Source organism: Chenopodium quinoa, unplaced genomic scaffold (assembly GCF_001683475.1).
Source record: "Chenopodium quinoa cultivar QQ74 unplaced genomic scaffold, ASM168347v1, whole genome shotgun sequence".
Classification (NCBI taxonomy): domain Eukaryota; kingdom Viridiplantae; phylum Streptophyta; class Magnoliopsida; order Caryophyllales; family Amaranthaceae; genus Chenopodium; species Chenopodium quinoa.
In genome coordinates, this window is record NW_018745470.1 from 1,984,591 (window position 1) to 2,056,679 (window position 72,089).

At 35.6% G+C, this 72,089-nt stretch overlaps 1 protein-coding gene and 1 long non-coding RNA gene across 6 annotated transcripts; both read right to left on the reverse strand.

Moving 5' to 3' along the window:
- Window positions 1-1,925: 1,925 nt before the first annotated feature.
- On the reverse strand, window positions 1,926-28,007 carry LOC110715031 (probable LRR receptor-like serine/threonine-protein kinase At1g07650). Of its 5 annotated transcripts, XR_002510186.1 has the most exons (25): window positions 27,580-28,006; window positions 26,396-26,567; window positions 23,326-23,397; window positions 23,146-23,214; window positions 22,998-23,069; window positions 22,796-22,867; window positions 22,598-22,669; window positions 22,392-22,463; window positions 22,229-22,300; window positions 22,045-22,116; window positions 21,843-21,914; window positions 18,395-18,466; window positions 16,858-16,923; window positions 15,015-15,083; window positions 14,893-14,928; window positions 14,754-14,791; window positions 14,066-14,436; window positions 13,784-13,979; window positions 12,812-12,952; window positions 12,193-12,311; window positions 11,852-12,062; window positions 11,462-11,693; window positions 9,599-9,749; window positions 7,196-7,395; window positions 4,726-5,113 (listed from the first exon to the last, which is right to left on the reverse strand). XR_002510186.1 is itself a non-coding variant. In XM_021893603.1 (24 exons), the coding sequence occupies exons 1-24, from the start codon at window positions 27,680-27,682 to the stop codon at window positions 2,184-2,186; spliced, it is 2,991 nt and encodes a 996-aa protein (XP_021749295.1). In that variant the 5' UTR covers window positions 27,683-28,004; the 3' UTR covers window positions 1,926-2,183. The 5 variants fall into 5 exon arrangements, 4 of the variants coding, with proteins under 4 accessions (XP_021749295.1, XP_021749298.1, XP_021749297.1 ...); XM_021893603.1 differs by lacking the exons at window positions 4,726-5,113; window positions 7,196-7,395 and adding an exon at window positions 1,926-2,552 and having other exon boundaries at window positions 27,580-28,004; XM_021893605.1 differs by lacking the exon at window positions 4,726-5,113 and having other exon boundaries at window positions 6,985-7,395.
- Window positions 28,008-30,876: 2,869 nt separating this feature from the next.
- Window positions 30,877-34,460, reverse strand: LOC110715053. Its single transcript, XR_002510199.1, has 2 exons — window positions 31,940-34,460; window positions 30,877-31,155 (listed from the first exon to the last, which is right to left on the reverse strand). It is a non-coding gene; the product is annotated as an uncharacterized LOC110715053 (long non-coding RNA).
- Between the last annotated feature and the right edge of the window lie 37,629 nt (window positions 34,461-72,089).

Sequence of the window (72,089 nt, forward strand, 5' to 3'; positions counted from 1 at the left end):
CGAGTGAACAGTAACCCCGTTATGCGCGCGTAATCCGTTATTTTTATTGACTTGGCAGCAGGCCTGCTGCACCAAAAAAGCTTTGTTCAACTAAAGGTTAAGTTTCTAACTTGGGCTCTCATATTTTTTAGTCCAAAATTTTCCACTTTATGTAACATAACAAGAGAAAGAACTCAAAGTACAGAGTGAAAGTTGATGATATATACTTCAATTCGTACTTGTTTATATATTATAGTATAAAATTTGAAAATCTCTACATTTTAAAAAGTTTGAGATTAATTCTAATAATATTTGGATCGTTTAAGCTTATGTCAATAATAATAATAATAATAATAATAATATTTGGATAATTAAACCCTTTAATAATGTTTATTTACTTATTTTATCTGATTAATATATTTTTTTAACTCTTTAAAATAGTGTGCGAACAATTATACCCTTTGAAATATTTGTTCACGTATTTTCCCTCGTTAACGTTGCCTACAACTAAAGTTATGATATAAGATAGATATAACTAGCTATAACGCGCGTAACGTGCGCGTTAGCTATCCTAGTTAATTCATGATAATTAAAAGTAAAACTTAGAATGGTGTGGTGCGATGTTCTCATCAACTATTATTGAGTCTTTTTTTTTTTTTTTGACAAGAGCAAAGACCAAACAGAACTAGAAACTAGACATAAAATTAGTTAAAGTGATTCGACATTGTCTTGCAATGTCGTGAGCCCTTTGAACCTGATCTCTTTGGACTTTTAAAATTGCGCACCTTTGGAATGACCCTCCCACTTCCTTGATCTCTTTAACCGTCCATGCTATCAAGACATCTTTACCAAGTCCTCCTTGCAGATTGATGATGAGCGCTACTGAATCAGTTAGGATTAGAATCCCCTGCTCTCCTTTTGCTTTTGCCCATTTCAAGGCTTCCAAGCATGCCCACGCCTCGCATTGCAGGGCAGAGGAAGCAGCCCCATGCCTCCCTCCCCTTGTATACCTGAATTGTTGTTCCCACTGCTAGATATAGCCCATCCAATCCCTGCCCGTGTAGAGTGTTTATCCCAAGCACCATCAACCTCCACCAAGAACTTATCATATCTGGATTTGTCAATTCCCAAACTAACCTGAAAGAAACCTGGAGGGTGGCTATGATCATTCATAGTATTCCCTACTATGCTATTCTCCCCCTCTTCTGCTTGAGCAAAAATCTCATGATCTTGCAAGGCCCTGTTGATAAATTCAGCCGCCAGACTTGTACTCCCCCTAGCCCCTTTGAAAACCGTCTCATTTCTAGCTTTCCACAGGCCCCACAGGGTTGCTATATAGGACATGATGCGCACATTATGCTTACCATCCTCGCTATAAAAGAGCAGGATATAATGCTGAATCCATTTCCTTAAAGAACTGGACTCAAGATACTCAGAGCAAATAGCCAGGGACCCACCATCCTAGACTTCCTTTGCTAGATCACAATATCGGAAGAGATGCTGATTTTCCTCTCTTTCCATTCCGCAAAAATCACAGGCTTCCTCCACCTGTATCCCCCTCTTAGCTAAGTTTGTCTTTACTGCAATACCATCGTGGAAGAGCTTCCACAAGAAGAGCTTCCATTTCGGTTGAATATTTAATCTCCAAATAAGTATCCATGTAACAAACTTGTTGAATGCACAAGGAAAAGTTGAATGCACAGACTATTGGGCACCAACTCACTAAGCAACTCGAACAGACATCTAATTACGAAGGACACTCTTAGCTATTGATTAGGGGTGTAGTTGTTCGGAGCTTGTGATGGTGGAGTGAGTCAAGGTGGGTTAAAGTAGGATCGGGGCATTGAGTTTGTGGCGTCTCAAAATTTTATGATACTATAATGCATGCAACGTCTCAATTATATATATAATGGTCTAACCACGCAAGCATTAGAAGCAAAACTTGAGTTTGAGAACTTACATCTTTTATTTGATTGATCACAGCTCCTTACAGAGCTTAATTTTGAAATTACATTGTTTTCCCAGTGTAAATTACATTAGATTGACAAAAACATATATAACAATAGAATCTAAGGCCTAGGAAATTAGAAAGCATCTAAAATATTCAATCGATGGTGTTGGATTCTAACACATTCCAAGTTTTAAAGATCAAACAATGCTCGATATTATGAACCCTTCTCTGAAACTGAAAGAATGATAAAACCTTATGTTTGATCTCCTTCAATTACTGGGGGCTTAGCATAATGAGAAGATGAACAGCTGTGCCTTGCATCTGGAGAGCGAATTAGGCTGTGAGTCTCACTGTCTGATGTCATATCGTGATACCCTTTAGATGCCTCATAAAACCAGTCATTGTTGCATCCACTAGGAGCCAAGGTCAGTTCTTTTACAACCATTTTTCCTTCAAGCATGCTTAGTACCTCAGACATCACTGGCCTTACTGCAGGAGATGGATTAGTGCATAACAAAGCAACCTTAATCATTTTGAGTACTTCTTCCTTATTGTAGTCAGTACCAAGCGTCGGATCCACTAGTTCCATCAAATTTCCGTTCTGTTGTTGCAGAGCAAAGGCCTGAACACAGAAGCAAGTTTAAGAGCATACTCAATCCATTCAAACAAAAAACATGAACAAAATCTGATCACAAGAAAGCCATTTTCCTCATTTCATATAAGCACATCCAAAACGAAAACTTCGATTTTATCAAAACCAACAAATACATGCTGATAAAAAAACAAAAAATTACCATTGAGACAATTTAGAGCAGATGAACCCATAGAATTACAGTGCGTCTTGTATGTGGCTAGCCACACCATGTGGCCGCTTGTAACAAAACAAAGTAACCCCTATAACACTGACCGACTAACCCCTAATACCGACCAAGTAACCCCTATAACACTCACGAAGTAACCCCTGTAACACTGAACGAGTAACCCCTATAACACTAACAAAGTAACCCTCGTGATGGATGTCCACACTGTATGTCCAGCCACGTATAAGAATTTGTGATGGAACCAAAAGCCGGAAGAAGAAGATATCTTTCAGGGCAAAAGAAAAAAAAAAACGACATGAAATGAAGCATACAATCAAACTGTGTAATTATGTACCTATTTGCCCACCAAAACGATCCATATCTAACCTAATTTTATATAAAGCATATATGAAATTTTTTCTATGGAGGCGGATGCACGATGCTCCGTGCATCCGTTTTCTCTTTAAAAACGCGGAATGAACATTCCGTTGTTTAGTAAAGAACATACATTTATTTTGTAAAGAACATATAGCTATTTCATAAATAACATCACATATAGCTATATTGTAATGAACATATATTTATTTTATAAAGAATATATATCTATTTTGTAAAAAAACATCCAATTTCATGTTCTTTATATGTATATCTAAAGAACATCCGTAATATTAATTAAAAACATGATAATTAGAGGTGATCAACTTTGACCCGACCTGACCCGACCCAACCCGGCCCGATCCAGCCCGAAATTAGGGCGGGTTTAGACAAGCCTAAAAATGCATTTTTAGTTAAAAAAATCCAAACTCGGCCTGAAAAAAACCCGAAAAGCCCACTACATTTTCCCGGCTTGACACGAGATGTTATGTTAAGGCCCAGCCCGACCCAAATATTTTATCACCTCTAATGATAATATATTGTAATGAACATTATTTTTATTCAACCACCATAATCTAAAGACAAAATTCAAAGAATATTTCAAAATAAACAATTAACATATGTCACAAATAAAAGTACATTATTCTGATAATCAAAGAACATGAAGATAAAGAACATTATTTAACTGCACATTATGTTCATTACAATTTTATAACATGTTCTTTGCACTTTAACTGAATGTTCTTTACATTTCTGTACAATGTTCTTCACAATTCTATAATATGTTCTTTTTACTTAAATTAAATGTTCTTTATATTTCTATGTAATGTTCTTTATATTTCTATGTAATGTTTTTTTGGAAGAGATGCACCATGTGGATCGTGCATCCGCCTGCACGAACCATGCACTCAAGCATATACTTCCTCTGTATTTTATTTTATTACTTGACCTATTGCATATAGGCACAAGTTTTAAGGTAGAGTAGGAAAAAACGTGAAAGACCAAATTACCCATCCACCCACACATACAGTAGTACAGTACTACATCAATCTCACCGCCTCATCCGGCTACGCTGCACCTCAGCCATCACTTCACCCAAACGCTCCCTTCACCACCACAACCTCCTACGCCACATCACAATCACCACTTCACCACAACCACTCCCCTTCATTGCCCCTGTTTAGGCCACCAACCGTGAAGACCATCGTGAAGACCACCGTGAAGACCATCATTGAAATAGAGGAACAAGAGGAAAGAAAAGAACGCTTAATCAACCACCGTCGCATATATGAGCATTTTTTTAAAACAAAGTTTAGGTTGAATTTGGTTGTGGTGGTTGTAGATCGTACATACCACTAGGGGTGAGCAAGACCGGGTACCCGGTCATATTTGTAATACCCGGATCTGGAACCGGTTATAACCGGGTCCCAAGAATTGGAACTGGTCCCGGAACCGGTTAATACCGGATCCAAATTTTTTGGAACTGGTCCCGGACCCGGTAGGAACCGGTTCCAAGACCGGGTACCCGGTATTATTCAACGTAGTAAAATACTGTTTTTTTCTTTATAATTGTTATATAATATATTATTATATATAATGGAATTTTGCAGGCTAGTTATATTAACATAATAATATCCCTAAATTAGTTTTGGAGGCTAGCAAAATACAAATATTTCAAAATACAAATATTACAAACTAATAAGCCAAAAAGTACCAATTCAACAACCTAAAATATCAGTACAACAAACTTCAACAATGCTGCAAAGTCCAAACATCCAAACATAACCAAAACAACTACTTAAATAAAAGTTCAGAAAAAAAAAGGGAAGAAAAGGAAGGGCAGCAACAGGCAGCAGCTGAGCACACCATCAGCAGGCAGCAGCTGAGCACACCATCAGCCAGCAACAAGACCAGCAGCAAGTCAGCAACCATCTAAGCAACGGAGAAAGACAGCATACAGCAGACAACAAAGCAAAGAGGCAGCAGCCAACAAGGAAGCACAAATTCCCTATAAACAAAAGCCAAAATGTCCTTAGAATATTTGTCATTTGATATCTTTTCATACAATATAATTAAGAATACAATTATACAAACCTTTGTCACATCAATTATTTCCAACAAATTCATTAACTTGTGTGATGCCAGTGTCACTACCATCCAATTCTAAAAAAAACAGTAAACAATATAAGTAATAAACTTAGAGAAATAAAATAGATAAATATACAAAATAATAGAAGTATTAGTGTATTACCTTCTTCATATTTTTGAACATCCTCAAGGAAGCGCTCAATATCAATGCATACATTTGACGCCCTTAACCAATCTTGAGTACAAACTAAAGCTTCCACCATATTTGGCCCCAAACTACTACGAAATTGATCAAGTATGCGACCCGATGTACTAAATGCGGATTCACTAGAAACCGTAGAAATTGGTATAGCCAAAATGTCCTTAGCCAATGTTGACAATACTTTGTATTTGTCACTTTTTTCTTTCCACCAACCCAAAATATCAAACATTTCCCCTTCAACCCTTCTCTCCCGAGCTTCTTCAAGATAATAATCCAATTCACTTTTTTCAACAATAAAATCACTTTCTTCCTCATCAAAATCATCATAAAACTTTTTCATTTGCTCACTATTTGAAGAGCTCAAGTTTTCAGAACCATTATCCACATTGGCAACATTAATATTACGATTATTCTTGGAAGAGGAAGAAGCATTAATAGCATCATAATGGTTAAATAACTTCTGAACATTGTCATACAAATTGTCACAAATAACATCGACTTTGGCAAAGTCGTTAGGATAAAGTTTTTTAAAAGAATACTTCAAAAACCTAAGCTTATATCGAGGATCTAAAACAACCGCAACTAACATCATGATATTAGTTTTACCGAGATCCCCATAATACTTATCAAACTTTTCCCTCATTTGTCTACCCATAATACGAATATCCATATTTGTAGAGTTTTCCCATTCTATCAAACAACTTAACACCTCCAAAACCTCGTGAAAATACAAGTTTGTAGTAACATATAAACTACCCGACATTTTCTTTGTAGACTCATAAAATAATTTCAAACACAAAGACAACACTTTAGCATTTACCCAATCTTCTTGTGTAGGTACTCCATCCTTGAGTTCCCTACTAAAATCAGGATCATCTTCCGCAAACCTATTAAAAGCTTTTTCAAATTTCAATGCGGTTTCAAGCATGAGAAAGGTAGAATTCCATCTAGTTGCCACATCAAGACAAACTGAACCTTTACAAGAAACTTTAACCAACATAGAAGAGTGTGCAAACAATTTAGCTCTAGAAGGTGAACTCCTCACATATCTAACAGCAGCACGAATTCGAGCAATCGAAGACTTCACACTAGATAAACCATCTTTCACAATCAAATTTAGAACATGACAAGCACATCTCATATGAAAAAATGAACCCTCCAAAACAAGTTTATCATGAAAATGTGTTTTCAAATATCCAACCGCCACATCATTTGAACTAGCATTATCAACAGTTAAAGAAAACAATCGATCCTCAATCTCCCATTTAAGAATACATGCCTCCACAACTTTTCCAATTTCCTTACCTTTATGACTATCCATTAATTGAAAATTTAAAATTCTTTTATGCAACTTCCAATTATCATCAATAAAATGAGCAGTCAAACAAAGATAATTAAAATTTTGAATGGAGGTCCAACAATCAGTTGTTAGTGACACTCTCGATTTCAAACACCCAATTAATTTCTTTAATTTTCCACTTTCACAAACAAATATATTCTTCACATCTCTTGCAACTGTAAAACGTGAAGGTATATGAAATTGAGGTATAGCAACACTACAAAAATACCTAAAACCTTCACGCTCAACAATAGAAAATGGTTGTTCATCAACAATAACCATTCTTGCCAAACCAAGTCTACAAGCAGTTTCATCAAATTTCCAATTAGAGACTATAGTAGCATCAGATTCAGGAGACTTGTAAACAGAAATGAGTTTTTGCTTTTTGTCTACATTTGGAGGGTATTTTGAACATGCACCAAGGTGTTTCTTTAATGAAGAAGTTCCATTATTAGTATTACCTGTTAGCATTTTCTCACAATATTTGCATTTGACTTGAACAATTTTTTTGGTTACTGGATCTCTAAAATCCCAAAAATGGTTCCAGTATTCAGACTTCCTCTTGTCACCAACCTTGGTTGATTTGGTTGTTGCATTCTCGTTTCCAACCTCACTTTCATCATCCATAGGGACTGACGAATTGTCGGTATTGCTCATAGTTCTGAAATAGGAACAAATTAAACTTTAATAAGACATAAACATTACACAAAGTACTATTCTCATTAATCTGCAAATTGGGCCTCATTAATCAACACACTAAGTCACTATTCTCACTAACACAGCAAGCAGTGCAAATTAACAAATATAACAGCAAACAAATTTAGTCCAATTCATACAAAGTACAAAGTCTACAAACCAATCCAAATCATACAAACTTAAGTTTTCAGTTTAAATAACAAACTAACAAAGTATCAAATCAAACCAATCAATCCATACAAACTCAAATTAAACAAGTTTTAACAGAACTACTTAAGTTAAACATAACATGATCAACATTCAGCAACATTACAGCCAGCAGAACAGCAGAACAATAGCAGCAGCCAGCAGAATAGATCAATCCAGCAGGCAGCAAAGCAGTAGCAACAGAACAGCAGAACAGTAGCAACAGAACAGCAGAACAGTAGCAGCAGCCAGCAGAACATCAAAACAGTAGGCCAGTAGCAGCAGATCAACACAGCAGTAGCAGCACAGAGCAATCACTCAAGTATTTCGACCACTTCATCAATTTTAGCATCACCAATTGCCATATTCTTCACAAATTAAAATGTAGCAAGTAAAATCGCAAGTTAAAATCGCAAATTAAAATCGCAATTCACAATTGAACATGCAGTAGCAACGATTAGTATTTAGTACTTTAGTAGGAGAAGACAGGAGAGAGCAAGTAAGTAGAGAAACGATTAAAATCGCAAATTGAATTCGCAAATTGCATATTTCATACCTTAATTAGTAGGAGAAGACAGGAGAGAGAGAAGCAGGTGGACCGTTGACGGTGGTCGCCTGGTGTCCTGGTGTACTGGACGGTGGTCGGAGACTCAGAGGAGACAGTCAGACGAGGGAGGACGAAAGAGTGGAGAAAGGCTGAGAGCGTGAGAGGTAGTGAGAGGATTAGAGGAATTAGGGTTTTTTTATTTTTTCATTATATACCTAGGGTATTTAGTTTTGGGCCAGGCAGGGGTTTTGTAGGATTGGGCTTATAATTCAGTTTGGTTCGGTTTTGTTCGGTTCCGGTTCCGGGTACCCGGATTGTCTGGATCCGGGACCGGGTACCCGGAACTGGAATTGGTTTAAACCGGGTACCCAGTGGGTACCGGGTCCGAAATTTTAGGACCCGGTCCCGGAACCGGTTACAACCGGGTCCGACATTTTGGACCCGGTCCCGGAACCGGTGGGACCAGTTCCGGGTCCGGACCCGGCGGATCCTAACCGGTTCCGGGTCCGGTACCGGGTACCCTGGGTCTTTGCTCACCCCTACATACCACCACCGAAATAAAGACAAGAAAAGAGAAAGAAACACCCATACTACAATCACCTTCACCCGATCAACTTTTAATTAAGAAATTGAGATCAAAATACCCATACGTGTAGGTTTCTTTTAGATCTGGAATTGGCAGCCAATAATTCGACCATTGTAGCCTTGATGTTGGACTTTTGGTAAACTTTGAGTACTTTAACGGTGGTGGAAACAGCCAGAGGTAATGAGAGAGAGAGTATGATGGGAGAAGGGAGGAGGCTATTGTCGGTGAAGAGGAGAGATAGGGCGGTGATTGATGTTTAAAAAAAAGTGATGTGGTGGCTGTGGTGGCTGCCATGGTTAAAGTGGAGGAGAGAGGGAGGATGTGGTGGTGGCTGCTAATCAATTAACTATGGGGTTGACTGAGGTGTGAAAGAGGGAAAGGCTAAAGGGTATAGTGTAGTGTTATATTGAAATGGTTATGAGGGTAAATAAGTAAAAGTCCAGTGTTATATTTGCCATAAAAGGAAACAGGTCAAGTAAAAAGAAACTTCCCAAAAAGGAATACAGGTCAAGTAATAAAGAATGGAGGAAGTATTACTCTAGTTTACCCACCAAATCAATCCATATTTAACCTAATTACTCTAGTTTGTCATCATCAATATTAATGAAAATGATGAATATACATGGACACTAGAGTAATACTCTAGTTTGTCATATTTAACCTAATTACTCTAGTTTGTCATATTTACCTAATTACTCTAGTTTGTCATATTTAACCTAATTACTCTAGCTCAAGAAATGGCATGACCAATTAATTGTAAATGCCCTTTTTTCAGTATACCCCCCAAGTTGCTTAAGTGAAGTTTCTGGATGATAGAGCAAGAATATAAGGACTTAAATTACAGCTTACCCAATCAAGGAGGCAGAAATAATTATCATCTGGTCTAAAATTTGTATTGTTTCTACCAGCAACTATCTCCAACGCCAAAACCCCAAAGCTGTAAACATCTGCTTTATAGGTCAAATAGCCCCACAATGCATATTCTGGTGCCATGTATCCTCTGCGGGAACAAGATAAGCATATCAACCATTATTTCCACGCTAAAGTATCAAAACTTAACCAGAACTTCACAAATGTTCAATTCCATGTTAGTACACTAAAAAATATCTAATCATGATGAAAGATATAACAATTATTAAATTAAAAGCAGCTTTACTGATGGATGGCATATTTTAGGAAATTTGTAGAACTACCCTAAAGATAGGGTCATTTGTGAACAACTACCCATTTTTTTTATTTGTTAAGAACTACCAGCAAATTTTAGAAACATTTGGGTAGCACTACCCACTAACGTTTTTCGTCCAATTAAAACGTTATTTTGGCCCAAATTTTCACTTTTATCAATTACAATGGCCAATTAATGCTAAAATAAGTAAAAAAAAAACCCAATTCAATTAAACCAGCAAACCTTAGAATCAAAATCCCCAAATAATACTAAACTCATGAACCCTAAAATGAATTCTAATTAAAACCCTAATTAGGTTAATTAAGGTAAATTAAAACCTTTATACAAATTGGGAGAGTTAATTGGGTGGCAAAAGTGAAAAAAGTTGGCTCCGGTAACGTCTTAATTGGACGGAAAATGTTAATGGGTAGTGCTACCCAAACGTTCTCAAACTTATGGGTAGTTATAAACAAATAGAAAACAAATGGGTAGTTGTTCACAAATAATCCTATCTTTAGGGTAGTTCTACACAAAATTTCCTGTATTTTATTCTAAAACAAAGCAATAAACTTCATTTCTTAAGATGATTGAGCCTGTTATTTAGGTAATCATTTCTATAAAATACTAATATATAATAAAAAGTGGTTTGTCTTCATAAGGAATGTCTCCGTGAGAACTATTCACAAAATGAGATCCTTGTCCTTTTTTTAAGTTTTATTTTTCTATCAATGCCTTTTATAAATCACTTGTGTTGTGCTCCACTGTTTCCTAACTAAGGGTATTAACAAACTAAGCCTACTTGCAAACTACTCGATGCTTGGCTTGGTCAAAACTCAATTAAAGCTCGACTCAAATTTGGATTCGACTCCATTTCTTAACAAGCCAAGTTAGAGGTATCCTTGGCTTGGCTTGAAAGCTCGTGAAAAAGCTTAAATATTTTTTTTTTATAAAATGATTTGTTACCTAAAATTATTTATTGATAATTAGGCCACAGAGGTCCATTCATATTTGGAGGGACTAAATCAAAATTCGATGATTGAGCTCGAGTCGAATCGAATTGAGTCAAGTCGAGCTCATGTATTGTCTAGTGGTTTTGAGCTTAAGCTAAGAGCCTGAGTGTCAAGCTCAATCCGAGCTCAATTTCTAAAATTTTCAAGAGCCAAACCCGAGCTCACCACTATCGAGCTGGTCTTGGCCTGGCTTGTTCACACCCCTAATCCTGACTCCCTGTTTCTATACTTGCAAAACCAACAATCATCTAAATTATTGTCCACCATAAAACAAATCCACTTTTGGCTAGCAACACATCAACGTTAGATTCCAAAGTTCTTCCATAGTAGTAGCAGTAACAGTAGTAAGGTTTATTTTCCATCAAGCGAGAAAAAATATTATGCATCAAAAATTAAATTTTGTGACGTCAAAATCCATCACGCAAGATGACACAAAGTCACAAAGTGTTGGCAAGTTGGATAACAAACAATAAAGTATGCAAAATCCAACAAAAGATAAAAGACCTCAGAAGTAAATTCACTAGATAAATTACTCACATTGTACCGGCAACTCTAGTGCTAATGTGGGTGTGCTCCCCTTCATCAAGCTTAGCCAGTCCAAAGTCCGAGATCTTAGCATTGAGGTCTCCATCAAGCAGTATATTGGTTGCTTTGATGTCTCTATGAACAATTTTTATAATTGATTCCTCATGCAAATAGGTTAAACCTCTTGCCACATCAATGCAAATTTTCTGTCTAGTAGACCAATTCAATTTCAGGTGACTTCTTCCTGTAAATTAAAATATAATTACAGCCATGTCCCACTAATTTTTTTATTATTCCTGTAAATTGACCAAGAATTATGAAATGTTTTGAAAAAAAAAATAACAGGGAACAAAATGAACCATTCTTCCAATCAACTAAATACCCAGAACAATTGTTACTTACCAAACAGTGCACGTGCAAGGTTATTGTTCTTCATATATTCATATATCAAGAATAGCTGATTTCCCTCGACACAACATCCATAGAGTCTTACAAGATTTGGATGACGCAAACCAGAGATCATGCCAATTTCATTCACAAATTCTTGATTCCCCTGCTTTGATCTTGATGATAGTTGCTTCACGGCAATATGGGCACCATCTAGCAGTATCCCCTATTTCATAAAGTGAACATTAAGCACATAAATATAGCTATGACTCTATGTTGTATGCAGTGAAGGCATTGTGTTATTAAAGCTAGAAGGATCAAGATCTTGCTAGTAAATTGATAATTATGAAACCTACCAAGTATACTGAACCAAATCCCCCTTCTCCAATTTTACTGTCAGCACTGAAGTTGTTGGTGGCAGCTTTGATTTGCTTAAAAGTAAATAATCCAGTCTGCAGATCAAGTCCAGCAAGAACTGTGTACAGTATAAAAAGATTAAGCATTGAAAAAAAAAAAAAAAAAAAAAAAAAAAAAAAAAAAAAAGGCACCTTACAAGTAAGACCACAAGAACATAGAAATATAGAATAGGATTTGCATAGACCCTTTAACAGAAAAACTAATAGAATATATTTTTCCTTCATGCATGCTAGGATATTACATCTTCAAATATTAATTTTGTCCACTTCACTAGTATTCTACACCTTCATCCATACTAGCCAATCTTCATTTTTAAATATCGATTTTGTCCACATCACAAAAATCCTAGTCGTCAACCTTAAAACTTCATGGTTACCAATCGAGTTAAGTTTTGGATACTTATGCAAGTTTATGTTCAGTTATCCACTTATTCTTTCCCATAAGATTAGATACCGTGACAGTAAAATCAACACATAGTGAAACAGAAGCTGCTTTTGTGGGTATGAGCTTGAATTATGAGAAGAAATCTAATAATTTAAGGTTCAAGAAGTAAATTACCTTTTTCTCTTGTTGCCATGTCTCTTGAACCATATTTCCGCCAACAAATGAAAAGACTGATAAGAGTGGTGCCCACTATTAAAATTGCAACTCCACCTAAAATCTTTATAATCTTCTGTCTATCAGGAGGAGGTTTGAACTCTAACATGCAAAAGGGAGTTACTTTAATTATATTATGCGGTGATAGAACATATAAACAAAAAGTTAAATTAATATAGCATCACAAACAAATTGTCATTGAATCATATTTTAATTTTTTTTGGGTCCACAATGTCACAATAATTCCATTTTCCTAAGATTGTAGACAGTTCGTTCCTTAGATAACACTGGAATTCTGGAAATGTTTTAATAGACCAGTAAGAAATGCAATTGAAGTAGCACACAAATTTTCTTAGATCAATATCAGTGCAACGAATTAGTCTTTTAGTTAAAATATGAATTCCTCATAGGCACTCTAAAAAACAGATCTTGCGACCAAAGAGCCAATATCATGTGTGCAAACATTATCAATTACAAGCAGCAGCTATAAGTCGTGAACAGATCATGGATTTCAGGTCATGGTCCATTCAATACAGATGATGGTTCCTCTTGTTCCATTGATGTCTTTTAAGTTGGGTCATACTCAGATGTATTGACAACTAGCTTATTAAGAAAATCAATTTAATTGCAATTTAACAAAGCCAAAGGCCCAAAAGTAAGTTGGATAATCTTTCAAAAAAAAAAAAAAAAAAATACAGATGATGGTTCCTCTTGTTCCATTGATGTCTTTTAAGTTGGGTCATACTCAGATGTATTGACAACTAGCTTATTAAGAAAATCAATTTAATTGCAATTTAACAAAGCCAAAGGCCCAAAAGTAAGTTGGATAATCTTTCAAAAAAAAAAAAAAAAAAGCAAGTTAGATATTCTACTGCTATGGATAAGAAGCCATAAAATGAATGAAATAAGAACTTTCAACTAAAGAACATTTACCAGACTTGACAGAAATTGCAGATATAAGTGGGCCATATGTTCCTCTTACAGGTATTCCTGTGCTCCCTTTTCCAGCATAATAGAAACGGATTTCTATAGAATCACTCACGGGTATATGTTGATATACCTTTTTTACAACCTTATTAGTTCCATTTGCTTCCTTTACTATATTAAAATTCTTGTGAACAAGCTTATCCTACAAAAAAAGAAAAGATAATGCTTATTTAAATTAATGATGATCATAAGTAATTCTATGAGCTTTGCGATGCATTTAAAAGTTACCTGGATATATATGTCAAACATCCGTTTTCCAAGACTGGAATAAGAATTGTTAGCAAAAACTATCTCACAGAAATGAAGTGTCACACTGTAGTTCCCTTTTCCCAAGCAACTACCATAGTATGTTAGAGATGTAGCTGACAACCGTGCTCTAGTGTATAGATTTGAGTCCGGCAATCTTTGCACTGGGTTTCCTTTTGCTATATAATTGCCAGGAACTTGTGAAAACCAGAATTCCCCACTACTGCTAAATCCCCAATCTGCCCTTCTGGGGACAAATTTTGCAGCGCCCCCACGTTCATCATCTTCCTCATATGTAGTGTCTGCGACGGTGGTCTCTTTCCCACCACAGTTGATATGCATTGAATACCGAGCTTCATACATGAAAATACATGTCAAAAGAAAACAAACAGGAAGGAAAAAAATAGTTTTTATCCTCTCAATGATTCACATGACATCAAGACAAAGCATCCAATTAATAGAATTTGTCAGGATGTTGCTTCTGTTTACTTATAAGTACTTTTTAATTATAGAATGTGACAGAGCCTGACCATAAAAGAAACTAGAGGAAACTATATATATTAATTAAAAATAAATGGTTATAATGTGTGGGAGTGTGTGACTGTCTGGGGATTGGAGAAAGGGAGGAATTTTGCATCACAATGTTAGGGAAGTTGAAGATGTAGTGCACCTTTACAATGGAAGCTCTTCAAGCAGACACTAGATTTTCTGCATGAAGTTTTGACCCATATTAAAGACAAGTTAGGATGTTATATCACAGAAGAGATTAAAATCTGCCTATAGAAAACGAAAGCAGTTGACGAGCTTACAGGCTCTCTCCCCTTGAGAAGCTTCTGTATAAGTTTCTGAAGATGATATTGCCAAACATCAGTTTCATAAGCGCAGAGAAACTGCCAAAATTTGAAGGAAGAAGAGTCTCACAGAATCTTACAGAGTCTCTTTATTGCAAGAAGAGGGTGCAGAATGTTCATCAAAATTGTTGTATGAAAGATCTATGTGGCTGTAAGCAAAAAGATCAAAAAATAAAAAACAATAAAAGCAAAAATTAAGTGAATAAAAATTAGAAACAAACTTCAACAGTACACATAAAAACATCTTATTGAACGGAAAATCTCAAAATTAAAACTTCTAGAGAAGTGTTTGCAGACATCTCTAATGGAGAAAAAGTAGTTATATATGAGCAGACTGCAGAAAGTACATGAACACAGGACAAGTTCTCCTCAAACAGTAAAAACAGATTACACAAAATACATCGCTGTATTAGCCCATATAGTAGCACAACTTTTTCTCTGATGAGGATTCGGGCAGTCTATTCTAAGCTTAGTCACCACATCATTTTGTCCTTTGCCCTTCCAAAGTCCACAAAGTGAACTTGCACCAAATACAAAACTCTACAAGAGAAAACCAGTACCCTCCATACAAAGCAAATAGCCTCCTACATGTATTACTTGCCATATCACATTAAAGAAAGAGATGCAAGTATATCTCACTATTGGCAGAACAAAACAATCACATATCTGGTAAAAAGCTATATTCAGTGTTTTCCTGTAGAGCATATAGTTGGAGTTGATTCTGCTCAGAGCCAAGGTCCACACAAACACTCTCAGAAAGATAAACTGTAACCCTCCCAATAAATTTGTGAACCAAGAAGAGGGGGTAACCTTGGCAGAGAAGATAACCCAAAAGTGAGTTACAACAAAACGGTCCCTGTTGAATCCCCATCCTCCTCATAGGGTCCTCTTTCTCCAAAAGTTGAGGAGGTAGAATCTTGAAGATAAAGTTGAGCTCATCTATCTCTGTATCATGGGGATGCCTCCATGATTAAAGAACCCAAGCATTGTAAGCATGGAATTTGCAAACAGGGGCAATAATGTGAAGTGGACAAATTTATAATTGAGAAAACCGGACAAAAAATGGCTGCTCCCCTTTCCAAGTTTGATTGTATGACTTCATTTACTTTTCTTCTTTTTCTGAACTCATATGTGTACCTATCACCTTATCTCTTTAAAAAATTGGAATGAAGCCCTATTTCTTTATACTATTTAGTAAATTCTTAGGCTAGTTATATACTGATTTTTAGAATAATCCCTAAGGTTATCTAGGCGTTAAATACAAATATGAAGTTACTGTCAATCTAGTACGCAAAATAAAAAAGCATTGTAATTCCAAAATTAAGCTTTTAGTGACTGATGATTATTAAATTAGAATCAAAGCATCCTACCCCATGTTGTCTAGCTTTAATAATTTGGTTGTGTTATAGGCAACATAGATATTAAGTATATCATTCATTTTAATGCACCCCAAATACAATAAAGTCCCTCGCACTCAATTTTCTCATTGCCGGCCCCACTCTGACCTGCTAAACACACCATCAATCCTCATTATCGACTTATCACTCTTGTCGAGTTGTCACCAATAGGCAAGAGTGTCATAAAAAATCAAACGTCATCTTTATCACTACATGCACACCAGTGTGCCACAAGATCCGGCGACCAAAGAACACTCAGGCCATGACAATAAGGCTATCCCAAGGAAACATAAAGAAATAACCAATGTCCAGTAGTACTTCACATTGCTAAAATATCAAGTAGGTATAGCCTGGATTTAATTATGGATGATTAAGGTGTTATGCTTGCCTAGATGTATGCCAGCACATATCCACATTAAATACTGACATTCAACAGTAATGTAGACACATATACTTCTATATAGGTTTCTAATGGTGTAGGTCCAGTAATTTAAGTCCAATCGGAACTTAAGTCAAAAATATAAACCTGCTGTCCGCTTTATTTGTAATCCAACTTGGAACAGGTCCACTTAGCATATTGCTTGTTAAATACCTGAAATTGGCAACAAGTAATTTTCAGTAAAATTATGAAGGCCCAAATCAATGGGGTGCAGACACAATGAGTTACTACACACAGTATAACATTGTTAAAAAGTGAACAAGTATCAAATTTGTGCAACATACATGATTTATGATTTGTGCTATCATGAAACCAACTTGATAGAGGTGTCAAAGAAACTTTCAGAGGTGTTTGCAGTAGTTATTACTTTTATCAAGAATCAATATGGTTCCCAGTAGTTGTCAGAGTTAAGGTCCTCAAAGATTTTTCCTCTCAACCCCCCCCCCTCCAACTAACATTGTAATGAGCCAGCACAATGCGGATGATTATACCAGAGCAGATATGGTGATTTTGATTAATAAAACGTATGAACTGGACAATTTACACAGAATTTAAAGGGGAAAAAAAAAGACTAAATTTGCTTATATCTTACAATTAAATAGACAGTACAAGCTTTGACTCTTTGAGAGGCTTGTCCTCTCCCTAATAGACATTTGAGAGGCTGGAACTCTCCAATGTATTTCCTTTCTTTGGTAAAATGATAATCTCTCTCCGGCTAATTTCTATTTATGGAGCTTTCCCACTAAGAATTGTATTTCCCTACAAACTACAAGACAATTTATGTGTAATTCAACTGCCCTTCTACATAAATATCAAATTTTTTTTTTTGGGAGGCTTGGAGCAAATATAAGAATTTAAAAATAAAATAAAATAATCTATATAGGCCCCCGCCGCCCCCCTCTCTCGAATTCTTCATTTTAGGCATATGTTAAGATAATATCTCTCCAGCTATTTTCTATTCGTGGAGCTTTCCCACTAAGAAATATGTTCTACAATTTATTTGTAATGCAACTGCCCTTCTCCGTAAATATCACTTTATAGCAAGCATATGCATTAACATATGCCTAAAATGAAGAATTGTAGAGAAAGGGGCCTATATAGATCAATTATTTAAATCTGATATGATTCTGCCCCCAGCCTCCCCCCCCACACAAAAAAAAAAAAAAAAAAAAAAAAAAAAAAAAAAAAAAAGAAAATAGCTTGTACAGCTAATACAATTTTTATTTTTTGCAAAATTAAGCTTTGACTTTTTTCCCTTTTGATAACTATAAAAACATAATACTAGAATCACTCCTTATAAGAATAGATGATCAAAGAAATGGCAACGCCCAGCTGTCTGATCTTTAGTGATGGTCAGATTGCACCATTTCTCCTTTAATCTTTTATCCATTTTTTTTTATTTGTGGGCAGGAAAATGGTGAATGTAGCAAAAGACAGCCACGATAAGATATTTGCAGAAGTCGGTGTCTTGAAAATATCAAACTGTCATAGGGACAGATGCCAAAGTTCAAAATAAAAAAGCAGATTGATGTTAGAAAGAATATCTGAGTATGCTGCATCCTTTTGGTGGCTTAATTATGACATGACATAGTAGTAACTGAATTGCATATATTAAACTGCTTACATATTTTGCAATTTATTTAAATATTGAAGCTCGTTTGGAATAGATCCATTCAATCTGTTGAAGCTGAGATCCCTGTAAAATTATATGATAGATATTAGCAATTAATTTTTAAAAAGAATGTCAAAGAAGCTTATAAATTTAGAACCTGGATAAAAGATTGCTAAAAAAACTATTACAGCAAAAGGGCACTATAGGACTACAGGGTATTCACTTTATTTCAATACCACTTCTTTCCAACTATGTTTCATCGTAGCAAAAACTAAGAGAAACAATTAAAACATAGGTGACTATAATGGTATAACCCCTGTCCTCTCAAAAACGGCTTAAATGCTATGCATACCTTTGTCAGTCTTTATACTTCATCAACCATTAGTTCTGGTTCATGGAGCAGATAAGAGAACATGGCATGGCACATGCTGTAAATTAACGCTTGTGTGGCCCAAGATCACCAGTTTTTTGAATTATTACTGATTAATTGATTCGAAATTTCTATCAAATCACAATCTTCAATGCTGTAAAGCATGTATTACTAACTGCTTCCTCCTCACAGTCTCACAGCTATCGTATTTACAAATCAAAGCCACTAAAGGTCAGTCCCTTCTACCAGCCACTGTGATTTAGGACATAGACATTCTCTGTCAAAAATTCTCACACCAAATTGCAGCAAGATAGTAGGGACTAGTAGGAATGGGCTATGTTACTCGGACTCTTTTATTTACCTCACGTGTCCGTGTCGACACGACTCGTGTCGAACACCGACACCGACACTTGGACACTTCATTTTTAACTAAAACACAACTATTTTCAAGAAAATGGGCGAGTCCGATGCTTGGACACCCGTGTCTAATTTGACACTTTATCCGAGTCCAGGTAACATAGGGAATGGGCAATTCACTCCAAATCTGACATGTCCAAAGCTAAAAAATCTAAACTGAATCCAAAAATCCAATTCCATATCCAATTAAAAAAAAAACTGAATCTTACTAAGGGATGGGAGCGAGCTGGATGTTATGTAGACTCCGACTCCAACCGCTCTATTCTATGTGTTGGTGATTAGATGGTAGCTAATTGATATTGCTTAATTGTTAGTTGTTTCAGTGTATGTAATAACCAAAAAACTAAATGTTCAATAAGCAATTTCAAGAAACTGTTATTATGGGATTTTTATAAAAGAGCTGTTTGTGCTTTAATAAGCTGCTTACCAAACACCTAATATAGCTTTTTCAGAATAATCAAGCCTCTACCAAACCTTAATAAGCTAAAAACTCTCCACAAAACTAAATTTAGCAGGTGATTCACATAACATTAATGAAATTATTCAATCTCCATAAGCAAATGAGGCACAATAATATGTTACTCCCTCCTTTTTTTTCTTTTTCTTTTTTACTGTTCATTTGGTCAAACCTTAAGATTTTTATCTGCATTTTATAATTTATATGTATGAAAAAAAATTATCATACTTCCTGAGCCAGACTCGGTGTTTAGATTAATAGCAATTGAAGTTCACAAATATATAAGTGTATAAAAAAATGTGCATAACAATAAATAATTAAATAGCAAAGTTCCAACACGAATTAAAAATTCTGTAAAAATCTAAAAAAAAAAAAGAAAAAAAAGAAAAGTAGAGTTAATGAGGGAAAATTCCCTAAATAAAACTTTGCTTTAGTATAGGTATATAGATGAGACATTGTTAAAATTGTGTAAACATGTAGTTTCATAATATCAACTGTTTATACTTGTTCCACTTTCCATTTTCGACCGTTTTTAAATACTTGCTCCATTTCCTTATTTGGAAAACTTTTACAACATTTAATTCATTTCTCACATTTGGAGGACTCAACATAAATCATATTTTATTAATTTCATATTCTCTCTCCTCCAATTCTCTCAATTACTTTTGATTTTTTACAATTTTTTATTCTTCTGCCTAACCCACTACCTCCATATTTTTATTACTTTCTTCAATTTCTCCTAAAACTCTGCGCATGGAGAAATGGAGTAAGTATTTGATAACGAAGGGAGCATAAAAATATAATTTTATCGATAATATGGACAAATTTGTGCATTGGAGACCATGCAAATCCTTTCTTCTTTTATACTCCGTCCATTATAGATAATATGGTCAAATTTGTACATTAGGGTGTATATAAACCAGACGGAGTATAAAATATTAGAATAGTTATCATATTCTTATTTGTCTATAAATTTTAAACATTTTGCATTTTATCCTTTCTTCTTTTACATAAAGGGTTGCATTAATTTCTCATTTTTCTTAACCTCACAAACCATAATGACAGTGTTATTTATATTAAAGATACATCAATTTTTTACTTACTCCCTTCGTCCCCGAAAGAACGACCCATTTGGCCTAATTTTAGTCCCAAAAAGAATGACCCATTAGAATTAAAATACCACCAATTTGCAATAATATTTGTGTAAAATTAGCTTCCCCATATAACATTTTGTTTTTCCATATACTTTTATTACTATCTCTCTCTACTTTTTTGTAAACCCATGTAAATTTATCTTTCCACTATACTTTTACTTCTTTTTATTTAACTTTATTAATACCCACGAAATCAACCCAAAAGGGTCGTTCTTTCGGGGACGGAGGGAGTATTTCTTAACTTTTCAAGTCATTACTATTATTAATTAATCTACATTGATTTTGGTTCCATAATATTCCAACATGTGTGTAACAATTTATTTTTTTTCAATTTATCTTTCATGAAGGGTTGTGCTAATCCTTTTTCAATGTTTATTGGTTTCTCATTTTCCTTAACCTATGAATTTATCTTATTGAGATATAAAAGAAGTTTCAAATATATAAGCAATTCCGTCCTATTAATATTGCAACAAGGATGAAATTACGTATCCCAAAACACATTTTATATGCTAAATAAGTAAATATCTATAATTGTGTAAGAGTAAAAATTATATGAAGTTATATTGTGAAAGTATTTTATGAGACGAATCCAACAAGGTCCGACATGACTACATTTTTCTTAACTTATAAATCATATTATATGGTCAAACAAGAGTAATGAATAGTGCAAAAAGTCCATTGTTGCAATATTAATAGAATGGAGGAAGTAATAAATACTCATATAAAAAAATCAACGTCTCACGAAAAAAATCTAGTTAAATTAAGATATTAAAAGCCCATTAACAATAGTTTTTTGTGTAAATATCGATATATAACTTTTCCCTGGGGAAAATGATTTGATGTGGAATTAGATCAAAGTTTGAGGATCCAAGGCTAAGCAGAGTGGGATTACTTGATCAGTGTTGGATTGGAAGTTTGATTCCTAGTCAATCAAAGCCAAACTGCCAAGGTATATGCAATTTGATTAAAAACCTATACATAATCTTTTAAACATTTAACAAAAAGATAAACCAAAAAGAATCCCAACAAACTTGAAATGAAAATCATGAAGAAGAGAGTTACAAAATTTTCAATCTCGACATGGCTGCTATATAACGAGGAATAGGCCCATAAAGCTTGCAGCTCCTTAACATCCTAGAAGAAAAAAAAATGTTAGTGACAAACAATTAAAATAAGTAATAGTAAAATAGGCAATGACAGCAGTGGTCACCAACTATATGCTTTTTTTGAGAGAGCTCTTTCACAAAAGGAAAAAGTAACTCACAATCGCATCAAGCCTGTCAGATTCTCTAGAGATGGAAACTCGGAGCCTTCTCCATTCAAATCACTGATCCTTCTGTACATGTCATGCTTAATATAGTCAGCATATATTCCCAATATGTCTAAATTAGATTGAGCTTACAGCAGATTCCAGAGACTCGCACATAATTTGTTTACAGTTTGCTTACAATTCAATTAAGTTTGTCAGCAGTGATATACTGGATGGTATTGGTCCTTCAAAGCCACTACCTTGAATCTGTCTGCAAATAATCAAATTTGGGTAAATTTAAAGATGTCATCATACGGTCTGCACTCTGCAGTTAAATGGAAATCGAAGCAGAAAAGACTTACAGCTTTTCAAGTTGTTTCCAATGATGGAAAAAGTTGGGTATCTGTCCGCTGAAGTTATTACTGCTTATCCTACTGATAACCAAGTGAAAAAATGATGAAAAGGAGAAGCATGACCACAAAAGAGGGCAAGTTTCCCAACATATAAGAAAACCAATTTTGAAATATAATCTATTTAAAAAAAATTCAATCAATCAGGAAATTCTTACAGTTCAACCAGATTCACAAGCTTATTTAGCTCAATTGGTAACTGTCCAGCAAGATTGTTGTCATTAAGCAGTCTAGCAACAGGCAACCAGGACACTGTCAAATATATATCATTAAAGATTTAGGAGTAGGAAACCACGCAATGCTTTGGTTGCCTGTATAAGCAAACAGATCATTATCATAAGAAGCAAATGACTTACAAATTTTGTAGGTTGACCAACTTCCCAAGCTCCGCAGGAATAGATCCAGTAAATGAATTGCTTTCCATGCATCTGAAATTTAGTATTACCAGTGCAAAGCATAAGTAATAAATTGACTTACAATGAAATATGTCATTAAAAAAATTAAAAATATAAGTGTGCCTGCAATATATTGGGGGGGGGGGGGGGGGTAAGGGCATACATATAAGTGAGAGTTGTAATGTTCCCCAGAAACTTTGGAATTTGACCAGACAGTTGGTTTGCCATAAGAGACCTGTAGCCACTCCACAGTTATGATAATAAAAAGCAAAGACAATCCAAAAACAGATTAGAAGATAAATGTTGCATACAAATATTCCAATTTCATTGTAGCCCATTCTTCTGGTATTTTACCACTGAGAAGGTTCCTCGACAAATCACTGAAAATAAGAAAAAAATAATATTAGTCCTCCAACTTCCATTTGACCAGCTATGATCACCAATATTTAAAAAAAAATGAAAAGAAAACTGAAGTACAAGAATTCTGTTACATTGTCTTGAGGTGGGGTAACTTCACTAATGATTTCGGAAGGCTACCAGAAAGACTTTGACCCTTAATGGACCTGTTCAAGCAAGTGAACAAACTTAATAAGTCAACTGCCAAAGACTTGATTGCAATAAAACTGATATTTCTATCTTAAGCTTCATTGAAATGGAAAAAAGGACCAGTAAATAAAGTGTGAAAGATGCGCAAGAATTATAATTGCTATGCGTACTCATTTTACAGAAAAAGGATTTGCAATAAAGCATGTAGAGAGAAGACAGAAGAGGACAGACTAACACAACAAATTATGGAGCTTCTGTACTCCATAGTTCAAGCTGTGAAGGTGTAGTTTCAAGTCCCGAGGATTTGGCACACAACAATCTTCCTTTGCAGTGCGTATGGGATTATAATCCTGAGCCCCATACCTCTGACTCTCTGAGTTAAGCATAGCAGCATAGCATATGTTTCCTCAACAACTTTGTATTTTAAATAAAAAAGATCAGAACAAAAGAAAATGAAAATGGAAATTGTAAAGAAAGGGATTAAATTATAATTTCTATTGTTAAATTCATCAGAGGAGTTGTGAATCATCTGCTTTAGTGTTATTTGCTGCTGAGGAATCCATGTTTCTTGCTTTCCCTTCATCCAAATTCCACCAAATTTGAGGGAAAGTGAAAGCTGAAACCTTCCTATAGTTTACTTCCCATTCTTTCCAACCACGAAACATTAAATCAATACAAATATGTGAATCGAGAAGATTTTTCTCTCCAATGCCAATCCTTTCAACTTCAAGATCAATTCCATTCAATCAAATAAGTGGTTCTTAAATATTTTTACCAATAGCAAAAACTTTAGAGAATCATCATTCATCAATAGCAAGATCCTTGAAGTGATATATCTAATGAGTAAAAGGGCATTTCAAATACTCCAATTTTAACTGCCCACATACCTCTTAATCTTGCATATGTATTCCCAAATCTATATAGTTTCTAATGAAGAAATTTCACCAATCAGAAAAAGACTTCTATTGGCAATGTGGGTTATACAAATGCAGTTCTTATGTCCTAGAAAAATGTCCAAGTGTTGCATTCTAATATCTCCAGAAAGTTAACTTCTATAAAACTTCTCAATTTTCTCAATGTGGCTTAGTGCATATTTATTCAATTAGCACAGCCACAACGCCCACAAGCATACAATAATACCAAAGCCTATATTCCAAAAGGATAGGGTCAGCTGCATAAATTAACAATTTATCTCCCATGGTCGACGCAAAGATTATTTTCCTCCTTTCACTTCTATAAAGTCTTATATGTGCTCATCCAAGCCCAAGTTCTTCATATCTTTTATAGCTCCTTCCATTCAAATCACTTTGGCTAGCCTTGACTTCTTGTAAAATTCTCACAATATATAGATATCCTTACTAGTACTCAAATTAGTTTTATTCCACTTGGACTAGTCAATCATTTATAAATATTGGCTTCAACCCTACCTTCCCTTACTTTCAAAAATAGAAAGTTGCCTACAAAGTGGAGTTTGATAATTGAAGTCATCTCATCTTAGGCCTTCTCTTATCTGTACAAAGAGCCATCCAAATTTAGACTTCACTTCAATTTCAAATAAAAACTTCCGCTCCCTGTCCTCATCCTGCACACATTTCACCTTCATAGCTTTTTAAGCATTGTGAATGGCCAAGGCGCAAGCCAAGAATATTCTCATTTAATGTTCCACATAGAAATAACAGTTTTTCATTTCATACGTCAATAGAAAGTTTTATAAGATTTTGCATAAATCATACAAAACGTTATGAGTTTATGACAACTATAGCCTATGGCTATGAGTATCTTTGTGATATTATCTTTTCAGCATATTTCATTTCCTAAATCAAGATAAAGATCTGCTCCACAAAAGTTGTGAAATCACTAAATTGAATAACCTGAAACTTTAGTTCCATTCCCATAGCATAGCTAGATACCTCCTCAAATAATTTATATCTTTTATGTCAAAATAACTCTTTTTCAATTTCAGAGTATAGAAATACAAGCCAAAGCTGCTAAAACGTTTGACATCCAATGCCCTGGAAGAATTCGAAGAAAGAGGTCAAAGCTAAATCACCTTACCCTTTCAGCTCTTAACCACAACTGCGAAGATGACTATAATGTACCATCTTGAATTCAAATGCGACCCAGATTTCCCTACATATCATCTTCTGAAGTCTACTCTTATGTCCATGCTCTTCCAAAACTCACCAATAGCTTCCAATCTATCTAAAAGCTCAATCCTTTAGAGATTCTCTCTTATTCATTCTGCTTCATTCTGCGATCACCAAAATCTCCAACATTCCGGTCTTTACCAGTTTTTAACATATTGAGCTTCTCCATAAGAAAACTCTACCGATTGCCAGCTCACAAGATCAAACTTCACACCATTTATGACACTTCTCTTCAATTCATTATCAGAGGTCTTAGGATTAGATTCCAACAATATTGGCGTCCCTGATCATTAACTTAATAATTCCTTTGTTTCCAAATACTTGCAACAATTTGGCTTTCACACTATTCGCATACTAAACTTTGACTATGGTTATCTATACTCAAGGTTAAACATAGTCATGTGGATCTTGTTAGATTTGCCTCAATGTATATCAACAGTTGAAATTTGTGTGTTGGCAAGCATGAAATTGGAAGTGTAGCAAGTATTTAAAAAAAGTAGGAAGCATTTAGTAGGTTAGTGTTGAATCACTTTTGACTTCCAACAGCTTTAAATGTTCACATAGACAGGCTTGCAACATATTCTTCTGTCTGTTGCCTCTTGATGAGTAGTTTTTATTTTTTAACTTTTGTTATAGCTGCATCAGCAACCCATTGATTGCTCCAAGAAATCTTTTTAATACATGGCCAAAACAATTAAAGAGTAATTTTAAGATCATAATATTCTTATTTAAGATATAGGATTTTAAACAAATAAATAGGCAGACATCATACTGGAGTTGTTCACTACCTTTCAGCTATATAAAGTATAAACAGAGACATGGATGACTAGTTAAAATAATTATCTGATTCTGACTGAGAATAACTCACAAATTTTTCAAGTGCCATCTGCCACCAAAACAATCGCAGGTCACTTGATTAACATAAGTTTGTCTAGCTGGGTCCGCTTTAGAAAACCAACTTGTGTGATTACTGCAAGGATCTTCATTGAAATTCCAGTCCTTTTTCCCCAATTCCTTGGCTATCTCACGAAGCGCAACAACTGCAGAATGATTACTTCATTGTGTTACTCACATAGTCACATGCAAAGGGGAGTACTTCACTACATTCCATTAAACTAACATTTCTACAAATCATCAAACCGAGAATTAGGCTCGAGATGAAATAATTAGTGATCACATTACCAAAATATTCTTAATTGTCGATACAACACATCATCTACATATAATGTGTGGGTCATTAAGAAGTATAATCTCCAAGACAACCCAATTACCACTTGCCACGACATGAAATTTGATTGAACTATTATGACTTAGCATATTACCCACAAATCAGTCTATAAATAACTGTCCATTGTTGGAGAGACCAAGTTGTTACAATTTAATCCCCTTCCCTTCTTTCCTTATTTGTTATCCAAATAAAAGATAGTCCATCCTTCCATTTCCCTTCCCTTCCCTTCCTTTCCCTTCCCTCCATTCCCTTCAATCCAAACAAAGTGTCATTCCTCAATGTGGCATGTCGTACATCCAAAACCAAGATATCAAACACATCTCAATCACAAAGGCAAAGTTATAGTCTTTCTTAAAGAACTGTTGCTTTTCTTCAAGTGCTCATACTGTAACTTAACTTTTAGCTAAATTTTCCATCCTAGCATTCATTCTAACATTTTCCCGCCACTTGTTAAGGATAAACTGTGTTATAAGACTAGTATTATCTAGTGATGATGATAAGTGATAATTAAGTATTTTAACTACTATTACTCCATCAAAATCAAGCCTTTAATTGTTTCAAAAAAAAAATTCAAGCCTTTAATGCTTCTAATAAGCTTTGACCAATTTTATACTACAAGTACATATTAATACCAACAAATCAACAATAAAAAAAATAAATAAAACCCAAATCAATAAACAACCATTGTAAACATTTTTCACAGACACAAATCATCAAACACTTTGTAGGCATAAAGTAAGCAAAAATCATGCTCAACCACCCCAATAAAAAAACGAAAAAAACCCACCAAACTCATGAATTGTAAAAGGGTAAACGTTAACTACCTTCTTTGGCGGCTGTTCGTTGACAATGATCACTGCTTAACCCAAACTCGGGAAGCAAAACCCAGAAAACAACAACAACAACAGTACCAAAAGAGTGCAACATAATCTTCCAAATTAGGTGCAGAAATTAACCCAGAAAAACTGGGGTTGTTCTTTATAAGTTCGAAAAAGATTGGGAAAAATGGATAGAAAAGGAATTGCATTAATGGTAGTGAAGAAGAAGAAGACTGAGCATTTAAAGTTAGGTGGTTGTCTTTCCAGTTAAATTTCCAAATGAAATTAATTATTGAAAAAGATAGTAGAAAAAACACTAGTGTATTAAAGGCGAAGCTCGTGATTTCCCGATTAAGTCACATCAATTTCCGACCATCTTCCGAATTGAGGATGAAATTCAACTTCGGACAGCAGATACGACGCACTTGGCCTCGGTAGCTTTTGGATTTTTTGGGACAAAACGTGTCACTTCACTACATCAGCAGATACGACGCACTTGGCCTAGGTATTCCAAATTTCCAATCATTTAGAGTAAGGGTATGTTCACATTTATCAAAATGAGCTGATTAGAGCAAAGCTATGCTGAACTGAATTGAATAGAGATGAAATGAATATTTTATGACATAAGGAACTCGGAATTTGAATTGAACTGATTGGAGCTGAAATGAAGTCTATTCACTTCAGCTTAATTTCAATTCAATTTAACTCCATTCAGTTCAGTTCAGTTCAGTTCAGTTCAGCTCATAATTTCCTTCTCTCATAAAATATTCATTTCAACTCTATTCAGTTCAGTTCAGCTCCTATCAGTTTAATTCAATTCAACTCAATTCAGTAAATGTGAACAGACTCTAAATAGGAAATACCTAAACTAAGCAGGTGATGGTGCATAACTAACTTTGTGACTTACAAGATTCCTTACATGTACTCTCAAGCATTGACGTGCGTAGCTAAACTGGGCTGACTGAACGGTGACGTATTGGTTTAGTAAGGTATTTTCTTCTTACCAAACCAAACTTGATTTATTTAGCTCCATTCGTTTCATTTATTATTTTTTGTTAAAATTGTATCATTTAACCGGCTAAATTAACTAGAATGACACGAAATACTGCATCACTGCATGGGTGTGCTCAACAACATAAACATTAAGTGGAGCAATGAACAACACGAATTTTGGGGGTTGGATGCCATTTACGATATACTTCCTCCGTTGACTGTTAATTACAACAAATGGGGCGTGTGCGGAATCCAAGGTAAAATTTCTTAACCATGACTTTTTTTTTTTTGTAAACAACCGATTGATGTAAAGTAAATGCATGTACTTAATATTAAATCCAACAAAAAGAACCACTATAATTAAACAGAACCACCAAGCACCACCCCCCACTGCACACCTCCACCATGAACCTAGAAACTACCACCCACGAACCCAATCCTCCACCTAGCTCACACACATGAACCCAAACCCACCACAAACCCATAGACCCACCACCTAGCTTACCCCGCGAACCCATCACCACAAACTCACGAATTCACCACCTAGCTTACCCACGCGAACTCAAATCCACAATCCACCACCTAACCCACAATCCACCACCCACGCGAACCACCAACCCACAAAACCACCACCTACGAAGCACTTGCGCAACCTCCACAACCCAAATCTGAAATTCAATAATCAAAAGGAGGAGAGAGAAATATAATAGGGCAAATGAGAGATGAAGATGAAGAAGGAGGATCGGAGAGAGAAAGTTAATGGGGAATGGTAAGTCTTGTATGTGGCTAGCCTAGACTTGGCAAATGAGTCATTCGGGTCAGGTATGGGTCGGGTCAAATTCGGGTCAGCACATGTTCGGGTCGGATTTGGGTCGGGTCGGGTCATTTTGGGTCAATAAATTGTCGGGTCGGGTTTCGGGTCAATACTTCGGGTCAACTTTGGGTCGGATCGAGTTAGGGTCGGGTCAAGTTTGGGTCGGGTCAAGTTCGGATCGGGCCATTTCGAGTCGGGTCAGTTTTTGAGTCCATATATCGGGTCAAGTTTGGGTGGGGACAAGATCGGGTCGGGTCAAGTTCGGGTCGGGTTGACTTTGGGTCGGGTTATTTCGGGTCGATAATTTGAGTCAAGCAATTAAGCTGAAATTAGTAGATTTATAATTTTTATACGGATTAATTATTAGTTTTTTTTTAAGGAAATATAGTTGTCTGTGTTAATATCATTGTTATTGTTGTCATAATAATAATAATAATAATAATAATAATAATAATAATAATAATAATAGTAATAATAATAATAATAATAATAATAATAATAATAATTATTATTATTATTATTATTATTATTATTATTACTATTATTATTATTATTATTTGTTGTGAAATAAGGGTGAAAGATGGGAGATCGAGAGAGAATTAATATGTTCATGTTATTCCATATGATAGGGGTATATATATACATAGAATATTATAAGTAGGGTTTGCTTAGATAAGAATAAACCCTAGATCTAGAATATTCTGGAAACATACAAAGAGAATAATGGATATCCACACAATATTTTCATAACTCCTCCTTGGATTTCCATTATCGAAGATTGTGCCTCGTTAAAACCTTATTAGGAAAAACCCTGTGTGATAAAAACCTAATGAACACTAGTAGAAAAAAAATGCTATTTGTAACTGGCGAAATTGACTTTTTGTAACTGGCATTGTTGGTTGCGAATGCCACCGTTACAACTAGTTAAAATTATTCGTAACCGGCTAATGTTAGTTACAAATAATGTGCTATTCGTAACTGGCTTAACCAAATGCCAGTTACAAAAAGTCTATTTTCCAAGTTAGAAAACATACTATTCGTAACTGGCATTAAGTTATGCCGGTTATAATTAGGGTATTATTAGTAACTGGCAAATATTAACGCCGGTTACGAATAACATTTTATTTTATTTTAAAAAATTAAAATGGCAATAGTAGCAGATAAATGAGTCAAAACGGGTTGTGCGATTTGGGTCGAATCAAACGGGTTAAACTGAGCTGGGTTGAAATGGGTTGTGTCGAAAATTTTGGACCCACGACACAACCCGGATTAAATCCGAGCTGTGCCGGATTGAAACCGGGTCGGACCCACGTGACCCACCAGCCGTGCGAGTTAGGGTGGGCTGGGTCCAACCCGGCCCACTGGCCACCTCTAGTAGCAGATGCCCCTACTTCCATTATCCACGCTACATTTTTTTTTAATGTGAAACAACATAAATTATTAACCCAACTTTTATACAGTAATAAATATAATGATAATTAATTTAAACCACGTAATAAGATCCAATTTAATCGACATCGATCTATATCATCAATTATAAAATACATAAAATGATGTACTTCTAATTACAAATATGTCACCAACTTTCAACTACAAAGGACATGTATGTCATCCTAAAAGAACAGAGTGATAAGAGGTGATTTGAACTTAACAAAATAGATCATTGTGATATCTAAAACAGAACAATCTGAAAATTGCTTGAAGAAATCATCCTCTCATAAGTTGTTCACCCTTTTGAAGGTGCTTGTATAATAAGCTTGGAATAATATTGAGCCCTGCATCCAAAACCAACATGCCAAATTGTTATCACAAAGACCAATGTTAAATAATTTCCAAAATATGAGTTCGTGGGATATCTTTAAAGGTTCCAACGATAAAAGTTTTTACTTACTCATCAAGTAGTGATAATGGATTTCTTAACTTATTGAATCTTGAGAAGATTACAAGACATTGAGCATTAAGAGTGTCTAAATGTTATGTGAATAGAATCAGGTTAACGATTATGATGCATGCAAGGAACAACATAATGAAACTAATCAAGAAGATTGGGATGGGGTGAGAAAGCATATAACATGTTGTCCTTTAAGAAAACATATGTAATATAAGAGCCATGGTGGTACTTATAGATTTTTAGTGGATTTACTTTATAAAAGTATTCTACAAGGCTTTTCTTTCCTGATAGCTATAAGAGCTCAAATTGAGATTAAATTTCTCAAACTAATAGCTTTGCCAATGTGTTGAGTGTGTTCATATGCAGCCATTTGCCAGTACATATTTGTGCTTATATAAATCCCTTAACGATTCACCAGGCTTCACAAGAGATAAAGAAATTTGAATGAGTGTAAGAAAAAAGATACCAAAAATCGAGTTAATCAAACAATAGAAACTAAAGCAGTATAGCTTATAAACCTAACTCAATGTCAGACAAAATTTCCAATAGGCCTATTGCCAGCATGTAGGTGAGATTTGCAAGCCATTTTCACTGAAATTAACATGGTATACTTGTAAGAATTAATTATAAGTTAGGGAAGGGTGCAAAATACTGTAAGTACCACTCACTGAATCAAAAGGCCAAGACTAGCTCTGATTTGCTCGATCCATAATTGCTCGTTTTTCCTTCCTCCGGAGACTCTTTCCAGCCCCTTTTATTAGAGCAACTGCCTTTTCTACTTGACTTGATTTTCCATCAGCATTCGCAACCTTTAAAAAAAATAGCTAACTTGTTTGTTTTGTGACTTTTGTCCATAAGGCCCACAAGGCCTCACGCCTTAGGCATGATGGCAGGGGTGTTAAATGTCAAAGTGTTAGCTGCACAATTGCAACACAAGCCATACCCTTACAATTGCAAAGAAGCTATTATCTTTAAGATCCTTGCTTGCAAAAGGTGACATTTGATAGAGCCATTGTAATACAAAAACTGACAACTCAAACTGAAGAAAAAAAAACAGAGAACACTAAGCTAATGGCCTTCTATGTTTCAATTTTCAAACAAAACTTGACAAGCCTACACCTAGCATTTGAAGATCAATATCTGAAAGACAAATGACATAGAAGAACTGCAACCACTCTTAAATTATTGACAAACAAAAAAAATTTAATACAAGTAATACATAATAATGTAGCTCATTAATTGAAAAATGAATCATATTATCAAATTGAGAAAGAAATTAGAACATTACAGTAGGAGAAACCGAATGAGTGAATTACCTGCAATAGGAGCAATCTCTTGCCTACTTATTTTCAACAAGTATCTTAACATCCTCATTAATCAAGATGAATATAATCAGACATTATCATGAGCATATTATCTGGCCTCTTCCAACTCTTTAAGTACATCCAACTTCTTTAAAATGAGGATAAAATATTTAGATAATTAACATAAAAAGGCCATTTATATAAAGTTTTTTTTTTTATTTCATCATATTTTTCCAACTATGTTACCCTCTACTATTATTGCCTGCAAAAGACAACCTCGAGTTTCACCTTACTTAAAATATAAATTTATCATAAATGATCAAACCACAACTCCAACACGTAATAAGGGTGCTACTAAAGGCGAGGGAAAATTGTGAAGAATCAAATGACAGAATATGATAATTTTACAGAAAAAAATAAATTATCTTAGCTTTGTTATATAAGGCTTCTTAAAAGCACGTTTTCTAAATTCTAGTTCAAAATGACACTAATAAATCTACTCTTCCCGCAAAGACAACTACTTGAGAAATAAAGTCTTAGCTTCTATATCATTCATCCAGCCAATAGAAAAGAGGATACTAAACTGAGATTGGTGAGGTACTTATCAAGATAAAATGGTGCAATATTTTATCTTGAGAATTTTATCTTTGACTTACTATAATTGTAAAGCTTTTATCTAACAAAACTACTTTTACAAGCCACTAAAACAACAATAATTCATTAGTATACAATCTCAAATGCCCAATTGTTAATACTGATGCATAAACACAATTACATGTATACTTCTCCGTTTTATTAGTGATTTTCATGATTTTCTTAATCAATTTTTTTATGTTCAAATATGAAATGAGGTGTATTGATAAGTTTCCGAGGATCGAACTATAAGCGGATACATTTCTGTATTATTACAAGATATTGATAATTATTCTTAGCAAATTTTAATAATTATACAGCATAACCCTACCTCAAAAGGGACAAACCCAGAAAAATCAACAAAAAAACATCATAATTCATATATTCACCATCAAAAGACGGGACAAACCCATAAAAATCAATACAAAACACATCATAATTCATATATTCACCATCAAATGTAATCACAAAATCAATCAATTTACAAAATCAATATAATAATTTCCCAAAATCTAACCAAAATAGTATACATCAAACCTCATCCCAGCAAAAATACAACAAAAAAACAAAATTGAGGGTGAAAACCAACTTTCAGCAACAAATCGGTTGTTATAATATGATAATCATTCATAACTTCAATAATTATACCCATTTCTTCAATAATTATACGTAGTTAACAGCCAAAAAATACCTAAATTAACAATAAAAATCAATGACGAAAAACCAAAAAAACCCAAATCAATCAAAAATCAATAACAACAAAAACAAATTGAAAACACATGCAGTACAACCTCATTTGGGTAAACAATACACAACGAAAATCAACAAAAACAAAATGAAATTAAATCAATAACGAAGCAGAAAATGCAGTTGAATCCAAAAACACAAGAGTCAGTTAGTCAAATCTAGCTAAACCAAACCAAAAGGAGGAAGAATAAGAGGAAAAGACAAACCTTAAAAAGGGGGAATGAAAACAAAACACTACGCCCTCAAATAGATGTTCTTTAATTGCAACAACCACCCTCCGATATCCTCCGGAAAAATGGGGATTGCAATTCCTCAGCATCATTCGGCAATTACGACGATTCCAAATGCATGACTGCAGAAGCAGAGAGCACAGGTTGCACTATGAAAAATTGAGGAATTTTAGATGTGTTCAAGGAAAGCAAAAAATTAAGGTTGTTCTGTGAAAATTTAGGGTAAGTTTGAGTAGGAGGAACCTAGGAAGAGTAGGAGTACTTTCTTAAAATAAATACTTCCTCCGTTTTTTTTATTGCATCATAGGGTTTTGGAGACAAAATTTGGTAGTGGAAAAAAGTAAGAGAGAGAAACGTAAAAATATAAAATTGTCCATGTAATGTAAGATAAAATAAAAAGTAAGTATGAAAAAGTAAGGGTATGTTGGGTATTTGCAGTGTGAACATAGATATTTTTTCTCCTAAAAAGGAAATGATGCAATAATAAGTAAACTTCCTAAAGTAGTAAGTGATGCGATAAAAAAAAAAAGGAGGAAGTAGTAAAAAGAATACAAGTAAAGTGAGTGTTGTGCACTTAATTATGCAATTATGTGGAATAGCATTTATAACTGACCTTAATAAACTCCATTACAATTAATAAAGTCAACAAAATTTGACCTATTATTTGTAACTAGCCTTTTTTATGTCCATTACTAATGATTGATCTTTTTATCTTTGAACTACTTTTTGTAACTAACCTTGGATATGCCAGTTACTAATACTAATTTATTTATAACCCGCACTTGTAATGTCAGTTACGAATACCCTTGTAGTAACTAACATAGCTTATGCCAGTTACAAATAGAGCGTTACAAATAGCATTTTTTCTACTAGTGGAAGGAAAAAGAGTACAACATTCTTCGTAATACGCTCGAAATGTTGCCTCGTTAAAAACCTTACCAGGAAAACCCAATATGGGACAAAAACCATGGTTAAGGGAAAAAGAGTGCAGCGCGTAATTTCTCCCCCGGATGATATAGCTTGAGGTCTTCTAATGCAATGAATCCAATATAGTTGAGTGTCTTCACACATGACGTGGAATAGTATCATTCCTTGATTTTAATTTCGAGTCTTCCAAATCTTCAAATTTTTACTCAAACAAGTGAGTCTTCATATCACCAAACCTATAACAATAATACATGTGTTTGTCCACATTTCATTCAAAATCTCTGTTCAAAGTTGCCTTAACTATTATACTTATGCCATCTTTTGGAGGTCGTGAATAATGGAAATTGATGATCATTATAATTTGATTAAACATTCCTCAATAATAATATGGCAACCCATGATATTATTAATGTTGATTTTTCAATCTTGTATGAAATAATAATATAGCACATATAATTATATACCTTGATCGTGATTCTTCTGGACCATGATAAAACAGTCTCACGCATAAGTATCTTGTTGATCCTTTAGAATATTTATAATTAACACGATAGTTCTCTTTCATATACAAATAGTAATTCTCATTACTAACACTTATATGCTCAAACTTCAGGTTAAGATGTCAATGATTTAGTGACATAGACTTTTCAAGAGTTTGATAGTAATTGCATTATTCAGGAGATAAACTTTGTAGGGCTAGATATTTAAATACGTCGTATATAAGTTCTTCAGGAACTCTTTTTACATGATAATTTCATTACATTTCATTACAATTATAAGCCCATTGGAATATAAATATCTCTTTCTAATTTTTCATAAAAGTTGTAAATATGTCTTACTATACTTTGAATGAACATTCACATACACCACAGCCATTGTAAGAAATTAATCCATACAATATGAGATATATAAAACATGATAACATATTAAACAAATTATACAATGAGTAATGCATATAACAACTTCGAACATATGCAATGAATAATCTAGTAACCTATGACTCACACATGCATATGAACATACATAGGACTCGAAATAATGCAAGACACTATACAGTGTGGATTTTAAAAATCCATATTTCTTTGGACTTCTGGTCCATGATAAACTTTTATTATTATCATTATGTCGACATTAAAATGGATATACATTCCAGATCCCTTATTCACTAGTTCATTATATCATGCATATGCATTATTTATCGGTTCCATCATATACCGGTATCATCATATAATTCCTCAAGGTACAATTTTAATTTGCACACTATTTTGACATTGATATTTGAATACATTTTTCATTGGTACCATCATAATTTTTCTTACATCATAGGCCATCTATTGTAATAATTTAGATATCTACACAACTTCAAAGGTTTTTCATACACCTGATATTAATATACTATTACACTATTAAAAGTGTCAACTGCACTATCTTGCCATATATTACATCTTTATATTGGAACCGATTATACAATCTACACTTCAGATGTAGTGATTCAAGTATGATTGGCAAGATTCTATCTCAATGTATACACATAATTAATATGACCAAAATGTATCTTCAACGCTATGCAACATGAGTCATAACTGAATACAAATCAAATCATAAATGTGCAACATATCTTGATAATATATATACAAAAGTTGGCATATAACTTTTCAAACTACCATTATAGGGATCATATTTATTATTTATTTATTTTAATTAATTTTTCCAACTTTTGCTAATTCGTCCTTCTCCCCCTAAGTTGGTAAAATATCTCATTTATAGGGGCATCTTATTATATATCGACTTAGTAGACAAATTTGCATTAATAAAATTCACTTCATTAGGAGGATCACAATCAAAATTTATTTCTCAGAAGATTTGTATTAAACAAGTTTCATCTCTTCTGGAAAAGAACTTCAATGAAGAATCATTTTTTCGTTAATTTTACATTGCAGGTGTATTTATTATATATTACCCTTTTCATAATATCTTCTGGAAAACAATGTCAATGGGGAGACATGTGTTGTGCAGTTGTACATTTTCCATTATTTTCCAATTTCTTTATATGCTGACATATAATAGCTGTAGGCGTCGTTCGAAGTGCGCCTACGTTAAAAGCATGTGGTGAATATGCTTGGCACTCATAGGAAGTGGGAATTGACATTACGATTAGGGACAAATAAAGTAGGGAGCCGCCAACAAGTTTTTTAAGGAACTTGTAAACCGTTCACGGATCATAAAAGGCAACAACGATAAGGGACAACGATAGGCAACAACGATTGACCCGCGAAGGTTACACCCCATTCATAATCCATGAGATTACTAACTCCATATGGTTTGGAACCACGAAAGGAGGATCGGGGATGATGGTACGAAGTGAGTCATGGAGTCACATTCGCCCGTATTGGCCTCTACTCGATTCTTATTGTGAAAAGCATTCCTGTGATCTCAAAGGCATACAAACAATAATTCAATTCGCTCCAAACTATTATTTAACTAAATTGGTTTAAAATTAACGCACACATAATTCTAAAATTTGGTGATCACTTCAATTAATAATAAGATTAAAAGGATCCTAAACCGGTTGTCCAAATTATCTTATTAGGCGTGATTTTCAATTACATATTCCCTTTAAACATGCAATATTATGATCAATAATAACAATAATAATAGAATCAACATTAATATTAAAACCAATTTAATCACAATCCCAACAACATAAAAATTGTTAGAAAAATAATAATAATAATAAAAGAGCATGATCCTTACTTTGAATCTGTTTGCTTGCAACTATAAAATAATAAACGAGTTAGTAACTTCAAGGAAATAATAAAACAATAACTAAATTAAATTAAATAAAATAAGGTTGATTTTGGGGCCAAACCCTCAAACGATTCTACCTTTCACGCCTTGGCTTAAGGACAGAACCTCGAGTAAAATATGGACTCCTTTGAGTGCTTGAAGAAGGAATTTTGAAGTGAAAAGTGTAGGATAGTGTTTAAATTAATAGCATAGAAGAGAGAAAATAAGAATAATAAAATTCTGGTTGCCCCGTACATCAGAAATGAGGGGGTATTTATAGGGAAAATGTGCTGAGGGAGCACACGGAACCCTAAAATAATAAAAACCCTAAAAAAGTATCCCGTGACACGGTCAGATTGTACCGTGACACGGTCAGACTGTACCGTCAGACGGTACACTTTCCTGTGACACGGTACAGCTTTGGAGCGACGCGGGAAATTTTCAAAAAACGGAATGAAAAACGCGTTAAGGGTTTACGCGGAAAGGACACGAAACATCCCGTGTCACGACAAACCTCCCGTGTCACGGGAAGTCCCACCGTCAGACGGGAAGGGTTCCCGTGACACGGTCAGGCTGTACCGTGACACGGTCAGTTCCAGTCCATTTTTCCATCTAAATTCATTTTTAACCCTAATTTCTTACGGCTTTTTAAGTGCCGATTGATAATTTCGGGCTTTTTCCTGACTTTTATTATTCGGGCTAAAATAAGAAAATAATGAAATAAAAATAAATAAAATATTTGGGCCAAAAATAAATAAAATAATAAAATAAAAAGGTTTGGGCTTAAAATTAATTAACAAGCTTGGGCTAAAATTAAAACTATGCTTTTACCAAACATCAAGACTAATCCATGGACCTTTCAAAGGTATGAATTTAATACGATTTTTCAAGCACTCTCGGGATTTAATACTAAACCCGACCAACAGTGGCGGTGAAAGGTTATTTATCATCGGGTTTTGTTTTGGGGAGACATTTTTAGGTGTCTACAGAAGCCCCCACTTTGACTGAGTTTGTAGAAACATTAGTTTCGAAAACGATAGTCAAAGTAGTCGATAGGGACGGAGAATGATTTAAGACGTTTTGCGATCCTAAATCACTCTGCATACGCCGATACCTGCAGAAAAATGTTAATTCCACAGATAAGAGAGTAAAGGGATAGAAACGTATCTGGCACCAGTGTGTCGGTGACAAACGAGTTTGGCAGCTTCCTAAGCTTGAAGGAATCCACCGAGTGACATTTGTTGAAATGTTTCCCATGCTTGAGGAAAGCCGACTGAAGAGTTTGGTACCTTTCTAAGCCTGAAGAAAGCTACCGGATAATACTTTCCATGCCTGAGGAAAGTCAACGAACAAATTTGGTGTCATTCTATGCTTGAAGAAATCCACCGCTAATGCCTTCCATACTTGAGGAAAGTCGACAAAGGAATTTCGTGGTTTTCTATACTTGAAGAAAAATCCACTCATGATGTTTTCCATTCCTGAGGAAAGCCGACTTGGCGGTTTTCTATACTTGAAGAAAAATCCATCGATAACGCTTTCCAAGCTTGAGGAAAGCCGACTTGGCGGTTTTCTATACTTGAAGAAAAATCCACCGATAACGCTTTCCAAGCCTGAGGAAAGCCGACGATTGCGGAAAATTGATAAGTTTATGGTGGTTCGATTATCCCCGAACGTGGGTCGCAGATGATTCACAATTTTAAGCCGATTATCCGACCATATTAAATGCTTAAAATGCCGAAAAATAGGCTTTGACGCTTGCTAGGGGTAAAATGGTAATTTTAGTCCCCCTTAAACATCAGTTGGAATTTTCCGCGTAACTGTAGCGAAAAATAATCGCCCAATAAGCACGGAAAATCAGTCAAACTGGTCAAAAAACCAAGAATATTCCCTGACCAAATGCAGTTTTGCCGTGCCACGTCAGCAGGTTCCCGTGACACGGTCAAGGCTTCCCGTCAGACGGGACAAGGATCCCGTGTCACGGGACCCCCTTTTTTTTTTCCTTTTTCTTTTTTTTTTCTTTTCGCTGTTTGAATCAGTCAACAACGGTCACTTTTTCTCTTTTTTGTCCTTTTCTGTCTTTAAATCCGCATGCTTGCTTTCACCATTTCACATTTCTTCTTCATACTTGCTTTCACACTTCACCATTTTTGCTCCTTTCTTACCAAAAACTGCCGCGCCACGCCTGAGGTTAACCGTCGGCCGTTCGAAGCTCGCCGTGACACAGTAACGGCGACCGTGACACGGTTAGTCCGCAAATCTTTTCTTTTTTTTCTGTTTTGTTGCGGTTTTCCTGCTACTGTTCTGCGCTGCTGCTGTCTGCCGTTGCTGCTTCTGCTTCTGTCCCGGAGCTTCCGCCCAGATTTGTCGGAGCTCCGTCAGTCGCCGTGATACGGTTAGTCTTGACCGTGACACGGTTAGTCTTGCCCGTGTCGCGGCAGCTGCGCTGGTGGCCGGAACACGTTTTCGAGTTTTGGAGTTCGAATTTCACCAATTTTGTTGTAATTTCTCGATCTTCTCCTCATTTTTGACCCTTTACAAACATTCATGTAAGCTCCCTTTGATTTTTGCTTTGAATTTGCTTCATATTAACAATTTCATGACAAACCCTAAAAAATCAATTTGGGGGTTTTTGATTTTGAAGCTTTATGTTGAAATTCTTGCCATGATTTTACTTGTATATGTGTACATGTGTGTTTGTGAGAAATTTGAGGCAAAAATTGCATGATTTGATGGAGAATTGAGCAAATCACCATTTTTGGGTGCTACTTTGTGAAATAATGTTCATGCTTTGAAATGGTGAAAAAATGGTGGTGAATCTTGTGAAATGTTGTGTTGATTCATATTTTGCATATGTACTATATTGTCATGGAGAACATAGTATCATGCGGCTAGGAGAACTGTAGTATTAGTTTGTCATGGAGAAACTAAATACCATAATTTTGCCAATGTTTAGCCTTGAGGTAAAAATTTAGCATATAATTCAATAAACAACTAAATAGTTTAGGAAATGATGCTAAGTATTCAGATTGTTATTGTAAATATGCGACTTGAATTAAATGTTTAGGAAATGATGCTAAACATTTAAATATGCAACTTGAATTAAATGTTTAGGAAATGATGCTAAACATTTAGAAAAATTTAGCATATAGTTCAATAAACAACTAAATAGCTTAGGAAATGATGCTAAGTATTTAGATCTTTATTTTTTTATTATAAATATGCACCTAAAAAAATATTTAGGAAATGATGCTAAACATTTAGATTTTAATAATAGCATGCCTAGACGACGAGATTGCGACCTTTCTACCCGCGGCCGGCGTCGGGCTTTTCGGGAGGACACTCCCACTGCCCCTGAGGGCGTGGACGACGACGTCTTGGAGTCCGAGCCTCGGACTTCTACGAGTAGGGGTAGGTGGGTTCCACCTCCGTGGACCCCAGACCAGTTGGTTTTCTGCCGTGAAAACCACATCTCTCACCGCGCACTCTCCGGCATAGTTGATGGCACACTTCGCCAGCATGGTTCCGGGGCCGGTGATTTGATCCCTCGACTTTACCAGGTCATTACGGGGGATCCTGCTACGAGCGCCCTATGGGAGTCGTCTGGCTTGGTTGATTTCTACGCGACGGTTGTAGGGTTTCGCAGCCCCCAGGGTTGCGGCGCGACGGTCGTTCGCGCATTGTTGGAGTATTTCTGGGATACTACCAACACGTTTCACTTTGCTTGGGGGGAGATGACGGTGACCCCCCTGGACTTCAGCATGATCAGCGGGTTGCGCTTTACTGACCGGGCAGTAGGCCAGATGTCTGATCTATATTGGACATCGGCTGAGGTAGCTGATTTGTTGGGTCCGGTCGTTCAGCACATCAGGACCCGACCGGTGTCTCGAGGTGGTCCTAGGAGTGGACGATCGGAGTCGGCTTCAGTTCTTGCTCGCGGCTTCGATATGGAGGATACGACGGCCGAGCAGCGGGTGCGGATCTTCATCTTGATCCTGATCTCTATGACCCTCTCTCCCGACAATAGTTCAAGCGTGCTCCTCTGCTACCTCCCCTCTTTGGCCAGGATTCCCGAGATAGGATCCTACAGCTGGGCCAGTCTTGGGTACGTGGATCTTCTTCTATCTCTACGTCATGGCTGTCGTCAGCTGAATGACGAGTCCCCTATCACCGTTTACGGCCTGTGGAGATTCGTAGAGGTGATGATCTTTTCCCTTCTTGTTTCATTTCGGCTTGTTCGTTTCGTGTGCTGAATGTTATTTTTGTTGCAGTTATGGTTCTACGAGTACTTCCCAGGCTTGGCTCCTCGCCGGCGTCGGGGAGTGGTCCATGACTTCCCCGTCGGAGCCAGCTGGCGTGACCGAGGAGAGTCACGGGTGGAGTCTGTTCCGGCGCTTCGTGGGCTACTACGCCGAGGCACCTCTTCCGTTGGCGTAAGGATTAGCTTTGTTGCGTTTTTTCCTTCTGATGTTGTTTCTGTCGTTTCACGCCTAACTTTTTATGGTTTCCAGGTTCCCATCGATGTCCAGTATCGTCCTTGGGTCGGGATGACTGATCTACCCGAGGCCCTACGTCTTTCAGTGTACCGTACCATTTTGGTTGGTACTTGGCGCTTCGTTTGGTATTTGGGGGAGCGAGTCGTCCGTCAGCATAGCGGCGATCGTTTCGTGGTGCCTTCATCCCCGCCAGAGTCGATGCTGGACTCCCGCTTGATCAGAGGGTTGATCAACAGGGGAGAGTGCTACACTCTTCCGTGGCAGGAGCTCGTTCATATGGAGAGAAACTATGCGCGGGATTTGCTTCCCACTCTGGCTCCTCCACCCCGTCTTCCCGAGGTATGATTTCTTTCAAGAATCTTCTTTGCTAGTCTCTGTTTTAAATAGTCGAATAACTTGATTATTTGATCATATTTTTAGACGACCATCCACCCTGTGGGGAGGATTTAGATTCCTCCTCAGTCCGTCCGCTACCCTGGGCCGATCGGTATCACGGAGGACCATATTGCTGACGCGCCGGAGGGTTATAGACAGGCGCAGGAATTAGTGCCCGAGGTTTTTGAGCCGGTGAGTGTTCTTCGACGCATTATCCACTCTTTTAATGCTGCTTATTACTGATTTTTCTTTGTTTTATCCTCAGCCTAACCGCCCGGAGGTGATGGGAATTATGAAGCTGGTGGACGCGCTGAAGTATTGCATCATCAAGATTCGGCGTGGTGCGAGTTGTCGGAGCTCTAGCGACGTTCTTGAGGTATCACTTATTTCTTCATTTCTGCCATTTGTTTTATTTTGCATCATTGACACCTTTTGATTTTGTGTTTTTCAGGAGCGACGGAGCGCCGCTCGTGCTCGAGGCCCAGAGGCTCGGACGAGGAGGAGCTTGGTCGTGGTAGACGATCTCCTGAGGTTCACCGGCGTTCTCAGCGAGAGCCTCAGACTACTCAGCCATTTTAGGAGGCTCAGTGGCAGCAGGGTCAGTCTTCTCAGCGTCCGTCATTTTCACAGCCTCCAGTTCCCGAGTTTGGGTCTCCTTTGGATCCTGGTTCATTCTCGGCTCCATTATCCGGGATTCCTCCACCGTTGTCGGGCTTGTTCTCGGTTCCGATGTATGGGACGATGCCTTCGCCGACGATTCTAGTATCTTTGGGCCAGTCTACTCCATTTTCCGGTTGGACGGGTCCTGCCTTGAGCTTAGCTACTGTCGGGCCTACGGGGACTAGTAGGGACGCTACTCCCCGTACTCGGATGGTCGAGGGACTCTTCGATTCGCCGTTCCCATACACACAGGGAGGTCCACATGCACAGGGTCAAGATGAGACTGATTCTGATTCTAGAGATTTTTGACCGAGGGTTTTTGTGCATACTGTGATGACACTTGACACATTTATGTATTACGACTCTTTGTACATTATTTACAGTTTATATATCTACTATTGTGTGTGTTAGTGTGTGTTTGAGACTCTTTGTGTGTGATTGTGTACTTATTAATGACACGACGAAAAAACATAAGTGCAGTAATGGAGGGTACCGACCTTCCCCAAAAGAAAAGAAATAAAAAACACTCAAAATAAAATTACTTTCCCCAAAAGAAAAGAAAAGAAATAAAAATAAAATGATGAATAAATAAATATAAAAAATATCTTCCCCAAATGAAAAAAAAATAAAAAACAAAAGAAATAAAATCTTAAAATAAAATAAAGATAAAAATAAAAAAAGGTGAGAATTTTATTAGAAATAAAACTCTCAGAAAAGACTGAAAAATAAACGTTAAAGATAAGAAAATACAAAAAATCCGGATAGATACGGAAAAGATGAAAAATATAGCGCGCAAGGTGCCGTGTCACGACACTGTTCACCGTGTCACGGCAAAACCTGCCGTGTCACGACAAAGATTCCCGTGACACGGTGGAATTTCCCGTGTCACGGGACACGTATTATTCCGCGGTTTGTTTTACGCGTGTGAAAAGATAAATTCTAGGCAGTTTCGAGCGCTTTTGCTATAAAATAAGACCAGATTATTCATGATATGCATAATTACGAAACACAAAATAATTTAGAATTTCATATTTCAATAATCATGTCTCAGAATTTTGATAATACGTTGCGCGACTGGTCGTATTCTTTGACCAATGCTAAAAAAAGAAAGTTAGAATTATTTCATGTCAGGGGTTTGCTAGCCCTGCGACATGTAGCTATTGAACATGATTTTCTTAGAGCAGCATTAGATTATTGGAGTCTAGAAACACACTGTTTCAAATTTGATTATGATGAAATCTGTCCTCTGCCGGAGGAATTTGGTGGAATCTTTGGATTTCCTGCTAGAAATCTTGTTGCCATGCCTACCTTACGTGAATATTATTACCAAGACTTTGAACGCCATCTGAATCTAACAGATCCAGATTTAAATAGAATTGTTTGTGGTAATGAAGTAGATTTAAAAAAAAACTTGCTAATTTATATTTTAATCGCCCTATCTCTGAGTCTTATCATGTGTATCGTAGAAGGGCATATATTTTTTGCATGTTTAGCAAGCTACTATTTGCAAACGGTAGGGTAGGACATGCTTGTCTAGCGTCTGTACTTGAGCATGTAGAATCCGGAAGATCTCCTATGCCGACGTGCCTTGGAGAAACATTTCGTGGTCTTGACGAGGCAAAAGCTGACCGGAAAGCCATCAGGAAGGGCTCTCTGGTACTACTACAGGTAACAATACGCTCCGAATAGCCCCCGTGACACAAAACAGTCGCCGTGTCACGGTTGGGGTCTGCCGTGACACGGTTAAGACTGCCGTGTCACAGGAATCTGCATTTTTTTTTTTGCAGATTTGGTTGATGGAGCGTTTGGAATTATTTGAAGCCCCTGACGATATTGAAAAATATGGCCCCAACGACTTAGTCCGTAGGAAGAAGAATTACTCTGCGAATACGTCGTATGAAGATTGGAAAAATTTCTTTGCAAAGAGGGAATTTTCCATTCGTTGGGTGGTGCCTTGGTGGAGGCTTACTAGGATAGTTGGCACGAATGAAACTCCATATTGTCGCGTTCCTAGTATCTCCAAATTGACCTTTTACTGTCCTTCTCGACTGATGCGGCGGTATGGACTTGAACAAGTAATTCCACGCTATAACGATAGTCCTCGTGAAGTTTCGTTGCATGAGAGTAACGTTCACAAGTACGAGGCTTATTGGATTGGAAGAACTTTGTGGACCGTATCTGCAAGTGACCAAGCTCCTCCTCCCTTATCTAGTGCATACAAGGCATGGTTGAACCCTAAAAGTAGGAGGGAACGATTCGGATCACGCAAGTCTGATGTGAAGAGTCGTCTTGGAGATAAGAAAGCTCCTCTTAAAGATCGTCTAGGTCCGAGAACACAAGGAATTGAGTTTAAGACTCCTAAGATGCCAAGAAAAAAGACCTATGTGAAAGGAAAGGGTAAAGAAAAGATGGTGTATAGGGAGAAACAACCGAAAAAGTTCAAGAAAGGTGAAAGGGGTGAGAGTTCGACTAGGGGTGTGACGGTTCGGGCTACAAAAGACACACTAATGGTGAAGGCCGACCTAATTGAGCAAGGAAAGGATGTTCCTAAAGAGAAGAGGGATTAGATCAATAGTGCTTTGCATTTTATAATTTATAATTTATATTTAAAATAAGGCATTTGATGCCAATATTTGTAGTCGCATTTTTTTTTAATAATAGCATATTTATTTCAGCCTTTAAAATAAAAATTACAATGACTTTTATTAATTATCCGAGTCAAGGAGTCGGATGTAATGGAAGAACGAAAACAAAAACTCGAACAATAAATTCGCAACGAATGCTCCAATAAATAAAACGGGAAACTGAAAATCTGTCGTGCCACGGTCAAAGGGTCCCGTGACACGGTTCAAATTCCCGCGTCACGGCAAAATTATTATTATTTTTTTTTGACAGACAGGGGTGACGTGGCACGGAACAATTCTCCCGTCAGACGGGAAGAAATCCCGTGTCACGGGAGTCACAATGTCCTTTTTGCCGTTCAGGGGTTGTCGTGACACGGGAATTTCTCCCGTCTGACGGGAAGAAATCTGCTGTGTCACGGTCAAAGGGTCCCGTGACACGGTTCAAATTCCCGAGTCACGGTAATTTTTTTTTTTTTTTTGCCGTGACGGAATGCTGAACCGACGCGCATATTAGATCAATAGAGGGAGGATTTTTTTATTTTAAAGTGGCCGGGCCCCTTGAGGGGTTGCCTACGTATCCTAAAAAAAGGAATAAGGCTAGACGTAACTCTATTGGGTCATGAACCCATGCGACTAGGCGTAGAATTTCTTGAGTTGATCCAAGTTAGTTAAATTATGGAAGCCGTTACCGTCCATGTCTACTAATTGTGCTGCTCCGCCAGACAGGATGGCTTTATCAATGTACGGGCCTGACCAGTTCGGTCTAAATTTTCCTCTTGGATCTAACACATTTTTACGAAGTGCCTTAAGCACTAGGTCACCCTCTCTGATATTCCTGGTCTTGACTTTTTTATTAAAATGTCGTGCCATACGCTGTTGGTAGGTTTGGACATGATGCAAAGCTGCCAAGCGTTTTTCATCAAGCAGGACCAGTTCGTCGTATCTTGCTCTAATCCAGTCGACTTCATCTAGTTGGTTTTCCAATGCGATTCGGATAGAAGGTATCTCGAGCTCGATTGGTTGTACAGCTTCGACGCCATAGACTAAAGAAAAAGGGGTAGCCCCTGTCGATGTACGAACAGAGGTTCGATAACCCCAAAGGGCGAAATGTAGCTTACTTGGCCAATCCTTATAATTTTCCGTCATCTTTTCGATGATGGTCTTCACATTTTTGTTGTCCGATTCGACTGCTCCGTTCGTTTGTGGTCTGTAAGGTGATGATCGATGATGTTTGATATGATATTTCTGCAACAATTTCGCGCATTCGGCTTGGAATTGTGTTCCATTGTCACTGATCATCTCATGTGGTACCCCATAGCGGCATATAATATTTTTCTCAATGAATTGAGCTACGTGTTTTGCCGTCAGCTTGGCATATGAAGCTGCCTCGACCCATTTGGTGAAGTAGTCGATTGCTACGAGAATGAATTCATGCCCCCCTTGTCCTGGTGGTGTGATTTTTCCAATGATGTCAATGCCCCAAGTGGAGAAAGGCCATGGAGAAGTATACGTGTAGAGAAGCGAAGGTGGAACATGCTGTAAGTTTGCATAGATTTGACACTTCATACATTTCTTGACGTACTCGTGACAATCTCTCTCCATAGTAGTCCAATAGTAACCTTGTCGTTGAATCTTTTGGACTAGAATTTTTGCATTTATGTGAGTTCCACATATACCAGCATGAAGGTTTTCCATGGTTTTATGTGCTTCTTTCTTGGCTATACATAAGAGATTCCTTCCCATTGCGGTTCTCTTGTGGAGTTCTCCCCTGATGAGCACATACTGTGAGGCCAGGATCCTCAAAGCACGACGTGCCCTTTTGTCAGTATTAGGAGGATATGCTGCTCTTGTCACATAATTAAGGATGTCTGTATACCATGGTTCTTCATCTTCTTCCTGTGATTTTTGTTCATCATCGAGTGCATGAACATAAGCTGGTTCATATCTCCTCTCTATGGTCAGTGGCATCCTGATAGTGTCAGCTGGAATTCGCACCATTGATGCTGACTTAGCTAGTACGTCGGCGAACTGGTTTTCTTCTCTTGGCAAATACGTATATTCCACTTCATCTAGTTGCTCCATGAGAGTTTCCAGATGAGCTTGATACGTAGCGAGGCTTTCACTCCTCACTTTCTATCTCTTAGAGATTTGGTTAATGATTAGTGAAGAGTCACCGTAGATTATGAGTTTCTTGATTCCCAAGGCGACAGCTGTTTCTAATCCCAAAATGCATGCTTCATATTCTGCGGCATTGTTGGTGACATCAAAGTCGAGATTCATGGAAATTGGGATGTGTTCTTCATTGGGCGATACGAGCAAGACTCCCACACCACATCCTTTTTGGTTTGAAGCTCCATCGAAATAGAGCGTCCAACTATCGTCTTCGGTCATGAGTAAATCTTCGTCAGGGAAATCGTACTCATCTTCTTCTTTTTCAGCTTCTTCTAACGGGAACTCTAATAAGAAGTCAGAAACTGCGGAACCTTTGATGGCTTTTTGTGGCACAAATCTCAAGTCAAATTGAGCCAGATTGACTATCCACCTTGATAATCTGCCGTTGAGTGTTGCTTTCTCGAACAGGTATTTGAGAGGATCCATCTTAGACACGACATGCACCGTATGAGTTAGCATGTAATGTCTTAGTTTCTGTGCGGCCCATACGAGTGCGAGACACAACTTCTCGAGAGGCGTGTATCGCGTCTCATATCCTTGGAGTTTCTTGCTCAGGTAATAAATTGCATTCTCCTTTCTTTCGATCTCTTGTGCTAGCATTGCCCTCATCGTTTCTCTTGTGACCGTAAGGTAGAGTCGAAGAGGAAAGTCAGGTATTGCTGGCGCTAGCACGGGTGGGTTTGCCAAATACTCTTTGATTTTGTCGAAAGCCTTTTGGCAGTCATCATCCCATGTGACTGGGAAATTCTTCTTAAGCTTCTTGAATATAGGTTCACATATCGCTGTGAGCTTTGATATGAACCTACTTATATACTGCAACCTTCCAATGAAGCCTCGAATCTCCTTCTCATTTTTGGGTGGAGGCATGGCCATGATCGCTTTTACTTTTGAAGGATCTATTTCAATCCCTCGGGAACTGATCACATATCCAAGTAATTTGCCTGACGTGACTCCGAATGCACATTTTGCTGGATTTAATCTCATGTTATACTTACGGAGTCTTTCAAAAAATTTGCGAAGTGCGACGATATGGCCTGGGCGATCCTTAGACTTGACAATCATATCATCGACATAGACCTCCACCTCTTTGTGCATCATATCATGTAACAATGCTGTAACTGCTCTTTGGTATGTGGCACCCGCGTTTTTAACCCGAATGGCATTACCGTATAGCAATATGTACCCCACTGTGTGATGAATGTGGTTTTTTCCATGTCTTCTTCGGCCATCAATACCTGATTATATCCGGCGTAACCATGCATGAATGACAGGAGTGCATGGTTTGTTGTATTATCGACCAGAATGTCAATGTGAGGTAAAGGGAACCCATCTTTTGGGCTTGCTTTATTGAGATCCCTGTAATCAACACACATTCTGACCCTTCCATCCTTCTTTGGAACTGGAACCACATTTGCTATCCATTCCGGATACTTGGATACTTTTATGAAACCTGCGGCCAGTTGCTTTCTGATTTCTTCCTTGATTTTAAGAGCCACATCTGGTTTCATTCGGCGCAGCTTTTGTTTGACAGGCTTCATACCTGGAATGAGTGGTATCGTATGCTAAGCTATATCCCTGTCAATTCCTGGCATATCTTGGTATGACCAAGCAAATACATCAACAAATTCACTAAGCAAGTTAATTAGCTCTTTGCGTTCATCTTGACTTAGTGTTAATCCAATTTTTACTTCTTTAACAGTCGTGTCATTGGAAATATTAACTGTTTCTGTATCTTCAATAACTGCTGTTTTATTTTTGTGTTCTTCCATTGCTTTTATTATTTCTTTGTTATTTTTATCATTAGCAAAGAAATATTGATCAGGGCTAGGGGAATGGCACACATCGTAAGCAAAGGCATTCATTTCATTGAATTTATTGGCTAATACATCAAGAGAGGCAAGGTCGGCTACGACCTCTCCAGAATTATTAGGACTAGAAGGATAGGACTCAACAAGAGACTCAGGGTTGAACTCTATAGCAGAAAGAGGGTGAGCCTCAGACTCTAAGGACTCATCTACAGACTTAGACTCAGACTCGGACTCGGACTCGGACCCAGACGATTCAGACTCATCAAACATAGGACCCTCGCCAGCGGTTATTTCCAACTTCTCTCCACTCGGCGTAGTGATCCTCAATGTCTTGCGCCATCCCCTTGAAATGTTGTCAGCTTGGACGATTAACTCGGAGGGGTCGAAATCCTTTTTTGCTATGACGGCTTGAACGAGCTCAGAGTTATCATTGCAGACCGGTTTGGATTCATTCTTCTCAATTCCAAAAAGAAAGTTGATTCCCAGATCATCAGAGTTCAGGCTAGCTGACTTCTTGACTGTGGAGAGCTCTTCATCGATGAAGTCACAATCGAGGGACACCTCGAATCTCGGTTCGCGGATCCCATTATGGACAAATGGTTCAGGGAATTCATAGCATGGGAAGTCTTCCCCTTCTTTGATGTACTGGCCGTTAAGAGTGAACGGATATGGATCCATGGCCATTTCCGTCTTCGTGATTCGAGCATTGTTGCGAGCCTTCATTTTCAAGGCAGCTTGTTTCAGATCTTCCTTTTTCGGCTCGAATCCTAAGCCGAAAGTGTCATTCTTGAGTGCACCAGGATGGCCCCAAGATTTAGCCATTTTCTTCTTGATCCCCAGGGTCATTCCAGGGAAGTGACCTTGCTTCTTCAGAATGGCGTTGATACTGGTTTTTGAATAGGGATCGAAGTCGAGATGGCACTTTTCCTCTTCTTCGATTACAAGAACATCATCTAGTGAAAACCCCCAAAGATCTTCATCTTCTTCGTCATGTTCAACATGGACTATAGGAGTATCAATAACTTGAATGCGCATAGGAGAAGCATCGATAGTAATTGGAACCCCTCCAACTATGGCTTCACTTTCTGGTGGAGCGATGACGGAATCGCCTTTAGCTCATGAAGCCAAGGGCGTCCTAACAACAGATTGAAAGAGGCCTTAATGTCCACCACATGAAACTTGGTGCGACGTTCAATGGCCCCATTAGTTATATTCAATATGATAGTACCCACGGCTTGACGGCGAGTATTATCGTAAGATCGAATCCCTTCAGTGGAGGGAGTCAACTCTTCATTCTTTATACCCAACTTCCTTGCAGTACGGAGTGGGCACACATTGATTGCAGAGCCATTATCAACCAGGCTCATAGGAACATTCATCTGCCTACACACTACAGTGAGGTGTAAGGTCTTATTATGTTGGTCCCCTTCCGGGGGTAGATCCTTATCAGAAAAGGAGATTAGATTACTAGTACTCGGCAGCTCAGTAGTGAGAAAGTTGACCAATCCTTGAGGATTCATGTCATCATCAACTCCTATCTTCACTAGAGCATTCATTACAGCCTTTCGATGCTCGTGGGAAGTGGCCAAAAGCTTCCATACATTCATCTCCACCTTGGTCTTTTGCAGCTGTTTGACCACATCGCTATTCACAAGGTCGATGGGATCAACTATCGGATTTGATTGTGGTGGAGGTGGAGGTGGGTTAGGTTGTTGCAACCGTCCACTTCTGGTGAGAACCTTGACCTCAAGATCCCCCCAAATATCTTCACTGGTGCGAGAGATGAACAGGCTATGTCTTTGAGATAGACGTCTTCATCATCACTATCCCAGATCCCATTCACTTCTTCAGTGCTTGATATAAATACAACTTCCGGCAGAGGTTCATTCACAAATTGAATGAGTATCGACGGATCAAAGGAGACTTCATCTCCCATGATAGCTAGAGCATCAGAAAGAGGACCTGTTTGAATGTTAGGCTTCTTGCCCCCTGGAGGGACAGGAAGTTGGTTAGCATCAATCAAGTCTTGGATTGCGTCTTTCAACCTCCAACACTTCTCAGTGTTATGACCCTTGCCTTGATGATACTTGAAATAAGCATTGGGGTCATAGTTAGCGGTCCTATTCTCAGGTCGAGGTTCTGGAAATGGTCCGATTGGCATAATCAGTCCCTGACCATGAAGACGGTCATAAGCAGCATCATAAGTCATTCCCAAAGGCGTATAAACCCTCCTTTGCCTTTGGAATCTTTGAGGAGGAGCATTAAGGGCCAGCACATCATTGATGTTGATATTGTTGGTAGCATTATTGGGCTTAGAAGACGAAGAAGAAGGAGTGTCGTTCTTCTTGTTTTTCCAAGTACTGTTGTTATTGTTGCTACCAACAGATTTCATCAGTTCGTCTTCGATATTGATTCCAATATCGTATACAACATCAAAGGTTCTTAAGGGCAGAAACTTCAGGTGTTGCTTGTACTTATGATTCAGGTTGGCAATGAACAAGCGAACCCTTTCCTTTTCCTTGGGAGGATCCACCAAGAGCGCAGCTGTTTCTCTCCACCTGCTTAGGTAAGTGGTGAAGCCTTCATTCTCTTTCTGTTTGAGAATGGAGAGTTCACGTTCAAAAGTCTTGGCCTGGATGTTACACTTGTACCGATTCATAAAGCTTTCAGTAACATCCTCCCAGGTCGCGACATGCTTGGATTCCAGAGAATAGAACCACTGTTGACAGGCATGCTCTAAGGAAAGAGGAAACACCGTAGGGAAGAGTGTCACATCTACTCCCTTAAGAGCCATAGTTGCAGAAAAAGCCTTCAAATGGAAAAGCGGGTTATCAGTAGGCTTGAACTTGGGAATATTAGCAGTGGAAAACCTCTCAGGAAGCTTCTCCCTTATGGATGAGGAGGTGATAGGCTGTTCCACATAAGTGAACTCTTCGGAAATCTTGCTCATCTGTTCCTTGATCTTATCCATCGCAGCAGTAGTGACACTGTTTTGCTTGTCTTGCTCTACAGTGCTGACTCTAGTAGTGAGTATCTGCATCATGTCAGACAATCTTTCGATTGTCCTGTTGAGGTTCTCGATGTCTTCCTTAGTGGCCATTGGTTGAAAGTAGACTGGAGACGGGTCTTGTGGAGATGACTGAGGTGGTTTCCTTGTACGCCTCTTTGGTATAAGAGGTTGTTGGGGTATGGACTCGAACCGTAACAATCTACCCTTGCTTCTTGCCCAAGTGTTGTGACACCGAAACAAACACACCTTTAATGACCAAACTTGACCTTAACCTATCCGGATTAAAAAAAGAAAAAAAAAATTTCATATTTTATTGAAGCTCTACTTATTAAAAAAAGAAAACATGGGAGGATACCATCCGACTTACTCCGAAAAAAAAAACGACACAAAAAACGAAACTTCCCTAAAACACGGTCAAAAGTGGTGCATGACTAAAAAAAAGTGTGTGGACATAATATGTGAGTGATTAGGTGAGGTTATAGACGCGTGTTTTGACCGTATAGCTAGACACGACTCAATACTGGACACAAAAATCGAGAAAAAAGACTGACGGGACACTTTCCTGTGCACCGTGTCACGGTGCAGACTGGCGTGACACGGTACAGTCTACCGTCAGACGGTAGACTTTCCCGTGTCACGGCACTGTTCACCGTGACACGGCAGAACCTGCCGTGACACGGTGCGCAGTTCCCGTTCAGTTTTGTAATTTTTCAGATTTCAATCGATTTTAAATCCGTACTAATTACTATGTGAGAATAAAAACCCTCGGTCATGGGTTAAACAAAAAGTGCAAACACATGAGGGTTAGCACCAAACAAACACATAGCATTTAGGCACGATGATGTAAAAAAGTTCGCAACCTAGAGTCAAGATCTATGTTCAACTATTGGTCAAGCTTTGGGTGTCAAAAGGGTACCATGGTTAAGAGTTTGGAAGCGTTAGCAAGGCAGCCTCCCTTGAGGGTGTATGCCAACGGGCGGCTCCGCGAGTTCGTGATGAAATCGAACTCGACTCCATGGCTTGGGTGGATTTAATGACTCGGATGAACCCTTATTGCCATGAGCGTTTTTGGGTTGATAGAGCTTAAATCCCCCGGGGCTAAGACGCATGTAGAACACATACGTTTTTTCAGAAAAATCGAAGGAAGTCGACTGTGAGAAAAGAAAATAGGCCACCGGACTGATTTTAGGACTGCCGTGACACGGCAGAAATTCCCGTGTCACGGTACAGTGTACCGTCAGATGGTACACTTTACCGTGACACGACAGACTCTGCCGTGACACGGCAGTCAGAAAATCTAACTGGTGCCCTGTTTGCTTTTGCTCGCAACCGAGTTATCCAATTTTTCCTACGGGACAGACCTGAATGCGACGTTAAAACGTCTATGCAGATGCAAAAATGCCAAATTAATCACAGGAATATTTTTTTCAAGAATCTTTCAAGTCTCATCCACTCATCTTAATTAAATACCGATCACCCAAATCGATAAATAATTAAGAATCCTCCCTAGTGGAGTCGCCAAATTGTAGGCGTCGTTCGAAGTGCGCCTACGTTAAAAGCATGTGGTGAATATGCTTGGCACTCATAGGAAGTGGGAATTGACATAACGATTAGGGACAAATAAAGTAGGGAGCCGCCAACAAGTTTTTTAAGGAACTTGTAAAACCGTTTACGGATCATAAAAGGCAACCACGATAAGGGACAACGATAGGCAACAACGATTGACCCGCGAAGGTTACACCCCATTCATAATCCATGAGATTACTAACTCCATATGGTTCGGAACCACGAAAGGAGGATCGGGGATGATGGTACGAAGTGAGTCATGGAGTTACATTCGCCCGTATTGGCCTCTACTCAATTCTTATTGTGAAAAGCATTCCTGTGATCTCAAAGGCATACAAACAATAATTCAATTCGCTCCAAACTATTATTTAACTAAATTGGTTTAAAATTAATGCACACATAATTCTAAAATTTGGTGATCACTTCAATTAATAATAAGATTAAAAGGATCCTAAACCGGTTGTCCAAATTATCTTATTAGGCGTGATTTTCAATTACATATTCCCTTTAAACATGCAATATTATGATCAATAATAACAATAATAATAGAATCAACATTAATATTAAAACCAATTTAATCACAATCCCAACAACATAAAAATTGTTAGAAAAATAATAATAATAATAATAATAATAATAATAATAATAATAATAATAATAATAATAATAATAATAATAAAAGAGCATGATCCTTACTTTGAATCTGTTTGCTTGCAACTATAAAATAATAAACGAGTTAGTAACTTCAAGGAAATAATAAAACAATAACTAAATTAAATTAAATAAAATAAGGTTGATTTTGGGGCCAAACCCTCAAACGATTCTACCTTTCACGCCTTGGCTTAAGGACAGAACCTCGAGTAAAATATGGACTCCTTTGAGTGCTTGAAGAAGGAATTTTGAAGTGAAAAGTGTAGGATAGTGTTTAAATTAATAGCATAGAAGAGAGAAAATAAGAATAATAAAATTCTGGTTGCCCCGTACATCAGAAATGAGGGGGTATTTATAGGGAAAATGTGCTGAGGGAGCACACGGAACCCTAAAATAATAAAAACCCTAAAAAAGTATCCCGTGACACGGTCAGATTGTACCGTGACACGGTCAGACTGTACCGTCAGACGGTACACTTTCCTGTGACACGGTACAGCTTTGGAGCGACGCGGGAAATTTTCAAAAAACGGAATGAAAAACGCGTTAAGGGTTTACGCGGAAAGGACACGAAACATCCCGTGTCACGACAAACCTCCCGTGTCACGGGAAGTCCCACCGTCAGACGGGAAGGGTTCCCGTGACACGGTCAGGCTGTACCGTGACACGGTCAGTTCCAGTCCATTTTTCCATCTAAATTCATTTTTAACCCTAATTTCTTACGGCTTTTTAAGTGCCGATTGATAATTTCGGGCTTTTTCCTGACTTTTATTATTCGGGCTAAAATAAGAAAATAATGAAATAAAAATAAATAAAATATTTGGGCCAAAAATAAATAAAATAATAAAATAAAAAGGTTTGGGCTTAAAATTAATTAACAAGCTTGGGCTAAAATTAAAACTATGCTTTTACCAAACATCAAGACTAATCCATGGACCTTTCAAAGGTATGAATTTAATACGATTTTTCAAGCACTCTCGGGATTTAATACTAAACCCGACCAACAGTGGCGGTGAAAGGTTATTTATCATCGGGTTTTGTTTTGGGGAGACATTTTTAGGTGTCTGCAATAGCCCCAATCAAAAGAATTGTTATACAAGCATAGATCACTTGCTTGTAATTCTACTAGGTGGTGATCTTCTGGATCTTTAAAGCCTTAAATAATGTATTTGGTGAGCTTCTGGTTCTCTGATAGTTTACAATAATATATAAGTTATTTTGGTGAACTTCTGGTCACCTATTACTCTTTTATATAAAAAAATCAAAACTTATTAACCCTTTTTCATATATACAAATTAATATGAATCACAATCTAAATATAGCTCAATCTCAATGTTATGTCTTGCCATTCAATTCATTTCATATATTTATCATTGAGAGAGCGTCAACACATTATCAAACGAAACTTCAGGTTTCCATAACGGGTAATTATTAAACCCGGATGGCCTAATTTAATTATCACATCCAATTACTTCTCTAAATTTGAACTTTGGTTAGTTTTCCAACACTAGTGATCACTTTATCAAACTTACTTCATGCATGGCTATGAATGTGATATGATATTAGAACACCAACATGTGTTTCTTTATACAATTAGCAAGACAATCAACTAATATTTTATCCAATAATTACTTATATATACTCTGCTGGGGTTTTGACTATAATCTTGATATATGTTAATCTTGTTGGATATTTCATACTCTTTTGGAGTCTTTTATATAATCATGAGACTCACATATTGATTTTACTAAAAATAATTTTATTCTAGAAATGTAATGGGATTTATCTTTTCCTCAAATTTGTCAGTGTCAATAGTTGCTTCATTCCTTTTCCGAAGAAGGTTCTTATTTATTTATTTATTTTTTAATCTATTGGACTACAATGCTTCAGACGTGCATGACATTCATTTATTTGCATCCATCTTCAGGATGGTGTCATTGCAAATATGTAATATTATGTGGTCGTTTTTATTAAATAAATTATTGACACTGATATTAAAGCAAATGTATGCAATAATGACCATCAATATATCATACAATTCATGTGCAAGGATTACATATAATAACGAAATGAATAATATCTCCCCCTAATCCTTGCATGTGGGGGTGTGAAATAAATTAAGTCATCCAACAACCTTGAAGTCCCTTGCTCTTAAACCATAAATTCTTTTGGTAATGTCATGTATCAAGCAAAGAAAAATATTCTTATAAAACTCTTACTTGTTCCACTTGCCCAATTATATTAATCTTTATGTTGAAAATTCTATAAACTATGAGCATAATACATTCTTCAAGTAATTTGCTCAAAATAGCATGTTTAATTAATTTCTTGAACTCATAACACTATTCTTTGCTCAAATACTTATAAAATTTTTCATAAGTTATGTTACTTATATATAATCAAGAAAATAACATACAAATATACTTGTTAATTATTTAATAATCATGAGATTTCTCATTCATTTCCAAAAGTGAGGTAATAAGTCTCGAATGACATATATTAGAACACATTAGTTTTGTGAACGGAGAATAAACCAGTCAACATACTTTCAAAAATTATTAGACATTTCTAAATTGTTTTAGAAGGACCCATATAAATTTAAGGAACTTCAGGTTGGCCAACTCTTAGCCCTGCACCGTGCTGGGCCAAGCACACATTAAATTGAGTAAACAATTAGCTGTGGGTCCTGCTTGTTGTATTGGAGTGCACTATATATGGAGTATATGTATTGCTAGACCTGTATTCAAATACGCGGGTTTTTTTTGTTCCCCTTGACAAATAGTGTCCCCGTTCACAAAACAATTACTTCACAAATATAATCAGGTCCAATTTCAACTCAGCTCCTTTTCCTCTCTTCCTTTCGACTATTTCTTCCACTTACAGTGAAGAGTATGACTTCAAATACGTACTCAGTTATGCCTACAAATTCCTATTCATCTAGGATTTCGTAATTGGGTTGCAAGATTGAGATTGTGGATTTTCTGTGTTTAATTGGGCGAATGGCGAATTTAGGGTTTGTGTAATCGGGATTTTGCGAATTTCAGGTGTTGGAGTTTTTGAATCAAAGCCTTCTTCCTTTACATTGTAAGTGTAGTTAAATTGCATTTCTATTTTTGGTTAATGTCTAATCAATTGGATGAAGCAATGGCATTGAATTTGTGCATAGTAAATGGCTGGTAATGTGTGTGAACTGAGTATGTTTTTAATATTGGTGTAACTGTACGAGTATATTTCTAATACTAGTTTAATCATTCAACTGATTATCCGAATATTGCTAATCTAATACTCGTTCATTGGTATGATGTGTACTATATGTGATGAATGCATGATTTGTACCATTTGGTGGCTGTGTTGAATCATATGTTTTGTACAATTATACTTGGTATGTTAAGTCTATAATCTAGGCGTAACTTCCTACAATTTAGGGGAAGATTCTAAACAATGAGCATATTAAAGTATTAAACAATTGAATTTTGTGTTTCAACTTAAATAAAGTATATGTACTTGGCACCCAATATTTGAAATATTTCTTGGAGAGCAACCACTACAAAACAGAAACAAATCACCAAATCTATTGGTTTCTAAATTCATAACGTCAGCTTTTAAATGGAATGTTAAACTTCTAAATTACTATCAGGAGAAGTCAGAGTGATCTCAAACTATCCACTACATCAAAACAGGACTTTATTGTCCTGTCATAGATGGCAAGAAATTTGTCACCAAACAAAAAATTGCATGGCAAGTTTTTGAGAACACTCTATACATAACCTAGCTTAAAATGTCTGCGCCTCTATCAATTACTTTCTTGTGGTGCACAAGAAACCCATTAGTGACAGAAACATCAGAAAAGTAATAGAGTGCTCATGAATAGTTTGGACTCAGCTCGATTAAAAGTTCAAGTCAGCTTCAGTATTCTGCTAATTTGCTGAGTTCAAACATGAAATTAACATTTGAGTTCAAAATGAGCTAAACATGAAATGCTTTGAATTGGGCTCATGGTTGTAGGCTTATGAACTCCAAAAATATACTGAGTAATACATGTCCTTTATATTTTAGTGAGATTTGTATATATCCTTTACCCTAACTCCTTAAGTCCTAAAAATACAAAGAATAAGGTAATTCTTATCACAACTTGCCCAGGTCGAACATGATAGAGAATATATGCACAATATTCTCCTCCTAAGTTTTGGATGTATTTTTGTAAAATAATATCATTACATATCTCTCTAAACCTAGAAAGAGAATATTTTGTAACTATATTCTCTAGTAGCATAATATTCATATAAGAACACTACCATAAAGCCAAACAATAGCACTCTGATTATCGAGCCATGCTCGAGTTCAAACTCGAGAGCTTCTAAAGTTCAAAGTTAAACTCGTTTATAACAATCTATTCAACCTAGAGTCAAACTATGTAGTTTTGAGACACGTTTAGCATTGTCTTGTCATTGATTAATGCAGAACCAGAGCTCCTTCCATACAAACCCTTTAGCACAAATTTATGATTAAGGGAACAATAATATTAATTAATAGAGCAATACTAAGTTTATAATGTATTGCATGAAATAATCCACGAGAAATTTCAATAATATATTTTCCTATATTCCTAACAGTTATGCATCTTTACTAACAAGATAACAAATCAATATTTTGGTCATTAATTTCATTAGCACTCGTATCCATAACTCTAGTTTGTAGTCGAGATGCATAACTTGAGGCCCATTACTTTCATCTTATTTTAACATGATTTTATATTATTTTGACAAAATAAGTTCAACTAAAACAATATAGGTTCCTGTCAAAAAAAAAAAAAAAAAAAAAAAAAAAAAAACAATATAGGTTCAGTAGCAGATAAGTTCAAACAAAATAATATAAGTACGGTAAGTTTAGATAATAAAATACAAGTTCAAACAAAACAATATAAGTTCATATAATACAATTTCAAAAAAAAAAAGAATTAGATAAACTAAACAGAACCTTTGATACATCTAGCTCATTCCACATTAATTTTAAGATCTCTCTCATTTTTTAGTGCAAATGCATAACTCAACTATAATCACATAGCTTATTCCACAATATTTTGAAATACACTCAAACTAACAAGTGCATTCCCCTAATATAAGATCCTATACCAAACAAGCCACTTGAACCTTTAAAGTTTTTAAGTATATAAATAACAAGAACATAGGTTCACTCTAATCCCAAAGGTTTTTTCTAATACCCTAATATATAATCAGGTTTTCTCTAACTCCATCCTCACAGGTCACAGTGTCATACCACTCACACACACTAATTAAAAATAAATTATAAATTACATAAATAAAGTAAAATCACAACCATCCAACCATAAAAGTTAAAGCAAGGCAACTATTCTAAGAACATATAGCAACAAACACAGATTCTTGATTATTTATCCTCAACATTTTTACAACCACTAATTATTCATATGTCTAATATAGTTAAACTAGTGTCCAGTAAGCCTTCAATTCTTCACCATCCTACTTCTCAACCAATACTTAAGGGGGAAAAAATCACTACAAATACTATCGATCCTACGTGGACGGTATCACATTAGTATTATCAAAAATTCAAAACCAATGAAAATGAGTGACAGAAGAGTATAAATTTGGGCACAATGAACTTTATAATGGGTCTTTATAGCTTTTGAGAAAAATGGATATTTAACCACCAAACCTTTCATCATCTCACTTTCCAGCCTATAATTAGAAATAATAGAAATAATATACCGCTAATAAACTGACAGCAAATATTAAGAAGGAAACAAAACAAATTATCCAATTTTGTCTATTTACAAATATTATCCTTTTAAATCCATAAAATGCTAATCAAAATAAACCCAATGTAAAAAAAAAAAAAAAAAAACAGAAAACAATTCATGAGAAAGAAAAAAAAAAACTAACCTTCATTTTCATGTACTCTGGAGTGTGTTGGAGGAAGAAAACCCAGCAAAATTATCAACACACCAACAAGTTTGGCCATTAAAATGAATTGGGAAGCAATACAAATGTCTGGGTATTCCATCAAAAAATCATACTACGTAATTTATAAATTGAAAGTATGATTATTCAACAGATATTATGAATTGGTGAAATATCAGTACCAGGAATTAGAGGAAGAAATTGACTTGTAGGCTAGATTCATATAATAATTAAAAGAAGTTGTATCACTGTATTATTGTTTAATAATCAAATGTAGAAAGAGATATTGGCCAACGATTTGACAAAAAAATCAAAAATCAATTAGTGGATAAAAAGGCTGACGTTGAACTTTGACTATACAACAGTGGAGTTCGGATTACTAAAAGTCATCTGCACTAAAGGCCTATTCTGATTACTAAACTGAGTTGAATTAAATTGATTGGAATGAACTTAATTAAACTGGATTGAATAGAGATGAAATAAATATTTTATGAGAGAAAAAAATTAGAAACTGAATTGAATTGAACTAAACTGATTGGAGCTAAAGAATTGAATTGAAATTAAGCTAAAGAGAACATACCCTAACAATTGGTCTTGGCTGCACTCTACAACTAATGCAGCCAAGATAGCTACAACAAGTGAGACCCAATACGCGCGGCCTAAATAAAAAATGAACATTTAGTTAAAAAATATGAACATAAAAAAATGAACATTTAATAACAAAAAATGAACACGTAAAAAAAATGAACATTTAATACTAAAAAGTTTACATGTTATAAGGAAATGATCATTTATTAAAAATGAATCTGATTATCATATAATCATAAATTTGCTAGACCACGACCTTAAAAATGAACATTTAGTTAGAAAAATGAACACATAAAAAAACAGAAAAAAAAGAATATTCAGTAATAAAAATGAACACGTAAAAAAATGAGCATTCAGTAATAAAAAGTGAACATGTCAAAAAAAAAAACAAAAAAAAAAAAAAAACTTTATCATACAACCATAAAATTGGTATCATATGCATCGGAAATTCTCCAACTTAAAGGCAAATTCGTTGCAATATTATATACTTCTTCATCACTTCTTACTTGTTTCTTCATTAATTCAGAGTTTTTGTCTTCTACAAATACAATTAATCTGTACTCACTAAAATATAACAAATAATCAAAATTCATAATAATCACAACATATGTTCATAATAATTATTTAGAATGTTCATAATATATAATCATCAATACAGTAGTTAAAAATATAAATAATTATCACTCTATATGTCATTAGTGTTCATAATCAATAATAGATATGTTCGTAATTTAATGAATAACGAAACATATATATTCATAATAAATTGTTCAAATTTTCAACACTAAATGTTAAGATAACTTAACTTTCAACGTATTATATTTTACTTTCAACCTAATAAAAATGAACATTTAGTATTAAAAATAAACACTTATAAAATGAACATGTAACAAAAAGTTATGAACATTAGGATATTAAAATAAACATGATTTTCATAAATGTTCAAATTCATTGTATATAAATATTAATGAAAAATAAAGATAAAATAAATTGTTGAAATATGTTCATTTTTTATGTATTTAATATTCATTTTCGGTGTACTAAATGCCCATTTTGTAAACGATGTTCATTTTTAAATTCCTACGTGTTCATTTTTTTTACAGAAATTATATTCAAGATCAATTGTAATAATTGAAACTCTAAAAAATTGAATATACACCTTAAATCTAATCTTGATTCATCATAGAGAAATTAATTATTGATTTGTAACATGGTTAGAAATCAAAAGAAAAAGAGAGAGAGAGAAAGGGAGAGAGGGGGGGGGGGAGAGAAAATAACTACAAATTAAGCAATACAATTGATATTCATTAACAATTAAGCAATTTAATTGATATTCATCACAAACTCATAATAATTTCAAACAATCAAACAATAAATCATCATGCATGATCAACGAAATCATACAAAATACAATTACAAATTAATAAAATCTAACCTCCATTGTTTTCTTTGACCTTCAACTTTCTCTCTCCTCCATTTTTTTTCTTTCCTCTTTGATAAAGCCAAATGATTGAATCTGAAACTCATAGATTTAGAAAGAAAAAAGTATACCCATTAAAACACGAATTAGTAACTCAAAAATTTATATAAAGAAGAGGAAAACTTTAAAGATTGAAGGAAAATGAGGTAAAGATGAGAGAGAAAATGTTAAATTGAGAAGAAAACTGAAGAGAGAGAAAAATAATAGAACTAAGGAAGAAGAAGAAAGAGAATTAAGATATAAGGAAGAAAAAAAAACGTATGTTCATTTTAACGTACTATATGTTCACATTTAATGGTGTTGCAGCTAGCTTGGCTGCACTAGAATGCAGCCAAGAATTTGCACATACCCTAATTACACAGTTTATTCACGGGCCGGGCCGGTTCAAGGTTTTGGGATACGACAATTCGGGCCCAACTTTGGGCTGAAAACATCATGCTCGAACCTGCTATTTCGAGCCAAAAATAACGGACTTTTGGATGGCCCAAATCTAAAAAAAATTAAAAAATTGTGCCTAAAAAATCTACCCAATCCCGACATTATTCTTGTCGAGACAAGACAATTTTAATCAAGTCTAAATATGTATTTGGGATTTTATAAGATAGGATACATTGACATGAAATCCAATCTCCGTTTGTAAAAGAAAAAAAAAACCGTTTGAAATTGGCGTTTTCCAATATCCATTTTGTACTCATATCTGCATCAATCTCAATACTCGTTCTCGTGCAACCTAAATTGTAAATGGACTAACACCGACCGCAGAACTAATTTCTAATCAAACTTAAAACACAATTTCGGAAACACCATTCAAAAATTTTCGTTTGTTTTTTTTACAAGAAGAAAAAGGGATTTCATGAATAAAATATCGCCAAACGGAAATTACATATAATTCTTAAGAAATCAAGAATTCCAACACAAGTACACATCTTAAAATTAAATACATCGTAGAATTGATTATCAATCGCCTTTATAAAAAACTTCATCTGAAGCAATACAATCTGTGAGTTCGCACTGTTTCGGCTTGAAATCCACGGATGCGTAGTCGTTTGAGTGAAAATATTCATGTGGTCCTCCGGATTCTTGTAGACAATATGAAACCCTAGATCTTCAACTCTTACCATAGAAACATAAAAAGAAAATAAACTCAAGAGAAAAATCATCATCTCAAGGATGAGATCTGTTTATTGAAAACAATTTAAAGGTTTTTGGGGCTTACCACCGGCAAGAACACCAGTGGAGGCCCCTACAAAGATTCACAACTGAGATCAAGAGGAAAAGAGATTGTGGAGATGAAGAGAAAAGGGAAAGGAGTGAAGGAAAACCTTCAAAAGAATTGAAAAAACCTAGCAATGGAGGCTAGGAAAACCCTCCCAAGGGAGAAACCCTAGAGGGAATAAAAAAAACCCTCACAAGGAAAAAACCTAGAGGGAAATAAAAGTTACCCTATATAACTAAATGTTAGAGATAAAAAATTTCGTTTGTTAATGTAAGGTTTTAATCATAAATATCTTTGATTTGATTTCAGCAAAATTACATAAAATTAATCAAAACAAATTGATAAGATCTCACTTAACTTTATCTATTAACTAGGTTAGTTCCCGTGCCATGCGCGGTAATTTTCAATAACCATTATTAAGCTATATTATAATTAGTTTTAATAAATAAAATAAATTCTAATAATATAGTTGACAAATTTAATTTGAGCAAAATAAAGGATTACGAAATATATGTTAGATGTTAAATGAGGTAGAAAATGAGCAATGTTATATATGTTAGAATTTTTATTTTATTTTATTATTATTTTTTTGTATAGCTTGTGTTAAACATAAGTCAAATATTTTTTTTATTTTAATTAATTATATTGTATAAGGTTAGGGAATTATTTTTGTTGATAAGATTTGTTTCTTTAATTGAATTTATTTAAAAAAACACTTAAGGACGCACCTGAAAATGACACGTGACATTGCTGGTGTGTTTTTTAGTATAAACAAGATTAGGGCCCGTGCTGTGCACGGTAATTTCACTACTTTTTATTATAAAAGTAATAATATTTTGGAAAAATTAACAATAATAAGCTGAATTTTGAGTGCTCTTCCAATATTAAGTTCAACTTTAATTAATTAATTAATTAACCTATCCTCATCGGCAAAACCCCCACCCATCCCTACCTTAGTCATCCGACTTGTAAAATCTCCACCCTCGCCAACGCCCACCGCAAACCTAGGACCACCTAGCCCGACACCTCAATTTCTAAAAAAATTATTTACTGATTTTGTATTTAATTTTAATATTGAGGTTGTTAATTTTGTTATTAATAACTTAATCATATTTAATTGTAAGTTGATTATTTTTCCTAATATCTATAAATATACTAAAACAACAATCGCTAGCTGACATCATCACTTTTTAAAATTTTACACATGTTAAAGCTGCTGTTAATATTTTTCCCGTCTAAATCAATTGCTGACATTATATTCTTTTATATATATGGATCTTGCTAACGAACGCCCCCGGGGCGTTAGATAAGCATTTAAAATCTTACCTAAAGTGGTATTAATTTGGGAAAGCATGACAAAATCACGAGTTGATTTATCGATCTGATTAATGTTAATTTTATTTAATATTTCTACTTTTAATTATTTTATCCAACGCCCCCGGGCATTCGTTAGTATAATATATATATATATATATATATATATATATATATATATATAACCTTAAATTATTATAATTTTTTTAAGACAATTATTATATTATATTATACTCCATATTTTATATTATGAATTTATAAGTGACTATTTGGCTTCAAAATATAATTACTTTCATTAAAGAATACTCCGTATTGCATAATTTGCTTAAATTTTTAATGTTCGTCAAAATTAATTAGATCTAAATATTATTGCAATCAATAATTATGTTTCTATAATTTATCTCATATGAGAGACATATATAAAATATATTTATTTCAAAGAATTTTTTTATGTCGTGTATCGCACGGGGCTTATCTAGTTTTTCTAGTAAAATTCGACCACCTAGCTAGCCCTTCTACCTAAAGTTCGACTTATCGCTGTTAATTTTTCCTAATATTTTTTTAATAAAATATCATGAAAAAAGTACAATTATAATAAATTTATTTACATGACTCAACCTGACTAAGAAAAAAACCTAATAAATTATGGAAATTTTGATAAATTTATTGAATGAGAGGCTAATATTTTTTCATATAGCACGTTAACATGACATGAAACGGACACGAAAAGGCAGGTTTGTGTCAAGGCTGAGTTTTCGACTTGTTAATTAAACGGGTCAACACGACACAACATGTACATTAAATGGGTTGGATTAGTGTTGAAACTTCTCAACCCGTTTAATTTCAAATTGGAACACAACAGCTCTAATTTAAAAATTAAAATATACGGAGTACAAAGTAATAGATAGGGAGAATATTGTAATATAAACATGAAAAATATATGAATCAAAATTATTACAATTATATGATATGGTGAATATTTTGTACAGATTTTAATTTATAGTAATTAGTTGATAGTATATATTGACAAAAAAATGAAAAAAATAAAGTAAAAAGGGGAAGGGATTTTTGGAGGGAAAAAATAGCACAAGGAATTAACACGTGTCATTCCTGATGTCTATTTTAGTATTATATTAGGTTAGAACCTGTGTGATGCACGGTTTATATAAAACCTATTTTTAAATTGTATATTTTAAAAATAAATCACTATTATACATGAATACTTCCGTCCTCCGTTCTTTTTTAGTTGACCCGCTTTGACTTTTACACTATTCACCACCCCTCCTTTGACCATGTTTTGTGAATAATATGTAAGGAAAAACATATTTATGTTGGATCATTTTGAATTCGTGTCAATAAGTACTATCAATATATATAACTTTTATATTTTTTAATTATGGAGAATTAAAGTTATTAAACGTTAAAGTTTTGCATTGACAAGCGTGATAAAAGAAACAGGTCAAGTAAAAAATAAAGGAGGAAGTATAAATAAGAATTACGTATTACTAAAAAAAAAAATAAGAATTACATACATTTTGTAATTTAAAATCTTTTATTTTCATCAAAATTATGATATAGTATTTGTTCAACTTTGTCTAATTCATTGTTCAATATTGATAGGTTTTAGTTGTAAGGTAAAAGCATCTAATATTTAAATTTCAAAAATGTTAAATATGATAGCTCTAAAAAAAAGGAAAATTTGTTATTATTAATCCCAACTTTGGGTCATTTGCTTTCATTAATCATAACTATCGATTATTACTGAATAATCCTAACTTTGGGAGGCACTTTCTTTTATCAGGTCAAATGACTGGTTACCTGATTAAAAGGTTTATTTTGTTTTTTTTATTTAAATGCCACGTGTCTCAACTTCAATAGTAACAAAAAAAAAAAAAAAACTAAATTTTAAAAAAAATCCCACCGCAGCCCTACCTCTATCCTACCGCAGCCCCACTTGCTCCCTCCCCAGCCTCCACCGGCGACCACCATCTCCCTTACCAATGCCCTTCCTTACCCTTGGTCCAAATTATCGTCACACCTTCTTGAATCCGGCAAAGAGCTTCACCTAGATTCCAGGAACCACAAACGAAAGGGATCTTGAATTCGGCGAAGAGCTTCACTTAGATTCATCGACATAATCGACACCAATAGATTCGAGAATCTGGGCTTCGACGAAGTGGCCAATTCAGGCCTTGGCCATGCTTGTTCGGCGTTGACGACGTCCATGATAACGTCGCCATGGAGAATTTGGGCACCGGATCCGGATCCCGGGGGTTGTTTCCAGCAGGAGTAAAGGGAGAGGATTCGTTTTCTGGCAGGGGAAGATGGGGGCGTTTTACGAGATGGGGGAACGGAGGTGGATGTTTTAGATGAAGTGGGAACTCCGATCGACGATTTCTGGAGTCGTGGGAGCGGTGGGGCTGGGTTCCGACAAGCGGGGAAGGGGATAGGTGTTCTGGTGGGTAGGCGGTGGGAGTGATTCTGGCGAGGGGAAGGGGAGGAGGGTGGGAGCTAGTGGGTTTTTTTAATTTAATTTTTTTACAATAAAAAAATAATTTTTTTTAATAATTTTTTTTTTTGGCTAAATCACGTGTTAACACGTGTCCAATAACCTGGTATAACAGGTGATTGACTTTCGTTGACTCATTTCGGCCTGATGAAAGAAAACATCCCTTAAAGTTGGGATTATTAAAAAATAATCGATAGTTGGGATTAAAGAAAGTTAATGACCCAAAGTTGGGATTAATAATAACAAATTTTTCAAAAAAAAAAAAAAGACATCATCATTGCATTTAGGCGGGAAAATTTCTACTAAGAGAGCGACATGTGGGCAGTGGTGACGCCATCATCTTCTGTTTTAGTAATAGATATATTGATAAAAAAGCTCGTGCAATGCACGGTTGTAGGGAATAGTTTCAAGCCTTTAAAAATCCCACTAGCTTGAACCCCACTGTGATCATACACTAAAGTACGGTGGCGTCCAAAAGGGAAGAAGATAGAGCAAAAGAGTCGCCAACAAGTTTTTAAGGAACTTGTAAACCGTTCACGAGGTGAAGGTTACACCCCTTAACGATCCAAGAGATCGTCAACTCCATAAGCTCATGAACCAAATAAGGGTTCGGGGATGAAGGTACAAATCCAACCTAAAAGAGATTGAACCTGCCCTAATAATAGGCATCTACTTTATTCTGCTCGTATTCATGTGCGCTTTCTGACTAACATACAATCAATAGATTAACCCTAAACCTGTTTATCTATGTTGGTTGAATTTAATGCACAAATAAACTATTATTGGCGATCACTTGAATTTATAATCACAATTAACCTAACAAGATTATTAATTATCTTATTAAGCGTGATTGCAAATACCAATTCCCTTTAACCTGCAATAAAAGGTGATCAAGCAATAAAGAATAAATAATGTACGTATCAAGCAACATAATAAATAATCATAAACATTAGAAAGAACATAGGAAGCATCATACTTGAAATCATACTTAATATTAAAAACACCCTAGACATGATACTAGGAATCATAAATAATAATCTAAGCATGATATCTACATCATGAAATCAATTAAACCAATAAAATACTTACTTGGATGCCTCGTATTTCTTTCTAATTACAAAATACACACGTTAGTAAATTCAAGGAAAATAATAAAAACAATTAAATTAAATAATTGAAAGAGAGATTTGGGACCTAACCCTCAGAAATTAAAACCTTTCACGTCTAGGGAGAAGGCAACTTCGAATATGGCTAGGCGTATCAAGATCTTGTGAATGCGGAATTTTGTATTAAAGAGCAAAGTTTAGAAAGAATGCTAAAAGATCAATGATTCATAAAGTAATTGTTGACGATTGATGATTGTAGATGATGATTGAAAACGAAATTTATTAAAACTTTAGAATAAAAGAATTGGTGAATGATAGATGTAGATGATTGAATGGTGAATGAATATTGAGAATTCGTGAATGAAAACGGAGTTTTTGATACGATATTTATAGAGAAAAAACATCCAAAAAAGATAATTTATCAAAACAGAGTGTGAAGATCGAAAAACCAACTTTGGCGCCAGCCCTGGCTCATTGGCGCCAGGACCAGTGGCTAGCACCAGGCGCCAATGGCTGGCGTCTGGTGCCAATCCTGATTCCAGGCGCCAAGGCCTGGGGTTGGACGCCAAACCGGATTTTAACGCGTTTTCGAAAATCTGATAATTTTATTGTACTGGAAGATAAAATAATATAATTTCAGTCGAAAATGCTATTTGATCTAATTAAAACTCTGAAGAATCCTAATTGAATTAAGAATGATAAAACCTTCTAGAATGTTCTAGAAGACCAAAACCTTTCCTAAGTACATTAGGAATGATAAATCATATTAGGCCCTCCCCTAGATCATTGGGCCGTACTTAAAACTCAAACCGGGCCAGTTTAGTAAATTGGCCATAACTTCCTCAATATTTATCGGAATTGGGCTTATAATATATCGTTGGAAAGATCTTTGCAAGCCTCATCCAACTACACCACTATTGGACCCATATCATGGACCAACCAAACTGGATTGGCTGTTTTCTTAAAATAAAGTTTTCAAAAACAGAGAGAAGAGAAAAGAAAAGAAAAGAAATAAAACTTTCCGCAACACTAGACCTTTCCACACTTTCGTTTCATTCGATTATGATTCGACGTGAAAGGTACTCATCACTGGGTTTGGTTTTGGGGAGACACAAATGGGTGTCTACAACGGTTTTTTTACACAAATTATTAAAAACACAAAAAATTATTTTTGTAATAAGATCATGCTCATAACATTTTGATTTGTTGTTGATTGTTAAAAATAATTTTTTAATTAATTTTATGTAATTTATTCCCCATAAATAAATATTTTGATAAGAACATTAAAAAAAATACACATAAATATATGTAACAAAAAAAATATAGGTAAGAAATAGTATTAAAAAAAACAAAAAAAAACATGCATTCCATTTATCTTCCATTTTGATTGAATCACTTACGTCATTCAAAATCATATCTACTCCATCTAATAAAAATGGAAAATATAACACATAAATGTTAGCAAAAATAAAATTTATGTAAAATTAATCTTTACAATTTTATAAAATAAATCAATATATTTACCAAGAAGAGAAAAATTGTATTTGAACAAAACCAAATCTATGCATTGAAATGAATTGAAATGTTATCAAAAATAAAATTGATATTAAATTAATCTTTACACTTGTATAATAAATCAATATATTTACCAGCAAGTGAAAAACTACTGTGAAATTGATCTAAAAATTATAATTGTACGAAATCAGATCTATGTATTGGAATTTTGTTTTAATGGATTAAACTTTTCCTTCAAACAATTTTGGACAGAACTGTTAAACAAAGTTGGCTTTAATCGAGGCGTGAACGTAATCACCCTTTAATTAAAAATAAAAATCAATATAGTATTTTTATTTTCCAATCAGTTATGAATTAGATATGCATAAACAAAATTTAGTAAACAAAATATAAACATATAATCGTAAGAATATCAAATAAACACAATGTACCAATAATTACAAATATAAATTTTAAACTTAAATTTTAAAAATCAAGCTAAGATTTAGCCAGACATTGATGACCTAAAAATGAAGCAAAATTGTTAACACAAAAATTAAGCTAACATTTGATTTTGTAGTGATACAAAATTTTGTTGGTGTCGTATGATGCATCAATTTATAATATTCATAAAATGTAATTATAATTAAATAATAATTTTTAATTTCTTATCATAAACACTATCAAAATTTATCTTATAATGTTAGGTATCAAACCGTATCGTACTAGTTTATCATTTAAATCTAATATTCTTTCTGATATGATTTTAATTAATTAATTAATTGTAGACACCCATTTGTGTCTCCCCAAAACCAAACCCGGTGATGAGTACCTTTCACATCGAATCATAATCGAATGAAGTGAAAGTGTGGAAAGTCTAGCGTTGCGGATAGTTTTAATTTCTTTTCTTTTCTCTCTGTTTTTGAAAACCTATTTTAAGAAAACAGTCAATCCAGTTTGGTTGGTCCATGATATGGGTCCAATAGTAGTGTAGTTGGATAGGGCTTGAAAAGTGCTTTCCGACGATATATTATAAGCCCAATTCCTATGAATATTGAGGAAGTTATGGCTAAATTACTAAATTGGGCTCGGTTTGAGCCTTATGTGCGGCCCAATGATCTAGAGGAGGGCCTAATATAGATTTATCATTACTAATGTAATTAGGAATGGTTTTAGTCTTCTAGATTC

Bases quoted from the DNA above. Each gene is read 5' to 3' on its own strand.
- LOC110715031 (XM_021893603.1), bottom strand. From the start codon at position 27,682: ATGTTGCACTCTTTTGGTACTGTTGTTGTTGTTGTTTTCTGGGTTTTG. The intron at 21,915-22,044 runs GTGAGTTACTTT...TTTTTCTTCTAG, and splicing joins CTGACAGGCTTGATGCGATT to GATGTTAAGGAGCTGCAAGC. The intron at 12,312-12,811 runs GTAATTTACTTC...TACTGTACACAG, and splicing joins CATGGCAACAAGAGAAAAAG to TTCTTGCTGGACTTGATCTG.